General features: G+C 42.8%; 1 protein-coding gene across 1 annotated transcript; it reads left to right on the forward strand.

Annotated features, from left to right (window-relative positions):
• Positions 1-16,751: 16,751 nt before the first annotated feature.
• On the forward strand, positions 16,752-46,776 carry FAM162B (family with sequence similarity 162 member B). Its single transcript, XM_077490299.1, has 4 exons — positions 16,752-16,896; positions 19,372-19,477; positions 34,349-34,457; positions 45,318-46,776. Exons 1-4 carry the CDS (start codon positions 16,815-16,817, stop codon positions 45,399-45,401), a joined length of 381 nt encoding a protein of 126 aa, XP_077346425.1. The 5' UTR covers positions 16,752-16,814; the 3' UTR covers positions 45,402-46,776.
• The last annotated feature ends 25,313 nt before the right edge of the window (positions 46,777-72,089 follow it).

Raw genomic sequence — 72,089 nt, forward strand, 5'->3', positions numbered from 1 at the left:
CTAAAGTTGTGGGCGGGTTCTTCTCCGCCCGTGCTTCCGGTTCCTGGCTCCAGCTTGCACTCCAGCGGTCTGGTTACACGTGAGAGCGTGAGTGGAGCAGGACATGCCGATGGACGCCTGTGCTTGGACGTCCTCGATGTGCGCCTGAGCGGAAGTGTCCACGCTGGGGCGCCCGGAAGTTGCGGATGGAACGCATATCCGCCCGCACTTCCTGTTATATGGGACCAGGTGCGCTCCAGCCTGCATGAGAGCGATCAACGAGTACCTCCTCCCTGTACATACAGGAGCGGTTTTCTTACATCAATGAATAAAATAAGGTAAAGCCTTGTCCCTCTTTCCCGCACGAGTGTACAGATAGGTGCATAATAAGTAAATTAGAGTGAACTATGTGCATATGTACACCCACACACGTGTGTGTATGTGCACACGCGTGGGTTTTTGTAAAAGAGGGGACACTTGTAGTCGCCTCCTCTTTTACATGGAGGTGTTTACTAGAAAATGTTTCCCTATATGTGAATGGGTTTTTTTTTTTTTTTTTTTTTGGGGTGGAGCTTCATGTCCTTTCCGACCACATGGGTTTAGAGGCTTCCATATATATATACTGGTAGCCTCCAGCAAGAGACCATTGCCCTTTTTGGCTCTGAAGAAAGGGGGTCACTCCCGAAACGCGTTAGCCATTTCCGTAGAGGTATTTACCAATTCCTCGGACATCTGGTCTGGATTCGCCAAACGTTTGGTGCGATGGATCTATTTGTATTGATTTTGTCTTTGATCAATACTCGTTTGTGAGTAGCCATTTTGCTATTTGATTTAATTTTAAATAAAGCTGTTTTATGGTAATGCACTAGGTCAGTGCGCCTTCCCCTCTTTTGTATTTTTTCTCTCTAGTATTTGAACACCCAAAGTTCTAAAGGAGGGCTGCAAGACCTAGTGACTACACCATTTCAAACTGTATATATCACATTTCAAAGACCAAGAAACCAGAGCGCAGGAGAATTTGCTGTTTTTTTACCCCTAATAGACAGGCAGCAATATAATCATCTCAGAGGTTTTATTCTTCCCCACACTATCTACAAAGTAAAAAATGCCCAGAGTCATTAACACAACAGAGTAGTTGCAACATTATGGAGCAGCCAAAAATGATAACACAATAGGAACAAGTCTGTCAAAAAACCTTTAATGGTTGCACAAGACGTTTGTCCTCTCCTGTATAACTCTTTTTCAGTTCTTTTTCAATGTCTTAAACCCTGCCACAGAACTTCAGCAAGATTCAGATCAGACTTGACAAAACCAAACTATGAAATTTCTTTTGTTTGAGTACATCTACTGTTGATTGATTTCCATATTCTGAATCATTGTCATGTTGCATCATTTATCTTGTTTTGCGTTTTAGATCTCAGATACGCCAATACTCTTCTGTAGAATTCCTCCTGGTACAATTTCCTCTAAGCAACACTCATATATCTATATTATGGTAAAATCATGAGCATAGGTATTATTAAGTGCAACAGATGCCAGTGTTAGCCTAGGGTTTATTATTACAAGTACAATAAATAATCTGAAAAAAACTATGGATTTTCTAGGCCCTGAAACAAACACTTATTTATATAAATATGACAAATTTTATTTCATATATTTTACAACATAGAAACATTGTTTAAAACGTAATCAATACAATTTAGTACTCAGGATTAGTTACTATCATATACAAGAAACCCAGACCAATCCTAAACACATGTATATGTGTAGGCCAAAAGATATAAGGCTGTCAACATCCAGAAGGAGTTGGTATGGACTTATGTAGCTAGCTGAGGCTCAACGTGTTTAGCGACAGATGCACTTCTTCAGGAGCTCAAGTATGCGTTCTAGACAAATAAAAATACAAGGTCAGAAATTTCTACAAATCATAGGCTACACAGCCATACTTAAAACCATAAATAGTGATATTCATCTTCCTGGCTAACACATGGGGGAGTAGCTACTATGGCACACCTCACTGCACCCTTGTGGTTTGTTCGCTGTGTATGCATGTGTCCTCACCTCCACTAGACTGCCTCCTATGTACCATTCTTTGCATAGCTCCCAACTGTCCCTGATTTTGAGGGACTGTTCCTGATTTAGAGCAATGTCCCTCTGTCCCTCTTTCTTCCTCATGTGTCCCTCATTTTGGTCTGAGCTACATAGTTGTATATAAAATGCACTTTTTATCTTTCAAAAAGTGTTTCCCAGTGCTAAACCTTTCATCCAAATTCTAAATTGCTGCATTTGTAAATTTTAAAAGCCAATATAAAGGAATAATACGGCCAAGCAGTGCATTCCGACCCACTGGAAGTCTCCTAATGTTCCCTCCGCTAAAGAATGGTTACAGAGAGTAGACAAAATAGCAAATATGGAAAAACTAATACATATCAATAAAGACACACCGACTAAATTTGGCTCAAAGTGGGCTCCTTGGCAACACTTCGTGACCACCGCTGCCTTCCACGCCATGTCACAACACCCTACCTGATTGCATAGTTTGTCAGTAATGTCTGGACACACATATTACCTTTTATTCCTAGGATCCCTATCAGAGCAAATAGTTTACCCCCCAGCATTTGGCACATCGGCTTTACCACAAGAAATTATAGATAGCCATATCACGTAGACCAGATTCTGTGGACGGCGAGTGGCGGAGTGTCTACGTCCCTATCCCAGTCCCTAAACCACTATATGGTCTCATCCAAACCTCTCTCTTTCTCTGTAAACTTCACCCCCACCCTTTCCCTACCTAATTCCCTCCTCTTCCTCAAACGATGTGAACGCATCCTGAATGGGAGCCAAACATCCATCTTACCTTACCTCCCTTTCATCTCTGACTTTCATACATATATGTTTGATTTTATCAACTTCAACGAAGCAGCATAACAATGGACACATTAATAGAGATCATACCCCGTCTTTCTGGGGAACAACAGATTGATCTTGCATGTACTTTGAATTTCTCGCACTGATTTTCATATCGGCAATTCTATGTTATGTTAGACTGTTTGTAAGCGGAGCAACAACAGGATACCTGTCAACTTTCCGTAATGAATTTATGACATGAGGTTGTAATTCTCTGTATTTTGTTCTTTTGAAACCAATAAAACTTTTTGAAAGAAAAAAAAAAAGGAATAATAGTCGTAAAAAAGCCCTTGTGGATTTAATTAACCTTTTCTTTTGGTTAATTCTCCTTTAAGGGGGTGTGGCAGGGGGTGTGTCCTATGCCTACATATGTTTGGTAGTAGGTGTCCCTCATTCCCATCTCAAAATGTTGGGATTTATGTTGTTTGGCCCTGGCCTGTGTGTTAGCCAGGAAGATGGATATCATTATTTATAGTTTTAAGTATGGATGTGTAGACTATATGATCTGAAGAAAGTTTCTTACATTGTATTTTTATTTATCTAGAATGCATACGCAAGCTCCTGAAGAAGCACACTGTCGCAAAACATGTTGAGCCTCAACTAGCTACATCAACCCATACCAACTCCTTCTGGATGTTGGCAGCCTTATACCTTTTGGCCTACACATCTACATGTGTTTAGTATTGGTCTGGGTTGCTTGCATATGGTAGTAGCTAATCTTGAGTACTGAATTTTATGAATGAAATTTTAAACACTTTCTATGTTGTAAAATATTTATATAAAAATTACAATTTTTATTTCATATAAGTGTTTGTTTCAGCTCCTAGAAAGTCCATCATTTTTTTCAGATTCTATATTGTCCAGTTCAGGATGTGACACTTTGTTACTGGTTTATACATCCACAGTACCACCCTGTGATGTAATAAAATATTACTATTGTGATGCTGAATGTGAAGCTGTATTTACCTCAATCAATCAATCATGTACTGGACAAAATCTTTTTTCTTTCATTTCCGTTACACATGATTGGGTATTGAAAGTAAATTGTGCTTCATGTTTACCAAGTTAAGTGAACATTTACTTTGCAGAGTTAACAAATCAACCCTATTGCTTGTAATGCAAGATTCCAATTAATGGATAACTAAGCCGAAGAACAAAAAATGAATAAACTTCTGCTTACCAGTTCTTAGATGTGGTGGTTTCATTTGTTTTTTTTTTTTTTTACAAGCTAAGAATATTTTCAGAAATTTCCTTAAAATACCTTTGATCTTGACAGAAAATGCTGTGTTCTTGTTACTTACTCCTGTAAGCTGAACAGGAAAAAAAAACAATTCAATGTTTGAAATCCAGCCTGGGTGAGATTTAGGCTGGGTTCACACTAGTGCAAATTGGATGAGTGTTTCCCTGCATCCAGTTTGCACACCACGAGATTGTGACTGGCTTTCTATGGAACCAGTTCACATATCTCCGCAGCAGCTCCAGTGAAATTTGCCCAGGAGCCCTGTGTGTTTTTTGGTCTGTTTTAGGTCTGAATTCAGCTAAAAAATTGGGCTCAAATCGGACCTGAAACGATGAACGAGGATGCACCGGACTCCTGCTGTGAGCTGCTGCATGCTCATGTGTGAACCCAGACTAATACAAGTGTAGCACTGACCCTCGAAGGAGCTGCTGGTATTTATTGAGCTTACCGCCACCCCACCTGCTCGCCTCTCCGTCTCAGGGGTCCCATTGGAAAGTAAACCCAAAGAATGTTAGCTCCAACACTTAGTCCTTTTTTCAAGATTTATTTGGGATAAACACAAAGTCTTTCAATAGAGGGTTAGAGGGTTAAGGGGAGTTCAGGCACCTGGTAATTGCGGGTTAGAGGTATTTTCCTGATCCAGAGGACAAACAGCTTCCACAGACTGGATCCAGCAATCATCGGATAGGCCCCTCTCACTGACCTAGCAGCCGGTGGGATGCTCAAACAAAAGTCTCTGCCACAGACTTGGCAATTTAAATGAAACTTCTTGAGAAATTAAAGAACTGTCACACAGTACATGTTTCCTTCAACTGGGTTTCCAGGCTCCTCCAGAGATACCACCCTTTGACTCGGTCCTCTCCTGGAAAAGTCCTCCCCTGGATCCTCCAGTTGCTTGGCTTCTCCCCGCGTGCAAGACAGCACAGGACCACCCCTGGATCAGTAGGCCCCAAGACTTTTGGGCCTACTCTCTCAGTTGCAAAGCCTCGGGCCAGCTTGCCCCGAGGCACAGGAACAAGCAGCACACACCCCAGGCCAGGAGGGCCATGAGGTTGGGATAGCGAACCCTGGAAAAGAGACCCCTCAAAATGGCGTTGATACCTTAAATACCCCCACCCAGAATGCACAGCGGGTGAACCACTCCCACTGGGCCACTTCCAAGCAAAGGTGGTATTCAATGCATCCAGCCTGTTGCATTTCTACACTTACCGGTGGTGACAGCGACACCTACAGCCAAGTGGAAATTAGCGCAATCCAGCTGAACTGGTGCAGAAACCAGAACTTTGGAATAATTAGCCTGAACCAAACTGCAGCTCAGACAACTTAAATTTGAGAAAAAAACAATAGCATCTGCTCATTGGGAGCAGGGCGCTACACAAGTAAATGTATCCACCAGAGAGAGATGTGTGTTATTTGCAGGATTACCAAGTAAAAAAAAAAGAAAAAGTCAGAAAACTAATGTCACTACCGCATCTAAGAACTGGTAAACTGCAAAATTTTACATTTTTGTTTTTGGATTTTGATTCAATGTAACCTTAATTGATTAAATTATTTGTTTAAAATACATGTCAATTTTATTTTTATTTATTTTTTTAAGATTTTCTTTATCATTATCATAGTTGAAAATGAAGAAAATCAAACCCTGTTTTAGAAGTCATTCATGTAGAAATCCAAAAACTTCTAAGTATTCAAATATTTTATCTTAGCACTGTTGCTTGTCTTCGCTCTGTATTAATAACCAGACTAGGGAACACCCCCAGAACATGCAAAAAGCGAACACTGTTAAAGTCTATGGGACACGAACATGAAAAATCAGAAGTGATAATTTTAAAGGCTAGTTATTGCCATAAAAAGTGTATGGGGACCTGGGTCTTGCCCCAGTGGACATGTATCAATGCAAAAGTTTTAAAAATGTCAGCCCCCCCCCCACTGCTTAAAGTGAAACAATAATAATTAAATATTCCTTTAAATATAGTGCCTGGGGAGTCTCCTTAGTATGCCTGTAAAATAGAGCATCTTTCCCGTTTTTAGAACAATACCACAGTAAAATTACATTTACAAAGGAAAAAAAGTAATTTAAAACTGCTCGCGGCTGTAATAAATTGTCGGATCCCAGCTATATAGATAAAAATCATTGAAAAAAACTGCATGGGTCCCCCCCAGTCAATTACCAGGCCATTTGAGTCTGGTATGAATATTAAGGGAAACCCCATACAAAACCAACCCACGAGAGAGCGCCCCCCCTCCTGAACCATACCAGGCCATATGCCCTCAACATGGGGAGGACGGTCCCTCCAAAGCACCTTGTCCCCATGTTGATGGGGACAAGGGCCTCATCCCCACGACCCTTGCCCAGTGATTGTGAGGGTCTGCGGGTGGAGGGCTTATCAGAATCTAGAATCCCCCTTTAACAAGGGGACTCCCAGATCCCGCCCCCCCCATGTGAATGGGTATCAGGTACATTGTACCCCTACACAATCACCAAAAAAGTGTCAAAATGGTAAAAATGATCAAAGTCCTATATTAAAAAATAAAAACTGTCCCGCAATGTCCATTCATCTTCGATCACAGCGTCCGATGACATGGCCTGGTACTATTCAGGTGGAGGGGGCGCTCTCTCGCCCCCCCTTTTCCTACGGCCTACCAGGTTGTGTGCTCAGATAAGGGTCTGGTAGGGATTTTGGGGGGACCCCTACACCTTTTTTTTTAATTTTGGTTTCCCTTAACCACTTCCCACCCGGCCAATGCATATATACGGCCGGGTGGGAGCCGTCTACTTCTGATAGGACGTTCAGGAACGTCCTTCAGAAGGAGCGGGATCGCGCGCGCGCATGCTCGTATCATCCGGACACGGCACATCTCAGATCGGTAGGAGGGCTCTGTGATTGGCCCTCCTGATCACATGACGGCCGTGTCCAATCACGGCCGTCATGTGATGTAAACAAACAGCCGGTTTCTAGGCAATCGGCTCCTCCTCTTCTCACACAGAAGTCATCGCTGAATAGAGGAGAGCAGGTCGCTGCAGCCGGCTGATGATCAGTGAGTATGAGCTGTTTTTTACAGCTTTTTACTCACTGATCACCAGCATAGTGTAACCACACATCACACCACACAGTATAAACACAGTCCCCACATATGTCCCCAAAACACACATGTCCCCAAAACACACATGTCCCCAATAATAAAAACACATGTCCCTAATAATAAAAACATCCCCCACATATGTCCCACTAAAATCACATGTCTCAATGATTATCTGCACACATATGTACGTGATCACCTGCACACATATGTACATGATCATTTGCGTACATATGTCCGTGATCACACAAACCAATTATTATACACTTAACGGAATTTTTTTTACCAAAAACATGTAGCAGAATACATTTTGGCTTAAATTTATGACAAAATTAGATTTTATTGGATTTCTTTTAAAATAGAAAAAAGAAAATATTGTTTTTTTTTCCAAATTTACGCTTTTTTTTCGCTTATATTGCAAAAAATAAAAAACGGAGTCGTGAATAAATACCACCAAAATAAAGCTCTATTTGTGCGAACAAAATGATAAAAATTTCATTTGGGTACAGTGTAGCACGACCGCGCAATTGTCACTGAAAGCGCGAGAGCGATGAAAGCTGAAAATTGGGCTGGGAAGGAAGGGGCGAAAGTGCCCTGTATTGAAGTGGTTAAAATGCATACCAGACCTGAAGTGCCAGGTATGGATTTTGAGGGGACCCCCACGCATTTGTTTTTAAATTTTAGTGCGGGGTTCCCCTTAATATTCATACCAGAACCAAAGGACCTGATAATGGACTGGGGGGACCCATGTAATTTTTTTCAATTATTTTTATCTATATTGCCAGTATCCAACAATTCATTACAGCCACAAGCAATTTTAAATTACTTTTTTTCCTTTAGAATGTAATTTTGCTGTGGTATTGTTCTAAACACAGGAAAAAAAAATTACGGGCTACTTTATGGGCATACTAAGGACACCCCCCCGGCACAATTTTTAAATGAATATTTCATTTTTATTGTTTCACTTTAAGCATTATTAAAATCACTGCTCCTGAAAAAGCCATTTTTAAAAACTTTTTTTTCCATTAATACATGTCCCTTTGGGCAGGACCTGGGTCCCCATACACTTTTTATGGCAATAACTTGCATATAAGCCTTTAAAATTAGGACTTTTGTTGGTTTTTCATGTTAGTGTCCCATAGACTTTAACGGTGTTCCACGGCTTTCGAATTTCCCACGAACACCGCATATTGTTCTTACGTTCAACTTCAACATCGAGCTCATCCCTAAACCAGAAACCTATTTGCATAGTGTTTTTTTACACTTTGCATCAAACTGCATATACCTGCATTATTTTGAAATATATACACATTTCACAGTTACTAAAGATGTGGGTACTAGTGGTGACCAAATCAAATCTGATGAGCTGTAGGAAAAGAAGCCTAATGCCGCGTACACACAATCGGACTATCCGGTGGACTTAGTCCGAAGGACAAACCTCCGAACTTTGAAGTGGAGGTCCGCCGGACTTTCGAGCGGACCTGCCAAACGAGTGGACCTGCCCACACACGACCGGACTTTTCCGGCAGACTAGGTGCAGCGGACAAGCCAGACTTTTGAAATGAACGGACTTGCCCACACACGGAGGAAAGTCCGTTCATTTTGAACGCGGCTCCAGGTAGACTGGACTAGCGAAGGAAGTCAATGGTGCCGCCTTCGGTGGCACGATTGACACGTCACTGGCCCCGTCACCTGGATGCCTGGGCTGTGACATCATAAGGGATGGGGACCTCACCCGGTGACCCCGCCCATTGTCCCTATATAAGTCGCCGCACTCCGTGTCCCTGTCATTGTGGCCAGAGAGAGCGTCGAGTCAACATCTCAAAGAAGAAGAACAAGAAGAAGAACAAGAAGAAGAGAATGCAGTGGTGACAGAAACCGGGCCACCGCTAGTAAAAGAGCTGGAAGAAGGAGTGGAGGCCCAGCAAGAAGAACTGAAGAGGGGGATAAGACCCCCAAAGTCAGAAGAAGAGGCGGTGGCGGCAACAGAAGACCTGGCCACCGCTAGTAAAAGAGATATAGGAAGAAAGTGGAGGCCCGGCAAGAAGAACCGAAGAGGGGGACAAGACCCCCGAAGTCGGAAGAAGACCCCTGGACGGCAACGAAGAAGAAAGCCGGGCTCCTCCGCTAGTAAAAGATCTAGCAAAAGAGCAGAAGATAGCAAAGGAGTCCAGCAAGAAGACCCCCCAAGACGGAAGAAGACCCCCCAAGACGGAAGAAGACCCCCGGAGCTGTGCAATAAATTATTTTAAAACCTCGTGTTATGTTTTATTTACATTTTGTTCACCAGGTAAATGGGTAGAGGTACATTGTACCCCATACTCATTCACATAGGGTGGGGGGCCGGTATCTGGGGGCCCCCTTATTAAAGGGGGCTTCCGGATTCCGATAAGCCCCCCCACCCGCAGACCCCAACAACCAATGGCCAGGGTTGTCGGGAAGAGGCCCTTGTCCTCGTCAACATGGGAACAAGGTGCTTTGGGGTGGGGGGCCGCAATTTTTGAGTCAAAACTACTTTCTGAGTCCGCCGGACTTTTGGGGAAAAAAAGTCCGCCGGAGCCCACACACGGGTGGATTGTCCGGCGGACTCTGGTCCGCCGGATAGTCTGATCGTGTGTACTCGGCATAAGATATATTTATTTTTTACTTTACATTGCGGAACTGTGGGAGAATTGTTTTATCTCCAGTAGTTTAGCCCTTTAATTTTTGTTTTGTTACGAAGAGGTCCAAAAGATCCCTAAGCCTTTTTAACCACTTCAATACAGGGCACTTAAACACCTTCCTGGCCAGACCAATTTTGAGCTTTCAGCGCTGTTGCACTTTGAATGACAATTGCGCGGTCATGCTACACTGTACCCAAATGAAATTTTTATCATTTTTTTCCCACAAATAGAGCTTTCTTTTGGTGGTATTTGATCACCTCTACGGTTTTTATTTTTTGCGCTACAAATAAAAAAATACCGAAAATTTTGAAAAAGAAAATGTTTTTTTTTGTTTCAGTTTCAAAACTTTGTAAATAAGTACGTTTTCTCCTTCACTGATGGGCACTGATGGGGCTACACTGATGGGCACTGATAAGGCGGCACTGATGGGCACCAATGTGGCACCAATGAAGTGGCACTGATAGGCGGCACTGATGGGCGACACGGATGGGCGACACGGATGGGCGACACGGACGGACACTGATAGGTGGCACAAATTGGCACTGATAGCTGGCACGGATGGGCGGCACGGATGGGCGGCACGGATGGGCGGCACGGATGGGCATGGATAGGCGGCACAGGTGGGCATGGATAGGCGGCACATGTGGGCATGGATAGGCGGCACAGGTGGGCACCCATAGGCGGCACAGGTGGGCACACAGGCGGCACAGGTGGGCACTCATAGGCGGCACAGGTGGGCACTCATAGGCGGCATCAGTGTTATACTATAGTAATGGATGCCAATCAGTGCCAAACAATAATGCATGCCAATCAGTGATGCCCATTGTGGGCACTGATTGGCATCCATTATGGGCACTGATTGGCACCCATTGTGCTGACTGGCATCCCTGGTGGTCTAGGGAGGATTATGACCTTTATTACCTTTTCCCTGGTTGTCTGGTGACGTCCCTGGTGGTCCAGTGTGGGCATCCTCGGGGGGGGCTGTGCTGATAATCGATCAGCACAGACCCCCCCTGTCAGAGGAGCAGCCGATCGGCTCTCCTCTACTCGCGTCTGACAGACGCGAGTGAGGGAAAGCCGATCACATTTGTCCACGGAGAATATTTAAACCTGCGATCGAACATTTGTTTGCGGAAAATCTGACAATTGTCCAAGGAGCATACAAACAATCAGATTTTCAGCCAGCAGCCTGTCACACACATTTCCCGTTGGGAAATCCAATTGTGTGTACGAGGCTTTAGCTTTGGTTTTGAGGCAGCATGAGGGAAAACAACACTTTTACTATCACAGGCCTGAAAAAAACACACATTCCACTGAAAAAACAAAAAAAAGAAAATCAGGGAACATATTTATGTCTTAATTAATGAACACACGTGCCAGCAAGGAAACAGGAAGACGGGTGTCATCATAGAATGGTGTCAGCATATGACTAATCTGTCCTTGTTTATTGGAACAACTGATTTACCTAAGTACGTTTTAGAAGAAAAGGACAGTCAATAAGTTTTGACATTAAACATAAATCCGGAGTGAATGTTATGTTCAGAAATAGGAAAATGTGAAGTTCCATGGTTGTATACCCATGGCTACATCTAAAGGTGTTACAAAAGATGATGACAGGAGTGGTGAAAGAGCGCTGAACTCACTGCTCCTCCAATGGGGCATCGATGGGGCATCGATGCAATACAGCAAGCCCCGGCGGTGTTTGCGGGTGGATTTAACCCCTTTTCGACTGCTATTGGGGGGTTAAAACCACCCCCGCTAGTGGCCGAAAAGCGCTTCTAAAACAATGGTAAAGCTAAAAATAGTGCCGCTTTACTGCTGACGCCCGAGGCGGCTCGGTGTAAAAGGGGTCTTAAGGTTCAATGAGCAGCAAAAAGGAAGCCTGCTACATCTCCTGTTTGAACTGCACTTGGGATTGCATTTAGACACCATGGGGCTGATTTACTATAACTGAAAGGTGCAAAATCTGGTGCAGCTGTGCATGGTAGCTAATCAGCTTCTAACTTCAGCTTGTTCAATTAGGCTTTGACAATAAAACCTGGAAGCTAATTGGTTTCTAAGCAGAGCTGCACCAGATTTTGCACTCTCCAGTTTTAGTAAATCAATCCCTATGCTTCACTACACACAAATGAATGATGCTGCCCTTTAACCTCCCTGGCGGTATTCCCGAGTCTGGCTCGGGGTGGAATTTCAGTACCATTAGCGGTAACCCCGAGCCAGACTCGGGATCACATCGCAGGATACAGGGAAAGTTACTTACCTTGTCCCCTGAATCCTGCAATGTCTCCCCGCGGTGTGTGCGAGCTCTCTCCTCGCTCGATTCACACAGTGCCAAGTTCCGCCGGGCTCCGTTCCCTGAGAGCGTTGCGATGCACAGGGATGGAGAAGGGTGCCAAATTCAAAAAAGTAAAAACACAGTACATATACAGTACTGTATAAAAAAAAATTACACATCCTCTTTGTCCCTAGTGGTCTGTCCAGTGTCCTGCATGCACTTTTATATTATAAATACAGTTTTTTCTGCCTGGAATTTGGAGATTGTCCATAGCAACCAAAAAGTGTCCCTTTATGTCAAAAGTGATTTTAGACCAGCTAGAAAACAGTGATAATAAATTAGAATCACTTGAGCAATAATGATTTGTGGGGAAATTCGTCATCAAATTCTAAATCTAATGACAGCGACAATTTTGCAACTGAGCAAATTTCAGTGTTTTTGATTTGATTACATTATTGAATAATTTTTATTATTATTATATTATTATGTGTTATAATTATTTATAGTTATTTATTATATTATAATGTATGGTTCATTTTTCAAACTTTATCATACCCGGGATGTCTACTAGACTCTGATTTGGACAGATTTAAGTGAGTTATTGCTAAGAATTACAAGCCTACAATATAAAATGCCAAATTTCCATGCAAAATAATTAGTGTTTTCAGCACCAAAAATCTGAAATACCGCCAGGGAGGTTAATAGACCCTTTCCATTAAATCATTTTTTATTAAAAAAACATAACATGAACAAGCAATTAAAGGCTGGGCACATTTTATGAATATCTACAGTACTGCTTAAAGTGGTTGTAAACCCTTACAAACCACTTTGACCTACAGGTAAGCCTAGATTAAGGCTTAACTGTAGGTCCAAGAAATATCTCCTAAACCTACATGGTTTAGGAGATATTTGCCTAAAGACAGGCATCGCTGTCTACGGTGCATGCGCCGTAGACAGCGGTGCGCAGGCGCACGGAGCGCACCGCAGTTAACGGCGATATGCAGCGAGTGGCGGCTCCCATGCGCAGGAGTGACGTCATTGCGGCTCAGACGAACGACAGCGCCGGAGCAGCGAGACCCACCAAGAAGATGAAGGCTCCGGACTACAGGGGACAGCGGTGACTTCGCTGGCTCCTGTGTCAGGTAAGTGACACATAATGGACTACTATGCGATGCATGGTAGTCCATTATGCTTTGCCTTTGCAGGGAATCAAAGAGGAAGTAAACCCATCAGGGTTTACTTCCTCTTTAACTGTACAGTCCATCAAACAAAGGGAAAGGAGAGGTGCCTGTTTGATGTTAGAGCTACTGACCTTTATGACTCCTATAAATTACTCTGAACTCCTTCTGCCACAGTTTGTTATATATATTTCAGAGGTGAACAGAAAAAGGGGAAAACAAAAAAAATAGTTTGTGAATTGGGCTACACCCTCAAACTACTCTGCACAAGGCTCACAAATACCAAATAGGAAATACAGCTTTAGCTTTGCTAAGCACAGCCAAAGACAGGCAGAGCTTGTACAGTTTCCAAGTGTTCTGTCTCTACTAAATAAACTGCTCAGATTAATGTATAAATGGCCAGGGAAAGGTGCATGTGAACTGCAATCCACTGAACAATACAAACATTCAAAAACACTTATTCAGCTATTCTACTTTGCTCATTGCAGCAAAAAGCGGGCATGGTTTACTTAAATCAGAGGTGTGGTAAGTTCGATTTAGGGTCTTTGTTTACCAAGAAACGCACTTCACCACATTAATGTCCCAATTCCCATACAAATATCAACCCATGCAGGCAATTCATGTTAGTATTGGGATTAAAGTAGGTCTCATCTTTGATGTCAATGGGAGTGAAATAGGCCACATTGTTGGCATCAGTGGAATACAAAGTAATATCGCTGATGTCAGTGGGAAAAAATTAGCCCTACCGTTATGACAGTAGGTAGAAATAGGCCCCATTTGTTGTTTTGAGTCGGATAATTAAAAAAACATGAATCTTTGGTGTCAGTGGAATAAACTAACCCTATTGTTGATGTCAGTGGGAATAAAATAAATCCCAGATTTGGTGTCAATTTGAATAAGCATAAATCACCTTTGTTGATGCCAGTGGGATTGGATAACACAAAACCCATCAAAGTGTCAGGATACCACCTCAATACAGTGCATGTATAGTAGTTTAATAGTTAGCACTTCTGTTTTGCATCACTGAGGTCCTGGGTTTGAAACCCAAAAAGAATGCTATCTGCATAAAGTCTGCATGTTCTTCCTGTGCCTGCATGGCTTTCCTCCAGGTACTCTGGCTTTCTTCCACACTCCAAAGACATGCTGTTAGGTTATTTGACACCTGTCTAAATTGGCCCTGGTATGTGCCTGTATGTATACATGTAAGATAGGGACTTCAGACTGTAAGTTCCTCAAGGTCAGGGAATGATGTGATGGTACGGTATATAAAGTACTGTGCCAATTATTGGTGCTATATACAGTAAATATGTGTCATCTCCAGCTGCAGGCATGCTGTGCAGCTGACATGCTCAAGCAAATACACATCCAATTCTAGAGTTAGGGCCAAAAAGCATATTTAAGGCTCAGTGTCCTCCGCTTTAGCTTCTTGACCTGTGCACCTGATCCTTTTCCTGCTGACCCAGCTTGTCCAATAACCATGTCTTGTTGCTGCTTAACAGTTGTTGACCCGGCTTGCCTCGTGACTATTGCTTGTTCCTGCTTACTAATTGCTGACCTGGCTTTTTCCTGCTTACTCATTGCTTACACAGCTTGTTCCTGCCTTACAAGTTGCTGGCCCAGCTTATCTCCTTACCATGTCTTATTTCTGTCCATCTGCTACTAAATAGGCCTGTTTACTGACCAAGGGACTCTGCCTGCTGTTCTGCTTCCCTTGCAAGCCCATCTATGAACAGCTATTGATGCCTGCAATGACAAATTCTGTGAGACTATCTGGCCCTGGGTAAGCTACAGCTCCTCAGAAGCACTTCTAGGCCAAGACTCAAGACTTTCGACACCCATATTACTCTGTTCCCTTTATATTGTCACCAACAAGGACATGTAACCTAGAGGTAAATGGTCCATTTGTTGTTTTTATATTCAACCAGGCATGTGATACTGTGTCAGTGGGATAAAATGTGTTCCAATTACTATAAGTCCAGACTTGCTCAAGGCAGCATGCCTAGATAGATCAGCACATGGAGCTTCAATTATTTTCACATGTCAGAGCATTTAATCACCTAATGGCAGGTAAAACAAACCTTAAAAATTGAATCCAGTTTTGAAACTTTGGCATGTGTTAGTAAAAGTGTACATATCTTTGCAACTACTGGTGTATCCCAATCTGTTATACCTTGTTTTTCCCATGACAAGTTTAGCCTTCATTTGGTAGTACATGTTAATGAATATCTCCTGATTTTGTTTTACTATCAAATAAAAACTGGCCCAAAATAGCAAAAGGAATTTTTAAAACGTTAGTTGAATTTTTCTTGCCATTACCATTACCCACCACCAGAAAAAAAAATTCTCCTACTCCAGATGTGTATTGAAATACCATATATGTGTGGAATATTTGTTGTTTATTTCCATAATAGGGCCCAAAGACAATAGTGCATTTTGCCTTTAACATTCACTGGCTATCACAGTTATTACATGATAGGTAGCCCGTTCTACCAGCTTCGTTATGTCGCTCTGTGACTGGGAGCTGTTGGTGACAACGCAATCACAGTGCTGGGGGTTCTAGATTGAGCCTGCCACTGACAAAACAGGGATGCCTATATGTGAAGTCATGAAAATGGGCCCAGCTCTACGCTGCCAAGGTGTCTTTTTAACCAAGACACATTTCTATCTTTTAGTTTTAAATAGTGTTGGAAAGGTTTACATCATGCCAAATCTTCTATTGTCCAGGGTTCTGTTAGGAAAGTTCCTTTCACTTCATGTGACAACAGTGACACCAGGACAGGATTCGGGTACTCACAGCTGCAATGAGAAATAAACTTTATTTTTAATCAAAGTAGGAAAAAACTAGAACCCGCATTAGCTATATTTATTAGTATCTTATTCTTTTTTTTCCCCAATTTCTCTCTTGGTGACAGAGTTGTCACCATGACAGGAAGCAGGGGGAAATATCCCCAGTAAGGCTTCTGACAGCAATAGAACTTCAACAGCGTTTTAATTTCTCAATTTAAAAATTGAAATGAATACCTGCTATTGTTCCTCAACTGAGCAAGTCTGAACAGGAAAAAAAAAACCCTGATGCAAAAAGAATACTCTGAGTAGACTATATTTCAAATGTCACAAGTGTTTAAGTACACAGCCATAACATTTTTAACAGTATCAGATATTAGCGTTCATAATAATTGCATTATTGGTTATGTTAAATTACTTCACTGTCCTCAATTGAAAACAAGGGTATTGGTGAAGTTCATCTTTACAAATTGAAGGTAGAATTTTTGTCACAGTGCCAGGACTGTGTGAACTCAAATGACAGACTTGGATATCTGTTCTCAGGGCTTGAAATCACAAAGTCTTGGGAGCAGAGGATGGTCTAAGCAGTGGTGACGTTGTTAAACATAAAAAAAAAATAATCTGGTACTTTTCCATGATGTAATTTAACTCAGAGATGGGAATATTAAGGCTATTGAAAGAATACACCAAACAGAATTTGGGAAACGATGACTACTGTCGGTTTTGCAAGAAGATGCATGAGATTTGGACAGTTTGTTTATGCATACACTAGAGAATGCAACACTGGAGGTAAGTTTTGATATATAATTGGTTTTAACCTTAGACATGTATACAAGAACAGAAGATTAATTACATGGAAATATACATGCTTGCGAAAATACTATTACCTGTATCATATACAGTATATAACACATGGAACTGTGCTTGGGATTTTACATATGTGTGTATTTTGTATTTATTTGAACTCACTGTTGGTGCTATGATATGTAACACAGCAAAATTATACATACAAACAATTAAAGCTTGAAAAACATAATTCATCAATGGCATTACATCTGCACAGATTTTGTTTTATATTGTTCCATTTGGGTTTTTATATTTATATTTATTTATTGTTATTTATTTTATATTTATTTATTGTTACATTTGGGATGGTTTACTAAAGCAATAGAGACTGTTTAATTTGGAATTTGTATGTTCACTTAGTTTTCAGTTTATTTATCCAATAATGAGCAAACAAAATCCTGATTTTAAATTTTTCTCTCTCACAAATTATTGGATATTCAAAGTAAATATAACTTTACTTTATTCACTAAACTGAGCAAACATTTACTTTCCTAAATGAACAGTCCCTATTCCTTAAACAAAAAAAACAAAAAAATCCCATTGCATACAACTTACTTGCTGTTTAGCAGCCATTTTATGCTGCTTGAAAAGTTCATTCAGATCCCAAAAATACTGAATATTTTAATGTGTGAATGTTGTAGCACCTTTTATTGAAATCAAACTGCAATTCCTTTTCTATATCTCTGTATCACTGTATTTACAAACAACATTCTAGTTTGGGATATACCAAAAGTGGTGCAAAAGTTGGCATCATAAAACAATACATATGTTAGGTAAACTTTGGGTTTTCTTTACTAAAGCATGTATAAGATAATAAATGAATTCCTCTCCCTCTCCGGTGCCACATTTAGTACCTTTCGGGGGGGGGGGGGGGGGGAGCGTGTACCTGTATTTGACAGGTACCCGGTCCCCTCTTCCATTGAACCTCAAGGTACATCACAAATTCGGTCCCTCCTCCTCCCTCCTCTTTCCCCTGCTGCCAGGCCAGTGAGAGAGCACAGCGTGATTCGCACAGTAGGCACCCGCCAGTGAAGCCGACAATGGTGGGGGCAGCACCCAACAGCCAATGGAAACATCAGCTGGGGTGCCGACATCACTGGATTTCAGGACAGGTAAGTCTCCTATTATTAAAAATCAGCATCTACAGCATGTGTAGTTGCTGACTTTACTTTTGGAGAGGGGGGGGGGGGACACAGCTTTAATTTAATTCCAAAATTCCTTTTAAAATCTGTAGGATATGACCAAGTAGTCCTAAAAATACTCTTCCCTCCCAACGGCTATGCTTACAAACCTATACTTACCCATTTTCATGCCGCTCCAGTCTGGTCCCATGATCCAGCTTCCCTATGTCAGTCAGTGCCGCTGCAGGGTTGAAGATTGAGTGTAGACAACGGATGAGCCATAGTAAGCCAATAGGTGACATCACTACTCAGGAATTACCTGAATGCTCTCTATCTTCTGTAACTGACCTCTGGCAGATTAGTAAGAATAGGTGTTAGGAGGGAGGAGGATATATTTTAAAATTAGTTAGGCATGTCCAGGAACTCTGCTTTAAAGTATGTATCAAAGCCAAGACATTGCCTTTAGATAGATAGAATGAGAAAGGATCACAATCCCTGCTGATATTTTACCACTATCTAGGGCTCCATTAGAGAGATTTAACTTCATGTGTTGACAACAGTTTTACCAGACAGGTAAACCTGCACTGGGACAGAGGCACAAATAAAAAAGTATCAGGGGTTTTAGCCTTCCACTACTCTAATACAAGGTGTTATTTCTCCCTGTTTTGCTTTTCTAGAGTTCCCATCACATCCAGTCTGACAGGAAAGGAGAGAAAATCTTTTTTATGGACTGCAGTAAAAACCCAATTAGCACAAGAGACAATACTTAACAATCAATGAGAAGTGCCTCATCCATTATGGATCACTTTTCATTGATGGAAGCTATAGCATGGCTTCTATGAATGGAAGAGGGCAGGCGATGCAGTCAGCACTCTTGACAAATTGGAAGATTGCCACTATAGGAATATGGGGGGGGGGCAGAAGATTGAAGATTTCAACTAAGACAGCAGCTGCCAGCACAAGGGAGACTTCTCATTCAATGTAAGCACTGTCCTTGTTCCGACACTTCCTGTTATGCTTTAGCTGGCATCCAATTATACTCCTCTGTTGTCAACCCTGTCACATGTTCTCGAGATGGAGATTACAAGCAGCTGTGCTGTCACACATTGCTCAGGCTTGGTCTTCCACATTACCTGAATAGTCACATTATAGGCACATATATAAAAAAGCAATCTTCCCAATGTTCTTCAAAGTAAAATCCAAAAGACATGCCCCATATTGTACAAAAATCACATATCATGTGTTTGTATCATCATTTTACTATTTCTACAGTAAACTATTGTGTTCATGGTCCTAGGTGATGCCAAAAACATTTCTCGCTGCAAGCCAAATCGGTTTGATAAAAAAATACTAAAGTGGACAGGACGTTTCAAATCAGAAGCGGATATTCCACCAACCATTCCGTAAGGCTTCATTCAATTTACTTTTATGGTGAATACTGTAGTGGACAAGCAGTGCTATTATTAACTAAGCTGATAAAATAAAGCTTGAAAACATGATACACTGTCCACAGGCCTCTAAATGAAGACAAAGGACCAACAATGCTACAGTACAAGACTCTTTTTTGCAGAGTACAAGACTAGTGGTTTGTGCTTGTGTCGTGTAGTTAAGAAACTAGTAGTAGGCAAACTAAGCATTTTGAAATGAAGGGGTACCTTCTATGTATGACTGTATCTCCATTGGTGATATTTCTGATCACTTTCTCTCAGGTCAGGTAGAAGTGGGAAATCTCTCTAAAGGCTCGTACACACATAAGAAAATTGCGTGAGAATTTTCATCCCAAAAACTTTTGTACGATTTTCGTATAGTGTGAACACAACTTTCTACAGCCGATTCCGACCTTCTGAATGAAAATTTTCAAAGGTACAAGCTACAACATTTTTCTCGTATGGGAACAGAACAACCAATTTTCACTTAATGCGTGCCATTTTCGTTTGATTTTCGTACAAGAAAAATCTGAAACGAAAGACTGCACATGATCAGAAACAATAAACAACAAAGAAAAAGCCTTTGTTGTATGAGAATTTTTGAGAGATTTGCTGTGAAACAACGAGGAAAATCGGATGACCGTTTGCCCAATTTTCTTATAGTGTGTACCCCACATAACAGGGACACAGACAAAGACAAAACACAATTTTTGTAGAATATGAAAGGGTTAGAGCTTCTAACAATATTTTGTTTCTGTCTGTGCCCTGTCCCAGTGACAACCAACCCCCCATTTCCTGTACAGACTTCACAGAGACTCACCGCAGTTGAGTCAAACATAGACAAAAAATTCAAAAATTTTTAAATTATTGTAAACAATAACCTTGTGAAACAACCCATTGAGTTTGAGATAGAAATGAAAGGAAAAGCATTTTTGTATAGATATAAAAACATTATAAATATATTTTTCCCTTTTGATTTAAGTGTTCACATTTCCTCTGTTCTCAGCTGAATAAGAGCTGGGGGGAGGAGAAGCAGCAGTACACTGAGCTTCCCAGTGAATGGCTGTGTGGGGGGGGGGGGTGTCAGGACAAGTCTGATCATTGGAGAAGAGCAGGCTGAGTTCCCAGCATAGCTAGAGAGGTGTGTGGTCAGTTTTTAATAGGAAAGCAGAGGGACTGACAGGAACGCCAGGAGTTTCACAAAAAGGAAGAAATACAAAGAGAACAGGATACTTTTTCATTCAAATACTAAGCACAAAAGGCACATATAAGGAATATGAAATGATGGGGTAACAAATACTTATAACTCTTTCTCACTCTAATCAAACCAAAGAAAAACGTTGGCTACAGTTAGTGACACTTTAAATAACCACTGTAGTTACAAATATGTGTCATGGACATCTAGACGCAAATGCTGGTCATACACTAGCAAAAGGTGTTAACATTTTAAATTTTCTAATCAATGTTTGTTTTTGATCACAATGCTGAGAAAATTCAAGAGCAGGATGAAACATTTTTGTCAGTCATACAAATTTCTAACAGTATATGTTGTTTTTTGTTTAGGAAAGTCCATTCATCATTCATTCCCAAATCAAATGTTAAAAGCAAGAAATTTTGTCACCGATTATACTGAGAATTTTCATACAATTTTTCATTTGAACATCCATTCAAAAATCTACCAGTGTTTGGCCAACTTAAATAACTGTGTCCCAGAAGAAAATCAGATTACTTTAAGATTCAATTAGTGTCCCGAACACCATGCCTGCATAACAACAGAAAAACGGTAGATGATTCTATACTTATTTCAAGACTTAATTGGAGTATACCTTTAAATTTAATTTAGCATAATCAAGGATACCAGTAATCATTTTTGTATGGCCAGATTTATGCAAAGCCAATTACAATGTGCCCTTTAATTTCTTGGTTGGAGCAACTTAACTGAAAAGGAAATATATCTACTTGTACAGTGCTGCAGGTCAGCTAGAAAATGTGCCTATAGGATCTGACCTATTTTACTTCATAATCCATTATATTAATAATCAGTTGTAATTATATTTACTGACCATATATGAATTGCATCATAAAGCACATTCAAATTAAGTTGCATGAATATCATAAATATACTCAATATGTTTTAATATTTACTTTGGCAAAAAAATAAATAAATTACCAACCAATCTTAACAATCAAATTATTGTCCAAATACTAAATCCAAACTCCAGCTTCCCAAGACATTTAAAAAATAAATATTCACATTGGTCTGATGCTAGCTCTGTGTCCGCTGTTTGTTATCTTTTTCTCATTTTGAAAAATTAATACAAATAGTTAATTATTTAAAACAATCTCCATCATTTGTTAAAATTAAAAAGGTGCTTTTGTTGCAATACTCACCCAAATCATAGACTTCCGTAGCAATACTTACCCATTCCAGATGCTGCCCCAAACTAGAGTAGGGCTTTAAGGAATAAGGCTTTAATAAGGCTTTAAAAAACAATTCAGGCATCCCATACTAGGTTATAAATGCTTATTTAAAACTGTCAAAAAGTGGCGTATATTTTTTTATAGACTTACAAGTGGCCCTTGGGTAAAATAATTAAATTAAGTAGCCATAAATAACCAGCACATATCATGGAAAATCCTTATCAAATTGAGGCTTAATAAAAAGCAGATGAATATTGTCAAAAGTATATTTATGAAACTAATATGTTTATTTAAAGTTATAAATGTCTTTAAAAAAAGATGTGTGGTCATTTAGAAACTGTTTACACTATGGCTTTTTTCATCAACTTCCAGTCATCCATATGACCATATACAGTAAATGGCACCTGTGGGCTGATGTCATGGATGGCAGGTTGTTGGGGCAGTGCCACATGAGAGATTTTATTTAATATTGTTTTTCTCCATATCTCCTCTCCCCTATTTCCACCATACCCATGGTACTAAGGGAGAAGAAGTGCAGTATTGTTACTGCATAGAAAGCTGACTGAAGCATCACGTGAAATAGATACTAGTTATAGGGTAGCAATAACACATAGTTTCAACATAGGAAAGCCTTCACTGCCCAATGGAGACCCTTAGTAGTCCATAGAAAGATATCCTATTGGAAAGTGAGATGTGACAAGGGACCAGAGTAATTGCTGGCTAGTATGGTTTCCCCTACACACCTGGAAGGAAAAAACAATGTTATGGAAGGTAAAGCTACATGTTTCTAAAGCCTCATACAAACGCTTAGATTTTCGGATGACCAAACATCCGTTTTTTGTGGCATGCTAGTCTCATGTCAAAAGTGAGGTGGTTACTCACAATGCGAAAATTTTCGGCGAACAGAATATGTTGAATAGTTTTGCATGTATTCTTTTGTTTCTGAGCATTCATAGTCTTGTTCTTATGATTTTTTTTGTACGAAAAGCATACTAATGAAACGAAAATCAGACGAGTTCACATCTGTCAAAAATTTTATAGTCTGCACATCCAGTTTTTGTCTGATGAAAAAGCAAAATCGACTGTCAAAAGCACCGTACTAATGATCTGAAAATCAGCAGACAGCTCATCGTACAAATTTTTCTATCCGATTTTCATATCGTGTGTACAGGCCTTTAGACAGGCAGCTCATGCATTACTGTGAATTTTTTTGGACTGCCTGCTAAAGTCTCAGAAAATTCTCTTTCCTTTTCCACATTTCAATATGAGAGGGGTGTTACTGTATTTTTGCAACTCCCAAGTATCCATATCCATGTCCTCTAAAAGCACTCATGGTTTACTATAAGTTTGTATCTTATTTAAATTCAGTTCCTTCCAAGTAAGTGGAAGGTGAAGAAATATGACCTTTTTGTGTGGTTCCAGCATAGATTAACCACTTCCCGACCAGCGCACGACGATGTACGTCGACAGAATGGCACGGGCAGGCATATTGGCGTACAGGTACGTCCAATATTCAATGCCGCCCTGCCATCGGGAGCGCGCCGCCGGCGGCGCGCTCCCGCGCTGGTCGGGACCCCCGTGAGTCTGGTCGCGGGACCCGCGGACTCGATCGCCGTGGGCATCCCCGCGATCGTCTCACGGAGCGGCCAAATGGAGCAAATGCCGAGTAAACAGCATTTCTCCATTCTGCCTAGCAACTAGTGATGCTGATCTCTGCTCCATGTGATTGGAGCAGAGATCAGTGTTCACTAAATGAAAGCCCAACCCCCCCACAGTTAGTAACACACCCCTAGGAACACTTAACCTCTACACTGCCACCCCCTGGTTAACCCCTTCACTGCCAGTGTCATTTACACAGGAATCACTGCATTTATATAGCAGTGATTACTGTATAAATGACAATGGTCCCAAAAATGTGTCAAAAATGTCCGATGGGTCCCCCACAATGTCGCGGTCACAATAAAAATCGCTGATCGCCGTCATTACTAGTAAAAAAAATAATAATAAAAAAATATTAATAAAAATGCTATAAAACTATCCCTATTTTCTAAACGCTATAACTTTTGCGCAAACCAATCAATAATCGCTTATTGTGATTTTTTTTACCAAAAACATGTAGAAGAATACGTATCGGCCTAAACTGAGGGAAAAAAATGTTTTTTTATATATTTTTGGGGGATATTTATTATAACAAAAAGTAAAAAAAAATGAGTTTTTTTCAAAATTGTCGCTCTATTTTTCTTTATAGCGCAAAAAATAAAAACCGCAGGGATGATCAAATACCACCAAAAGAAAGCTCTATTTGTGGGAAAAAAAGGACGTCAATTTTGTTTGGGAGCCACGTCGCATGACCGCGCAATTGTCAGTTAAAGCGACGCAGTGCCGAATCGCAAAAAGTGGTCTGGTCTTTGACCAGCAAATTGGTCCGGTCTGAAAGTGGTTAAAGTCAAACCGAAGGCAACATTTTTGCCATCAGTGTCCCATTGGACTTCCCTTCGCTTCCTGTCCCATAATCACAACAGGAAATTATTGGAGATCCGTAAAAAGTGGGAAAATCCCTGGTAGTCAGCAGGGTCACCAGAACTTGGGTCCCTATTGGAAGATTGCCCCTCTATTCCTGGTCAGATGACCATTTTAGATTTCAGATTTTCTCTTTAGGTGATAACAGCCACCAGGGCAAAAAACTGGGTGAATCTCCTTAACATGAACACAGACAGCAATCAAAAAAGAAAAACAGACAGGTGTTCTAAACTCTTTCCACACTATCTAAGCCCTTGTTCACACCAGTGCAACTTTGGGCTTTGGGGTAGGGGGGATCCCCACCAAAGCACCTTACATAGTAACATAGTTATTCTGGTTATAAAAGTGGTCAGCCTTCGCGCCGCTAAGTGGTAATAAGTGACTAAAGTGGAACAAAATCCAAAATCAGATATAATGAAACACAGATGCTGTGAAAAAGAGCCTGAGTGATATAAAGTGCAAATGCTAACTAAAAAATGCAGCAGGACAAAATAGTGAGCACAAACTATCAAATAATGAATATAAAGGGGTGGGTCCTGCGCAAATCGTGCCACTCAAATAAAATACACAAATTCAAAATAATATAAATATGTGCATACATACAATGCCGTGAAAAAAAATATAGTCCAAAAAACAGCACGCATAAAAATATATAAAAAATATATAAAAAAATGGAAAAAAGGTTTAATGATAGAACAATAATAAAATGTCCGCTACTCAAGGCTCCCAGAACTCTCACCTTTAAACGAAGTGAATAAGCAAATCAAACAAACTCCAGGATTCTCTTATTTCATTCATAAATAATAAATAATAGCCATCAGGAAATCCAAAGGAGGGATGCAATGATACAATTCCGCCACTAGAGGGCCAGTCCCAGCTTCCAGAACAGGTGAAATGGATCTTCACTTCTATTTCACAGTGTATGGCTCAAAATAAGAGAGAGGAGGGGGAGAGAGAGAAACAGGAGACTTCCATAGTGTAGTAGTTTAAAAAACGGCAGGTAAATTTATTAAAAAGCAGTAAAGACTCTCACATTTTAATTGCAAAAACAAGCACAATCAGGAAGAGGGTATAATGACAACTTCCTCCCGCCTTACTCTACTTCCGGTTCGTCCTCTGGCCAATCCCTACGCGTTACGTCATGTGACTTCTTCATGGGGATGCCTTCTTCATCTCCTATTTAACATACAGCGCCTTGCAAACATATTCACTCCCCTTGGCATTTTTCGTGTTTTGTTGCCTTTGCATCATTTAATTTACTGAACATGCCCACAACTTTGAAGATTTTTTTTTTTATTGTGAAGCAAATAAATAAAGCAGTAAATTAAATAACAGAAAAAGTCAACGTGCATAACTATTCACCCCCTGAAGTCAATACTTTGTAAAGCCACCTTTTGTGGCTATCACAGCTCCAAGTCACTTTTCATAAGTCTCTATGAGCTTGACACATCTTACCACTGGGATTTTTGCCCATTCTTCCTTCCAAAACTGCTCCAGTTCCTTCAAGTAGGATGGTTTGAGCTTGTGAACAGCAGTCTTTAAGTCTGACCACAGATTTTCAATTGGATTGAGGTCTGGGCTTTGTCCATACCATTCTAACACAATTGCATGTTTCCCCTTAAACCACTGAAGTGTTGATTTAGCAGTGTGCTTGGAGTCATTGTCCTGCTGGAAGGTGAACCTCTGTCCTAGCCTCAAATCACACACAAGTGTGGTACAGATTTTACTCAAGAATATCCCTGTATTTAGCACCATCCATTTTTCCCTCAACTCTGAGCAGTTTTCCAGTCCCGACTGCTGAAAAACATCCCCACAGCATGATGCTGCCAATTTAAATGTTCATTTTTAGTCTCATCAGACCAGAGCACCTTCCTCCATACATTTTGGGAGTCTCCCACATGTCTTTTCGCAAACTCAAAATGTGCCATTTTGTTTTTTGCTGAAAGTAATGGCTTTCTCCTGGCCACTCTGCCATAAAGCCCAACTCTATGGAGCATACGGCTTATTGTCGTCCTATGTACAGATACTCCAGTCTCTGCTGTGGAACTCTGTAACTCCTCCAGGGTTACCTTAGGTCTCTGTGCTGCCTCTGATTAATGCCCTCCTTGCCCGGTCCATGAGCTTTGGTGTGCAGCCATCTCTTGGCAGGTTTACTGTTGTGCCATCTTCTTTCCATTGGGTTATGGTAGATTTGATGGTGCTCCTAGGGATCATCAAAGATATTTTTTTTTTTTATAATCTAACCCTGACTTATACTTCTCAACAACATTGTTCCTTACGTGTTTGGAGAGTTCTTTGGTCTTCGTGTCAGTGTTTGGTTAGTGGTGCCTCTTGCTTAGGCATTGCAGCCTCTGGGGCCTTTCAAAAAGGTGTGTGTATATGTAATGACAGTTCATGTGACACTTAGATTGCACACAGGTGGACATCATTTCACTAATTATGTGACTTCTTAAGGTAATTGGTTGTACCAGAGCTTTTTATGGGCTTCATAACAAAGGGGGTGAATACATACGCACATGCCAATTATCAGTTTTTTATTTCTGAAAAATAGTTTTATGTATATATTTTTCTAATTTTATTTCACCAACTTAGACTATTGTGTTCTGATTCATCATATATAATTCAGATTAAAAAAACACTGAACTAAGATGGCAATGTAACAAAATAGGTAAAAAGCCAAGGGAGGTGAATACTTTTGAGGCCCGGTTCACACCGCTGCGGGGGGAGATCCGGATGTGATTCGCACAGCAAATCACATCCGATCTCCGTAGCGATGCGAGTTCAGCCATACAGATAGTATGGCTGAATTCGCAGCGCTCCCGCAGCAAACTCGCACGGGACCCTTTTTTGGGTCCGCAACAGAATCGGATCGCATGGGGGTTCACACCATGCGATCCGATTCCTGTGCGAGTCGGCAGATCGCACTGCGATATGCCAACGGATCTGGGGGTGTCATTAACATAACATTGACACTCCCAGCCGTCCGCATAGGGCAGTGTGAACTGCCGGCGGGAGGTGTGCGATGCGGGTAAACGCGTTCCCGCATCGCTATAGTGTGAACCCGGCCTCAAAGGCACTGTACATCTGAATGTGATTGCTTAATTCTGAACACACCTACATCCCCAGTTATAAGAGGGTGTGCACACTCATGAAACCACATTATTTTAGTTTTTATTATTTTAGTTTTACTCAAACCCCCCCCTTAAAGATTTCAGTTTACTTTTCAATTTACATTTTTTAATTAAGATGTACAGTTTATAGGTCACATTAAAGGTGGAAAAAGTTCTCAAATGATTTATCTTTGACAAATTTTTTACAAATGCATTTACAAATTTACAAATGCAGCAATTCAGAAATTGGATGAAAGGTTTAGCACTGGGAAAACACTTTTTGAAAGATAAATAGGGCATTTTATATACAACTATATACATCAAACCAAAATGAGGGACAGATAAGGAAGAAAGAGGGACAGCGGGACATTGGGTCAAATCAGGGATAGTTGGGAGCTATGCTGACATTTTAAACAGAGGTGCGTAGACTTTTTCTATCCACTGTATATATATATATATATGGTACTATATTTATGGACCGATGACAAAATTTATGAGCACAGATTTTCTGCAGCCACTGACATGGCATACCAGATATTTAAACTCTAAATGTACACTGTCCTCTGGTCCCTGTTCTCTCTTTCTTTAGTCTGACTTTCGGCTGCAGTCCCTGTTAGGCCTCTTGAACACAGCCTTAAAGTACAGCGTATCGGTGTTCAGCTTAATACATATCTGTTGCTGTGGCGCCTGGGAGCAGCATATTTTTGCCCACAGAAAACATCATGCACCAGTAATCACCAACATCGGAGTGTACTTCTACACGTGTATGGGCCTATTTTAAAAAAAGTAATGGGTGTGATGTTTGGGAAAACATTGCAAGAGCCTGTGCATCACACTGCTGATGCAGTCACCTGAGATGCATTGCTCTGCAGGAAAAAAAAAATTGGATATGCACATTGATCACTAGGTCAACGTTGCTGCATTTACTACTTTTTTGCAAAAGGTAGAATTTCTCTTTAAACTTCAAAAAGAGTGTTAAGCCCTTAAACTGTATTTTTATGAGCTTTAAAGTATATCCCCACCACTGGTAAAACCAACTTAACACAATGAAGATAGTTTACTCCTTTGAGCTGCAATAGAGAATATATTACTAAATGTGTGAGGCTGTTCACTATTAAAGAGTTTTCACTTTGCATTTTCATTAGCTTAGTAAATACGGTAAAGCTGTGGTCAACCAAACCCATGAATTGATGACTGACACAGCTTACCCTCATTTACAAAGCTATTAGGAACATTCACTTTCCAAAGTAAACATGCTCCATTCTTTTAGTAAATTAAATCCAAAAAAGTCTTTGGCGCACAAATGAACTTTCCTTTTGTTGAAGGTGGTTGTCTATGTGACAAACTACTAGCTGTTTATATTGATGCCCTTTAGTCTATATCAATGTGCAGCTGTTTAACCACTTTGGACTCAGTGGGATAAGATGCAAAAACAACCAACAGAAGACAGTGCACCAGAGAAACTTTAGTATGGTAAAACATGAAAGTCATTTATTAAATAATAGATAAAAAAATGGTGACAAAGACATCCGATCGCTCCTGGGATCTAAAAAGCAAAAATCAGCAGATTTTTAGCAATAAATCCTCACCTATAGTCTGTGTTTGTGAAACAACAAACTGCACTGCCGCCAACCTGCTAGGGCACAGGGGGTTGATGACCACATAAAGTCCTCACCTAGAGGAGGGAGGTGACGTGGCTTGATGAAAAAGGAGCTCACAAAATGCACATAAAGGAACTGTGTTCCTAAAGTCACTCACTGTCAGTGGATGAAGGAAGAAAATGGATCGCCACCGCTCTGTGTCTGTGTGGGTGTCCTGCTCCTGGATGTGTGCCAATCCGATGGTTTGGGCTCTGAATGAGCGGTGTGGTGCATGCTGGGTAGTGGAGTTCCAATGTTGCAAAAGAGGCTGCTTAACTTGCCAATCCATTCCAAATGGTCACTCCACCATCACTACACCCAAGGGCAAGACCTTCGAAATAAAACAATTTATCACGTGCTCCATGGAGTATGTGATTTATGTTTTACACTGTACCTGTGGTCTCCTCTAAGTAGGTCGTACCATACGGGCCTTACGTGTTAGAGTGGGAGAACACACCGCCGCTTGACCAAAAAGGGCTGCATCAAACATAGCATTTCGCGTCATTTTCGTCAGTTTCATAATAGACACTTCAAAAAAATGGAGGTGTTTGCAATTGAGGCCATCCCAAAGGGGACCCTAACGGATAACGAAAGGTTTTCCCTCCTCTGTCGGAGGGAAACTTTTTGGATATACCTGATGGGTTCCCTTTCGCCGGATGGCCTCAATGAAGAAATTGATGTTCTCAACATAACCAATTGACATCTGTCATCTAGATACAATGCAATCTACTTTCTTCGATTCAAATTCTAATATTATTTAATAAATTACTTTCATGTTTTACCATACTAAAGTTTCTCTGGTGCGCTGTCTTCTGTTGGTTGTTTTTGCATTTTAGTAAATTAACCCCAATGTGTTTCAGGCCCTTGGCACTAAGAGCACATTCATATTTTTCATGATTTTAATACAATTTTTTTCAACAGAGCATTGATTTAAAAGAAAAAACAAAAGTTTACATTTTGTTGAAAAATAAACATGGCTATAGAGATTGAAATGTAGATATTTCAAGTCACAATCATCAAAAAGCAACCGAACAAACACCCCATCTACTTTCCTGCAGGCGTACATGGAATCTATATAAGAACAAGCTGTGTAGACCTAATTTTCATTAATACTTAGATAGTTATATTATCTGTGCGACAGGGCTATTGTGTACGTGACAGTTGCAGCACAGGTCTTGCCAAAAACTGACTCTTAATTCAAGATGAAAGCTTCTTCTGTCCTTCCTTTGCCAACCATTTATGTGTTCGTTCTGTTCCAATTTCAAAATCAATTATAGTTATCATTTCCACTCATTAAATAATTTAAGATGTTCTGGTGTTCAAGTCAAGCCATTTTCACGGTACTGAAACAGTTTTTAATTAGAGTTTTCTGTTTTACTTAAAAAAAAATGATATCAATAGATATAATTATTTTATCTTGTATCATATCAACTGGATACATTACACAAACATACTTAAAGTGATATTAAAGTCTTTTTTTTTTTGTTGAAAAATAACAAACATGTCATACTTACCTGCTCTATGTAGTGGTTTTGCACAGAGCAGCCCAGATCCTCTCTCTCCTCATTGGCTTACTAACTTTGATTGACAGCAGCAGGAACCAATGGCACCCGCTGCTGTGTCTCAACAAATCAGGAGGGACAGCCGATGCTCTTGTGCTATTTTTCTGGATCAAGATGGAGCTCAGGTAAGTATTAGGGGGGCTGCTGCATACAGAAGATTGTATATCCTAATGCATTGAAAGCATTAAGATAAAAATAAAACCTCCTGCCCTTAGAACCACTTAACGCTCGCTACACACTATAAGAAAATCAGAAGAAAAATTCCGCACGAGGAACGATTGTTCGATTTTCATATACTGTGTACATAACTTTCAACATCTGATTCAGACTTTCCAAATAAAAATTTCCAAAGGGACAAACGCCCACAGAGGGAAAGATATGCCGTCAATGGTTTGATGAATCTGGAAGTGCATCATCGTGTTTCACCCCTCCTCCAGGGTGTCATCAAGGACAAGAATGCATGCTGACCAGCGGCGTTTTCTGGTTGTACTGATGCCTGTTTATTCAGCCTTTGTCTAAGTGGCGCCTCAGATGCGCAATTCTTCACATTTTTTACAGTACTTCACTATGAGTCCTTTCTTTTTCTCCCCGTCCTTTGAGCTTGGTCGCTGACTCTGAAAAGTCCCTGAATACTTTTGGAAGAGGCCCCTGTATATACATCCGGTTTTACTAGATCTGATTGATCACAGCTTTTTTGACCCCAGACTGCAAAGCTGGAGATCTATGATTTCTGCTGAGTGGGTTCACAAGAGGGGAGTGTGGCACATGGCACCAGCTATTTTTTTGGAGCACATATGCACTTTATTTGGGGCACTTACTACTTTGATTATTGAAAGTATATTTTTACTATTATGTTGTAAATATCACTGCAGGGTTATATCAATTGATCCCTGTTTTTTTGTCACTTGGTCCAGTGGCGGAATTACCAGGGTCGCACCAGTCTCACTTGCAGGTGGGCCCTGGCATTCTGCCACTGTGGAAGGGGCCCCAAGATGGCAAGAAGGACAGAATGGACACTTAGTGAAGAGCCTGCCCCAGGTGCTCTTAATCTGTGAGGTGAGGAGGGGGGAGTGAGGGACACACAGGGAGCTTCTGCCACTTCTCCTTTCTGACAGGAGAGACTGTTTTTCCCCTTCGTATGCATACAATGCTAATTCCTGAGCTCCAGTCACTCGAACTTTGCCTTATCTCTCCTTCTTTCTGCAACTATTACTCACTCCCCCCCGCCCCCGGCTCTCAGCATGTTCTCTTCCCCATGTCACTTCACCTTCTTCCTCAGTCTCACTTAATCTGCTCATCTTCGCCAGTGGTCAGCACCTCTCTCTACCTTCCCTCCACAATCATGCAGTAAGTTAGCAGTGATCCTCTTGAACTTTTTTTCCTGTTAACTTTATCCTTTTTTTGTCCTATCTGCTCTACCGTCCATAAATCTGCACTATACACGCCCCTGCAGAACCCGCCCTCAGCTCTGGTCATTCCACACTCCCAAATGTCTGACACCCTTTCCACCCGAATGTATTCATCTACTATCTGTCCTGTCCCTATAATGCAGCCTTAGTGCTTTCTCTGTACTCCTTCATTTATTTATTTCAGGTACTTAATGTACTCTTACTACCTAGACCCCCACCTATTCACTCCTTTCTTATCCTTAAGGCCCCTTTTTCACAGGTTGGGCTCTGCCAGGAGTCCATCTGCTCAGTAAAGAATCTGTCCATTAATCCCCGCTGAGCAGACGGATGGCTGGTCCATGTCCACTCCACTTATGCAGAGCAGACACAGACAAAGCCTGTTCTCCTCTATCTCCTCTATGGGTGGGCAGATGTAAGTGGACCACCTGTCTGTTTATACCCAACTGCCATCCAATCCGGTCCACCAGACAGAAGGGGATCCTCATTCATCTGTTTTTAGTGGATCGGATTGGATGTCAGCAGGTGTTAACGGGCGCATTTCTGTTTAAACCTGTCACTCCATAAACGAGAATGGAGTGTCCAATTGGGTCTGCCTGAAAAACTGACATGCTGATGGGGGTCAGGGGGGCCCTTTGTGCTTTCTTGCATCAGTGCCCTGAAGGTTTTAGTTATGCCTCTGGCTTGGTTTATAGATATCCTATAAGCGCTGTATATACATATATCATCTTCTACTTTGTGAGGTTTAGCACCTTTGTAACAGCTACTATTATGTCTTTGGTATTAGGTTCACAGATTTATATTTATTTGTATATTTATTGTAGGTTTATCCTGCCAGTGCTGTTTATATATTAATTGTCTACTGGAGCACGTGGCTCTCCTCTGGGCCAGCTTGCTGGGGTTCTCCCTGGACTAGGACCCTCTCAGCATTGGGCTCTTGCTGTGTATTTTGCTCTCTGGAAAGGTTTGAGCCTGGGCAGCCGGCATTAGTTAGTTAAGGCTGTTACTAGTTACACTTAGCTATGAATAAGCACTTTTGAAAGTGTGAAATGTGTCAGTCCTGTGATCCGTTGTTTGCTGTGGCTTGTATGTTTTGGATTATTACCTCCTTTTTTTAATAAAGGCATTTGATTTTGAGTGCGGCTGTCCAGAGTCTTCCCTTCATCCAATATTGGAATGGTGTTGGAGCCAATGTGGGACAGCTGCAGCACATTGTAAGGAGATGAGTACATGTGTTTTTTCCAAATCCAAAACTTCTCCAAGAAAGCTGAAATTTAGCTAAACATATTTCTACAACTTACATCACTTACCTGCAATGAAGTATGTCCAATATTCTTCAGGCAGCTAAATCCTGGAGAAATCTTTATTTCAGGGATGCCTGTCCTCTTCCTGTCTCTGAACTTCTGATGCTTTGTGGGTTGATAGCTTTGGGTCTTCAAGCAGAAGCTTTAAAAGTTCAACTCCAGCTTGCTTCGTCACCCATTTGCTGCACTGCACTTGTATACATACTTTTTTACAGAAGTTTTAAGTCTATTCACGGTGTTCCAGATCCTCCTCTTCCTCCAGCAGTGAACAGGTCCTGAAAGCCGCAGAGAGTGGTGCTGAGTAATGACAATTTCCTTTGAGTCTAGAGTGCCCTGGGCTCTCATGAAGTTGGTTGAATAGCACTGGGTGTCATTCAATCTAAAAGACAACAACATTCAGACCCAAAAACACAGGAAGAGGGCAGATATTCCTGTATGAAGATTTCCCCAGGATCTAGGTGTCTGCACAATGTGGGACATAATTCTTAACAGGTAAGTTATGTGATAAAAGCTGTAAGAATTTTTTAATTAAACTTCATCTTTAAAAGCCAATTCTAGCTCACTCCCTCACCCATGAGTCCAGGGTGGCCAGATGATGCTCAAGGCTCACAGGAAGTGACTTCAATAGCACTGGGCATCATTCAGTCCACAAGACTGAACATCATTCAGTCCCAAAGAGGACTGACACTTGATAGCACAGTGGTAAGCCAGTAGGAGACAATGCCAAAGATAGGGTGAGTATTGAAGCAAAAGCAAAACATATAAGAATGGATGCATTTTTAGATGCAAAAGTGTGACTAGATCTTAATATTTTAGTGATAATAAACAATAAGTCAGCTGAATAAGAAAGTCTTGCCTCTGAAATACTGTCTTCTTTTGTTTAGGCTGGAAATGCTGGTTAGAGCTCAAAACAAAGCACGCATTAAAGCTTGTTACATTATGATTGCAATCACCGTCGTAGCTTGCTTTGTGGTGATTGTATCCGGCAAAAAGGTAAGAAAGCTTAAAACCAAATATGTTTCCCTAGATAACACCTATATTAGCTGCTCTACCTCACTATTTTTAAACATCACACAATCCTCCAGCAAACAAATATACATTATAGGATTTAAAAATCACTAAACACCATTAGGCTACATACATAACAACTGCTCTGTCTAAGTTGCCCTCTGTGTAAACTTTACAGATGTCAAACAAGATTGTACAATCACTCTCACACAAGTAGGGAAATACAACAGAAGCATCTTGATTTCTTTTGCATATCAGCATTTCACTCTGAAACAGCAGTGATTAATCACAAATGTAATAGAAAACGAATTATAACTTGCATTCTAACACCTATGTTTTATAGTTTATCACTGTTACAAGTTTTTATTCTAACACCTATGTTTTATAGTTTATCACTGTTAAAAAATGTTATATGCTCTAGTTTGCTAATATATCGTATAGTATATTCATTTATAAGAAAATGCATAGTGATTTTGCATACATTATTTATTAATGTTTTTCAAATATTTTATTTAAGGCCAAGAACAGGCAGATATGAAACAGTAAATCAATAGTATATAGACATTTGAATATCCAATGGTATAGCATACAACATTTGCAATCAGTAAACCAGTGTGGTAACCCGCAAAAATCCTGAAAACAACATAGAGAGTAATTCAAATCTAGGTTTATCCTTTCTGTGCATAATCTAAGAACTAAACCACACAAAAAGAGATACGGAACTGCCCATTCCCCCCTTTTTTCTATATAAGGGCAATGGCAGAATGAAAAAAGCCAGAGAAGGTAATGAGAGAGAGAGGGAGGGGGAAAAAAGGGGGGGGGAGTGAAGGGTACTGAAAGCTGAAAGGTTTACTAAACCCTCACTATTTATTTTTTTTAAAAACAAACATGTCACACTTACCTCCACTGTGTAGTTGGTTTTGCACAGAGTGGCCCCGATCCTCCTCTTCTCGAGTGCCCCATCGGAAAAGCACTCTCTTTCGGGACATCTGTGCGGGCACGCTCCAGCGCCCTGTTTCTGCGTCTATTGACACAGAAAGCAGGATTTGGCTCCGCCCCCTGGCACCCGTGTCATTGGATTTCATTCACAGCAGCAGGAGCCAATGGCTGTGCTGCTATCGATCTATCCAGTCAGGACACGAGACAACAGCCATAGCTGGTGTGCTCATCCCCAGGGTGAGAAAGACAGGGTTCAGGTAAGTAAAACGGAGGGGGGAGGGGTCTGGGGAGTTGCAGCATGAGAGAAGGTTTTTCAGCTTAATGCATAGAATGCATTAAGCTGAAAAACCACAAGGGTTTACAACCCCTTTAAGGTGATACCAAGTTTTATAATATGGATATGTAGGAAGTAGAGACTGCTAAAGAAATTATGGACCCATAAGAACTTTGCCTTCTTCAGAAAGGTCAGACACGTTCCATAGTCTCCAGGTCTTGGAGTACTTCTTCTGTTTATGCTGCGCTGTGAGTCCTCCATCTTATGGATTTCCTCCACTTTACGGAGCCAACAACTGATAGTTGGTGGTTGCTGATTTTTCCACTTATGGGGAATGCAAGTTTTGGCACCATTCAATAGGTGAAGTATTATGGATTTTTCATACTTTTTTGCCAAGATGGCCGAAACATGTAGTAAGAAAAAAGCTGGGTCGTCAGGAATCTCAAAGTCAGTGAACTCCCGGATAATCTTCCGGACCTCTCTCCAGAAGTGTTCAAGCTTAGGGCAAGATCAAAAAATATGGAGCATCATTCCCCTACCCTCCTGACATCTCCAGCTGCGGTCAGTGGTATTGGGGCAAAATTTATGTAGCATATGAGGGGTACGGTACCACCTTGCCAAAATTTTAAAGTTGTTTTCCTGGATCTTCTTGCAAATGGATGATTTTACAGAGAATCTAATAATTTTTGTTGTTCTGGTGTGATGGTGTGGTTTAGGTCTGTTTCCCACTTCTTCAAGCAGGGTAAACATGGTTGTTCGGAAGGGGTGATCGATAGGTTGTAAGTTTTGGAAAGAACTCAAGGTAGAGTTTCTTCGTCTGAGCAGTGTTCCTCAAAGGTAGTCATATTATGACCAAACTCCCTCGGGTTAGGCAAAGAATGTAAATAATGGTGTAATTGAAGGGTTCTCCAAAAAATTATTCGAAAGGGGCCTGAGTTTTCCATTAGAGAATCAATAGAAGGCCAACGGTCCTCCAACAGAAAGTGAAATGCTTGGTAGTGAGTGACCAGCTAGAAATAGCGCCCAAAATTCCTGGTCACGGAGCCCAGAAGAAAATGTGGGTTACCTAATATTGGGAATAGAGGGGAATCTCATGTGGATAGGGAGGCCTGTGTAAAGAGGTGTGAGTTTATGCGAATTGTAGTTCCTAATACAGGATGTTTTTTTAAGGCTTCGTAGCACCACGGGATACCTTGCAATAGTAAGTCAGTTTGCGCTTGCTCAATCTGCGCCCAAAGCTTGGCATCATAATGCCAGTATACATTATTTTTAATTTTAATACTACAAACTACTATTTCAATCATTGCTTTTCATTTTTGGGGTCAAGTCACTATGAAATAGTACATATTAATATTTACTGTGTAGGTGTTCCCAGCCAGCAAATGGAGCTTTCTAGCCTTTGTTTATGAGGCTAAACGTAAAGGCTGAGTTCACCTTCACATACAGGCATACTAACGTACCTGTACGTTGCCCTTTAAGACGTGGCTTGTGAGCGTGCGCGCCCGCCGCAAGCTCCGGGAGTGTTATCGCAGGTCCTGAGGACTCGATGAATGGGGAAATGCTGATGTAAACTAGCATTTCCCCATTCTGCCTAGTGACACTGACACTGTTCACAGCTTCCTGTAATCTGGAGCGGTGATCAGTGTCGTGGTACACATAGCCTATCCCCCCCCCCCCCCCCACAGTTAGAATCATTCCCTAAGACACACTTAACCCCTACAGCAACCCTCCTGGTTAACCCCTTCACTGCCAGTCACATTTACACAGTAATCAATGCATTTTTAATCGCACTGATCACTGTATAAATGTGAATGGTCCCAAAATAGCCCCAAAAGTGTCGGATCTGTCTGCCAAAATGTCTCAGTCACGATAAAAATTCGCTGATTGCCGCCATTACTAGTAAAAAAAATTATTAACCAATTGCAGCCCGCCGGCTGTCATATGACAGCCAGGCGACGCGGCTCTCATTCTGGAAAGGCGTCATATGACGGCCCTCCATTTAAACAAGGAATGCGCGTGTATCCCTGTTCCTCGGTGGCGGCGTGTCACGGAGACACCGCTCACCATCGAGGGGGTGAACAGCCATTGGGCATGGCTGTTTACCACATGATCGGCCGTGATGAAGTCACAGCTGATCACAGGTGGTACCGCCCCACTTTGCATGGCGGTCTCGAGCGTGCTGCATGTGCACGTCGGTGGCAACGTGTTCCCGAGAACACTGCTTGTCACCTCATGGTAAGCAGCTATTGGCCAGAGGCTGTTTACCATGTGATCGGCTGTGATCCTTTCACAGCCGATCACTAGATGTCAACAAACTGCGATAACGAGATTTAACCGAGTTCTCCTCCTCACACACCGATCGTGTGTGAGGAGGAGATTGCAGTAAAATCACGTTACTGCTTACAGTGCACACCAATCACACACTGATTGCCCCCCCAATAAAGAGGACCTGTCACCACCCATCAAAGTGCCTGTCACAGTCCATCAGAGTACCTGAGTACCTGTCACAGTTCATCTGCGTATCCGAGTACCTGTCAAGTCCATATGATAACCTGAGTACCTGTCACAGCCCATATGAGTACCCGAGTACCGGAGTACCTGTCACCGCCCTTCAGAGTACTTGAATACCAGTCACCAGCCCATCAGAGTACCCAAGTACCTATCTGTAGCCCATCAGAGTACCTGTCACCAGGCCATCAGAGTACCCGAGTACCTGTCACCAGGCCATCAGAGTACCCGAGTACCTGTCACCAGGCCATCAGAGTACCCGAGTACCTGTCACCAGCCCATCAGAGTACCCGAGTACCTGTCCCCAGCCCATCAGAGTAACCGAGTTCCTGTCACCAGCCCATCAGAGTACCCAAGTACCTGTCTGCAGCTCATCAAGTTACCCGAATACCTGTCTCCAGCCCATCAGAGTACCCGAGTTTCTATTTGCAGCCCATGCCTCATAGAATATACATTGGGGTGTTTGCTTTCCAAAATGGGGTAATTTTGTGGGAAATTCCACTGCCCGGGTGCTCAAGGACCTTCAAAAGTGTAATAGGTAGGAATGAAATGAGGTGTGTAATTTATGCTCCTAGAACGCCTGAAGGTACTACTTCAATGTTGGACCTCTGTATATGGCCAGGCTGTGTAAAAGTCTCACACATGTGGTATCGCCATACTCGGGAAGAGTAGCAGAATGTATTTTGGGGTGTAATTTTTGGTATATACATGCTATGTGTTAGAAATATCTTATACAAATTTGTGTAAAAAAAATGCTTTTTAATTTTTTTCCATATTTTCCAAAAACTTCTGGAAAAAAATTAACCATTCAAATGACTCATTATGCCTCACAAATTATATATTGGGGTGTTTGCTGTCCAAAATGGGGTCATTTTGTGGGCAATTCCATGGTCCTGGTGCTCCAGGGCCTTCAAAAGTGTAATTATTTAAAGTGTAATTTATGCTCGTAGAAGGCCTGAAGGTACTACTTCAATGTTAGGCCTTTGTATGTGGTCAGGCTGTGTAAACGTCTCACACATGTGGTATTGCCATACTCAGGAACAGTAGCAGAATCATGCTACTTACTTAATACCTTGGGATGTCTACTTTCTAAAAAGGGGTTATTTGGGGGGTATTTGTACTTTCTTGACTTGTTAGGCCGCGTACACACGCGGGGACTGTTCGCCCAACTTTGTCCGTCAAACAGTTTCAGCGGACAGTCCGCTCAAAATTAGCATGGACGGACTTGCCCACACACGACGAACGAAGAGTCCGCTGAAACCGTGCGCGATGACGTGAACGGCAGGTACGACGGGACTAGAAAACGACATCCTATACACTGCAATGCAAACTTCGGCGTGTAAATCCTTTCTGAGCATGCGCGGAACTTAGTTTGACGAACAAGCCTACACACGAGGGGACTGTTCGCTGAAACAAAGTTTCAGCGGACAGTTTTTCGGAATTTCCGAAAAACTTTGTTCAGCAGACTGTCCGCTGAAACTGTCCGCTGAAAGCCCACACACGAGCGGACTGTCCGCCGAAACACTGTTCAGCGGACAAAGTTGAGCGAACAGTCCCCGCGTGTGTACGCGGCCTCAGTGTCTCAAGAAATGAGATTCACCTGATGTACTGAAGGACTGATTAGATGTGAGCAATTTTCAGTGATTGGCACCATAGATTGTAGACTCTATAACTTCCACAAAGACCAAATAATATACACTAATTTAGGTTATTTTTAACCAAAGATATGTAGCAGTATAAATTTTGGCCAAAATTTATGGAAAAAAATTACTAATTAGCAAAATTTTATGACAGAAACAAAGAAAAAGGCATTTTTTTCACTAAATTTACGGACTTTTTTTTTTTTTTGTAATTGTTTATTTTAAATTTTCAACATCATACAGAAGAAAAAAAAAAACAAGGCATACAAACTCTAAACATATAGAGGCATAGCGATGTGATTAAAGTAGTGATCTTCTACCGTATCTTTAAGGGGGGTTATAGACAGAAACTGTAAACAGACTATGTAACTTCAAAGAGAGCTGTAAGGAGAAAAAAAAAAATAGATTTCAGACCTTCTCTCGGGGACATGTATGTATCCAGGTTTAACTAAATAGGAGCAATCCCATCAGAGCGATATGTAGACTCATCCCATGTTGATCAAATTTTAGAAAATTTCTGCATCTTACCCTCCACTACGGCCGTCAAGTGTTCCATTCTGCGTATGTCAGCTACAGTGGTGATCAATTGCGGAAGTGTAGGTGGAGAGGTGGACAACCATAACCTGGGTATGACCCTTTTAGCAGCCAATAAGATGAAGGACAACAATCTGCGCAAGGCCTTAGAAATACCAGAGAAAGGGAGGCCTAGCAGATAATGCATGGGCGTCAGGGGAATAGGAGTGCCAGCCAGTGTTTCTAACAGATTTTGGACTTGGAGCCAGAACTGGTGGACTAGGGGGAAGTCCCAAAAAATATGGTAGTGAGAGCCGACTTCCCCACCACATCGCCAGCATTGCTTCGAAATTAACCTGTTACGGGCATGTAGAATATCTGGAGTCCTATACCAGTGCATTAGAACTTTGTATGCTGTTTCCTTGTGGGTCACACATCGAGATATTCTGGAAGTGTGCTCCCATATGTTCCCCCAGTCCACCAGGGAAATATCGTGTTGTAGAATCTGAGACCATTTCCTCATGTAGTGGTGGGTGTTCACCGTCATAGGTATGGCGTCATGTAATATCGTGTAAATAGTAGAGATCAGTCTGGGTTCGTAAGGACCCTTAGCACATAGGCTCTCAAAGTCTGTGGGTTTGTCCAGAGTCAGAGAAGGGGACCTGATAGAGAAAAAGTGTCTGATCTGCAAGTATGAATGTAGAAGCCTTTGGGGGATCTGGTGTTGCTTTTGCAAGGTGGGAAAAGTCAATAAATGGCGTGTCGCCGGGTTAACAAAGTGTCGGAGTTGAAAGAGTCCCGCTTGGGTCCATGGTAGCATACGATCATAGGACAGGCTATCTGGGATGTCTGAGTTAAATAGGATATTTAAAAGCGGTGGACACGGTGAGGATAGGGAAAAGCGGTCATTGCACCTTTTCCAGATATTCAACGTGAACAACATGGGAGCTAGGCATATGCGCCGTAATTGGGGCATATGAAGGGCAGTAGAAGGCCAAAGCATATAGCAAGGATGTACCGGGGCTGTAACACTCATTTCTATTTCTGACCATCTATTTGGGGCCTTCCGGGAGGTCCAGGAGGTAAGAACTCTCAGGTGTGTGGCATAATAGTATTTAATGAAATCTGGGCCTCCGAGCCCCCCCCTATTCCTCCGAGCCAGGACCACTGTCCCCGCTAACCTGTGGGAAGCGTTATTCCAAATAAAACGGAGGCTTCTCTTTTGAAGGGATTTCAACTGTGACATAGGGATAGCCACAGGTAAAGTTTCAAACAAATATAATAACTTAGGGAGGATAGACATTTTAAGGACATTGATTCGGCCCAACAGGGATAGGGGGAGAGATGTCCAGTATGTCAGCAAGCAATTAATTTCCGAGAACATGGGGGGGAAATTGGCCTTATATAAAGTATCATAGGAAGCAGTAATGCGAACCCCCAGGTATTTAAGTGAGTGAGGACACCAGTGGTAATTATACTTACTTTGGAGCGAAGATAAGAGGGACGGGGTTATGTCTACAGGTAATGCTTCGGTTTTAGTATCATTAATTTTGAAACCCGAGAGGCTACCAAAAGTGGATAGTAGGTGGTGAAGGTGTGGTAGGGATGTGTGCGGGTGGGTGAGAGTTAGGAGGACATCATCCGCGAATAAGGATATTTTATATTCTGCGTTGCAGAGGCAAACTCCTTTAATATCTGAACATTCCCGTATAGCCGCAGCTAGGGGTTCCAGACTGAGGATAAAGAGCAATGGCGATAGAGGGCAACCCTGTCTCGTACCATTGCTAAGGGAAAACGGACGGGACAGATGGGAGGAGAGTTGTACCTGGGAGGTGGGCTTTGAGTATAGGGCTTGGACTTTTTTTTAATTAGAGCAGAACAAATAAAAAAAAACACTAGTGATTAAATACCACCAAAAGAAAGCTCTATTTGTGGGGAAAAAAGGACGTCAATTTTTTTTGGAAGCCACGTCTCACGACCGTGCAATTGTCAGTTATAGCAACGCAGTGCCGAATCACAAAAAGTGCTCTGGTCTTTTGCCAGCCAAATGGTCTGGGGCTGAAGTGGATAAACTAGAATTACTTTGGCTATGTGACGCATGCATTGGAAAATATATCAGCTTGATGCATATTTTTTACTGACATACCTTATGTAACTAACCAGCTAGACATACCAAATTATTTGTATATGTACTGTATGTATCTAATTCTTGTATAATTAATTGATATATTTTTTTTTAATTTATGTATAATGCCTCATTTAAAGTCCCATGGGCAACTATTTTGTTTTTATGTATGATTTCATAATAAATAAAAGCCTTTTCTAAAGTCTTTTCTGCACAAGCCACACCAATGTGCTTATCCCTCACCTAGTCCATGGCAGCCTTAAATCTGCACCTCTCAGTTCAAAATAAAAAAAAAACATGCATTCTGAGCCCATCACTTCCTGTAGCATCATGTAACAATGCAGGACACTTCATATGCCATCATGCACTGCTTTACTGCATCACAGAAAAGGGTATGCTTATCACACTGGACCATACCTCCCTCATCACTATTCCATCTCTTTTTTTCCTCCTACTTTCCTTCTTCTTCCTTTAAGGTGGCCATACACTTGTACAATCTCTTTTAGCTCTATCATCAGCTATATAGTGCAAGAGCCTGCCTGATTTGATACAAATTGAATAGATTGTTAAGGTGGGTCCTCCTATTCTATCATTTTGGTAAATCTAAAGAAAATGTTACAGAGATTATATACAAGTACATGGGTGAGAGTGGATGGAGACACTCAGCTGTCATTGTTCTTGTGTAAACACACCAATTTCTCTTTCAGGCCCCACTCACACATAAGCATAGTGGAAGAGCACTTTTTCGGCGCATTTTTCCTATGTCATACAAAGGGCAGCCCATTTATTTCAATGGACTGTCTTCGCACAACAAATGTGGCAAAGTAGCTCATGAGACATTTTGGCGGTATGTAATTTTTTTCCGGTGCATTTTGCTGAATTTGTTGCATGTTTTTTCACAAAATGTGTGTTTGTTTCCATTTTTGGGTTACCATTAACAATTAATGACACAAAGTGCAACTTTTAGGTGTATAAAGGTGGCCAACCATACCATACAAACTGATTGTACAATTTCTACACAATCTCCTTTAGGTTTACTATATAATAGGAGGACACACCTATCTATTTAATCATTCTGTACCCAGTCAGACAGGCTCTTGCAGGCTTACAGGCTCTTGCACTACATAGTTGATGGTAAATCTAAAGGTGTTTGTACATTTAGATTGTATCATGTATGGTGAGCTTACATACTTCCAGGGGCACACTTCTCCTGTTTTCAACATTACAGTCCTGTTCCACATATGCTGTTATGTGATCGCTCAGCTCATGCATACTCTCCCAAATGAATTATCTATGCAAGATGAAGGCAACATACAAATGATCAATACAGGAAAGCCCTGGCTTTTTATAGAGGGAGAACAGTGCTCACTGACATGACCTATATTAAAAAAACATGAAACTGCAGAGATGGACGGGAGCAATCTTCTGGAGGGGGGGGGGGGCAGGTGCAGGGTGTGTTTTAATGAAGTCAGCTGCTGAACTACTTCCTAACAGTTTTTACATCTTAAGGGTCAAAAGTGTGTAGTCCTAGGAAATAACCCCCCCCCTGTCACCCCCCCCCCCCCCCCAAAGGAGAATTGTACAAAAAAAATGATTAGTTAAACCGACAAGTGCTTTTTTTCAACTACTATTCCTTTACTGTATATTGACTTTTGGGTCTAAATTAAAGGTTTAGCACATGTAAACAATTTTTGAAAGATAAATAGTTAATTTTTATATACATCTATATAGATCAGATCAAAATGAGGGACAAATGAGGGTTGCTAAAGAACATCAATTTACTATAAGTTCTACTTTAACCACTTAAGGACCACCTCACGCCGATATATGTCGGCAGAATGGCACGGCTGGAAACAAGCACGTACAGGTACACGTCAGCGCACTCGCGACCCGGTCCTTAGCTCCATGACCGTGGCCGCGGGACCCGCAGACCCAATCGCCGCCGGTGTCCTGCGATCGGGTCACAGACCTGAAGAACGGGGAGAGGTAAGTGTAAACAAACCTCTCCTCGTGCTTCCTAGTGAGCCTGTCACTGATCGTCTGTCATAGGGAAAGACGATCAGTGACATCACACGCCAAGCCACGCCCCCTACAGTAAAAAAACACACACGCACTTAACTCCTACACTGCCCCCTAGTGGTTAAACCCTTTACTGCCAGTGACATTTTTACAGTAATCAGTGCATTTTTAATTGCACTGATCGCTGTATTAATGCCAATGGTCCCAAAAATGTGTCAAAATTGTCCGACGTGTCTGCCATAATGTCGCAATAAAAATCGCTAATCGCCGCCATTACTAGTAAAAAAAATGATTAATAAAAATGCCAGAAAACTATCCCCTATTTTGTAGACGCTATAACTTTTGTGCAAACCAATCAATAAATGCAATTTTTTTTTACCAAAATGTAGAATACGCATCGGCCTAAACTGAGGAAAAAAAAGTTTTTATATATTTTTGGGGGATATTTATTATAGCAAAAAGTTAAAAATATTGAACTTTTTTCAAAATTGTCACTCTATTTTTGTTTATAGCTCAAAAATTAAAAACTGCAGAGGTGATCAACAACCACCAAAAGAAATCTCTATTTGTGGGGGAAAAAAGACGCCAATTTTGTTTGGAAGGCACGTCGCATGACCACGCAATTGTCAGTTAAAGCAACGCAGTGCCGAAACGCAAAAAGGGGCTTGGTTTTTATGCTGCATATTGGTCCGGGGCTTAAGTGGTTAAACACCCGGTTAATGTATACCTTCTAGCCACCTGAACAAATCGGCAGATCAGAAAATGCAGAGAAAATTCCTAATTCTGAAATATTAACGTATTATTTATGTGTGTTATATGTTTTTCAGGCTGCCGCACGTCACGAGTCACTAACAAGTCTGAACTTAGCAAAGAAAGAAAGGTGGTGTAGAGAAGGAGAAAGGAAGCAATGAACCCATTCAGCAGATTCAAATAAATGGATACATTACATGGACAATTATACTTTCATCTTAAGCTCCTTTGTTTCCACACACTGATAGTTTTCCTGCTTTCATTGTTTCCACTGTCTGTTTTTTTTTCAGTCAAGCATTTAGGTTTTCAGAATTGGTGACTATAAGAACCATGACGTGTTCTGTTTTTTGAGTTACAGGCAATCATTTCTTTGTTTAATTCCCGGGTGCTGAACTTGGGCACTGAGGACCCTAGCAGCCAGTAGTTGGAACATCGATAGCTGTAATAGCAATGATATCTAAGCCCCTGTACACACGGTCGGAGATTTCCACAACCAAATCCGTCGGATTTTGCCCGTCGGATTTTGTCCGTCGGATCTTGTCCGAAACTGTTGCATACACACGGTCGGACAAAGTTGGCAAAAAAAAAAAACAATCTTTCAGAACGTGATGACGTAATTTCGTTACGATGGGACTACATTCAGGCTAGTAGCCAATAGCTTTGATGTAGAAATTTGATCTGAGCATGCGTGGCACTTGGTCCGATCAAAATTCTCTACACATGATCAAAGTATGTCCGATCGGCCCAGTTGGTCGGGAAATATTTCCAACATGTTGGAAAATTCGGTCCGATGGATATTCCGACGGAATCAGTCCGATGCATACCACACACAGTCGGATTATCCGACGACACGGTCCGATAGTGTACAAGGGCTAACAGTCTCATGTAACATGTCTCCATTCACACTTGTAGCATGTCCTCACAGTTTCTGACCATCGCTTGCAGTATTTCAACACTAGTCTGGTTTCTACCTTTATAGGAGATTTAAGGGCTCATTCATATGAGCTTTGTTCTCTAAAGAGCGATCCATTTAGGTTGCTCTTCAGAAAGCATTTGACAAGCGGCAAGAAAGCGTAATATCACTTCTCCACCGACTGCTTTAACCCTTTTATCATCAAACTATTCACTTGAAATGGCAAAATGGCTCTATTCACTTGAAATGGCAAAAGGGGTAATATTTCTGCCAGGGCCACAAAGCAAAGCATTGTAGCTGCTACATGTGTACACCCGGCCACTACCAATGCAGCTAAAGAGGTGACAGTTGGGGGAGGTAAAAGAGAGGCTCAATAATGGGGTTTTAATGACCCTTAACTTATGGTGTGGACAAGCCCTTAGGGAGAAAATAATTACATATGCTAAAGACACGAAAAGCTCTTTCTATAGACACTTCAATTTATGTACCATCTACAGTATTTTTATATAGTCATGTCATTGTACCCTTGTACAGCTGTATTTACTGCATACGTTATATCTTGCTTACGCTCTGCCCATTTAAAGTTGATTTAAATCTTTTACATAAACATTTTGAATAAAGGGCCCCCCAGGAGCTTTATTAATATTATTATTATACTGTACAGGATTTATATAGCGCCAACAGTTTGTGCAGCACTTTACAATGTAGGGCTTTATACCACAATGTACTCGTATGCACAGCATATTAGCACATTATGGCAGACTTACCTGCCAAATGATCATCCCTAGCAGTGTAATTTCAGTGATCCTGTCAATCACAAGCACTTTCGTCCTCTCCCAGCAATGGGTGGCTGGTGCGCAATTTTTTTTTGGAGGGGTGCATAATATTAAACAAATTTGTGCACAAGTTCTAAAAATAGGCTGCAGGGGAAAAAAGACTGACAGATTATTACGGAATGTTGGCGACAGAGGAATCGGTGCACAAGGACAAAAACGAGGATCTATCCCGTACCCGTGCTGCTGAGGGTAAGCAAATATAAAATTCTGACGCTGCGCAGAATCAGTACAATCAGAAAATGCTGCAGCTCAGTTTAAAGGGTGAGTCCACCCAGAACTGGTATTGCAGTGTTTTGTGGATGCTGGAGAGATAAATCACCTGCCAGTTTCTTCTTGTCTCCGGGGTGCTACTAGTTATATCTCGGATTTCCCAGATCTACAATCTGCTGTGCCCATTATGAGGAGTTCACACAATCCCTGTGCTGAGTTATTAGGTCTGTACACCTTCTGTGTCCACTATGAGGGGTTTCCACCAACCCTGTGCTGAGTTCCTGGGTCTGTACACCTGCAATGCCCATTGTGAGAGGTTCCCACAATCCCTGTGCTGAGTTCATGGGTCTGTACCCCCTGCTGTGCCCATTATGAGTGGTTCCGACCATATAAAACAAAGATAATTCCATAGCTCAACTCACCAACCAGTCTGCTGACCAACCAAATTAACCTGTCTAACCGTCTGTTAAAAGCAGGGGTTTAGTTAGCACACATTTGCAAATGCATGTGAAAGCTGCAAGGCCTCGTCACGGCACCCTGCGTTACTTGCAGTCTTAACACTACAAATGTATAAGTGTCTCCACAGTGGAAGAACATGCATGGAATGGATAGATGTGGGACAGGTGCCTGAAGACTGCCCAAGCCCCCTTAAAGGAACAGGAGCACCCTGGACACCCAGCAAGAGCACAATGGCTGTACAAACAGTAACAGAAAACTGGCCACTGCCCACACCCATAACTGGCCTTCACGGTGAGGAGCCCATGGAGGGCATATACATATAAAACAAAGACAATTCCATAGCTCAACTCACCAACCAGTCTGCTGACCAACCAAATTAACCTGTCTAGCCGTCTGTTAAAAGCAGGGGTTCCCACCATCCCTGTGCTGAGTTCCTGGGTCTGTACCCCTGATGTGTTCATTGTTAAGGCTTTCCACTATCCCTGTGCTGAGTTTCCAGGTCTGTAACCCTGCTGTGCCCATTATTAAGGGTTCCCATCATCCCTGCACTGAGTTGATGACGGTCGCGCATGATGGCGGTCACGCCAACGGGAAAGGGAGTGCCTAGGGCACAAGAGGCCGATGTATAGATTAGGCACGCCCATCAAGGGAGGGAATGAGCAATTCCAGGCGATTTCCAGCAAAGGCCAATGGGTGAGCTGACATTCAGTTGAATGCACCCCTTGGTGTCCATACAGCCAACAGCGGCACATAAGCCAAATGGAACCAACGGGGCCCAAGGCGCCACAACAACACCAAAGGGGAGCCGAGAGCAGCAGTGGGGAATAGGAGGGCCCCAGAGAGGGGGAGACATTTTAAGGAATGGGGTGAAAATCAAGTGGGAATCCCACCAAAGAAAGCCTGGGGATCCTTGCCACCAACTGTCACCACATCCAAAGGCCATGTCATATAACCAAACACCCAGATAACAATGGCAAAAATATACAAAAAAAAAAATGAAAAAGGAACCCAGATAACACAAAAGTAAATAAAATTAAAAAATAATTAAAATATTTGTAACCTCAAATATAAAGGTAAATAGTTTGTACAAAAACAAGAATAAACTAAAGATAGATTTATCGTTGCAGACCAGATCGTGAATCTAAGACAATGAACTCAGGGAGAGGAAACAAGGAAGGAGAAAATAATAAATCTTAAGGGTGCTAAAATTGGAACAAGAACTCAGTCTGCAAACAATATGCATACAATTACAAAAAAAACTTAAAACTGATATACTCATTTAAACCTGGAAACTTAGTTGCGTCCAAATTATGAATCCATCTCGTTTCCATCTCGTTTCTAATTTGAGCAAAGTGTTATCAATTCCGCCACCCCTAGCATGTAAGTGAACCCAACCCAAACCCAAACCCAAAACCAGGCTTGGGCAATCCATCAAGGCCAGTGGCTTGCAAAAAGCAAAGCTCATGATCCGCTTCTCAACAAGTTTCCTTGGAAGAGGTCTGACTTCTCCTGCTGTTACTTGCCACTGCTGAAGAATTTTCAAACACGGGGCAACATAAGCCGGGAGCTTATCATGCTTGGTTCTCAGGCTTTTCACTGGCCCACCATTTTTCCAGTCTCGCAGAAAGGGCCTAAACCAGGACTGGAAAATACCAACCCACCCAGGCGGTCTCTCTGCCAACATGTTACCGAGATTATACTTCACAAACATCAGAGATAAAAAGACTACAGGGTTGAACATCCCTAGACTGCCCTCCCGTCTAGGAAGGTAAGTTACATCCCTTTTGACGAGGTTTATTCTGTTTCCCCATAACAGCTGGAAGAAACTATAGACCCTGGTATAGAGAGAAACTGGCAGAACACAAAAACTGACATACAGATAAATCTGAATCAGGTAAGTCTTGATCAGATCAACCTTTTCCCTCATGGAAAGCCAACCTTTCCAGCTTGCCACATTGGCATCAGCATTCCCCAGCCTGTTTGCCCAATTTGCATGGCCATAGTCACCTGGGCCAAATTCAATTCCTAAAACTTAAATTTTTTGTTGGGGCTCTGGGAAGTCATCCGGGAGAACAAAGCTCTAACCTTCCATGCCCATCCAGAAAGCTTCACACTTGTCTTGGTTGACCTTTGAACCCGATGCCTCTGTGTACTGCCTTATCACTTAGACCATCTCCTGCGCCTCCCCAGAGACAAAAACAGAATATCATCATCATAGGCCATAATCTTCTACTGAGGCTCACCAGCGATGCCCAAAGGCAACCCACGCAATGGTCCACTCTCACACAATGGGACACCCCTGATGCACACATGAGCCGACCACAAAGGGCGGCCCAACCCAACCATTAACAAGAGGAAAGCTTTCAGCCCCTTTGTACAAAATCTTGAGACAATCAATGAAACCCCCCTCCAGGCCATATTTGCCAAGAAGGAGCCATAAGTACTCATGATCAACTCGATCAAAGGCCTCAGTCTGATCCAATGTCAGCAAAAATTTACCCCAACCAGCAGCTCTACAATGCTCCAAGGCCTCCCAGACAGCTAAGACCGCTGAGAAAGTGCTTCTACCTTGGACCGAGCAGTGCTGGTGGTGGGATAACAAACTGCCTGCCACTGGTGATAATCGCCAGAAAAAAATCTTTGCCAGTATCTTTCTATCGACATTAAGAAGGCTACTGGGGCGCAAATTCCCAATCATCGAAGGATCTTTACCCTTCGACAGAAGGATCACTGCAGATTGCCTCGTGGAGGGAGGGAGAGAACCCTCTTGCAAACAGCCATTAAAAACCTCCGCAAGGCAGGGATCGTCTTAAAATATTTATAAAATTTGGCTGTCAAACCATCTGGCCCTGGTGTTTTCTTGATGGCTAGTTTATCAATAGCCTGGATTACCTCATCTGCAGTGATTTCATTTGTCAAATTCATCAAAGGAACATTACTTTCCAGACCTGGTGTAGAGTCCAAAAAACTCAATATCCTTGTCCGATCAAGGTTCCTTCTTCCCAGGAGATTGGCATAGTATGACCTGACAACTTCCAGGGTCCCTGACCTAGACTTCTTCAGAGAGCCTGTACTGTCCTTCAGGCCATTGACTGTCTTAACTGCTACACTCTGTTTACAGTTCTGGTAAGGGTCAGGCAAATGGTATTTCCTATAATCCCTCTCCTGAACCATTGAAAAGCCCAACAGTCCCTGTTTTACAAGTTCCCACCATTCTGACTTACCGTTGCAAAAGTCTAGGAACGTTATCTGTGCTTGAAAAAAATCCTCAAAGGCTTGTCTTATGCCCTGTACACACGGTTCGGAAATTCTGACAGAAAAGGTCCGATCAAATTATGTTGTCGGAAAATCCGATCGTGTGTGGGCTCTATTGGACTTTTTCAGACGGAAAAAGTTTGAGAGCTGGATCTAAAATTTTCCAACAGCAAAATCCGATCTGACTTTTTAAAGTGCCACGCATGCTCAGATTAAATTACGAGACACAATGCTATTGGCTACTAGCCTCTACGTAGTCCCGTCTTACGCAACATACGTCACCTCGTTCCAAGCGATCAGATTTTCCGACAACTTTGTCTGACCGTGTGTATGCATCACTCGTTACGCTCTCGTCTTCCAGGAGGGACGAATTCAATCTCCAGATACCCCCTCCCCCTCCCCCCTAGGTTGCCTAGGTGGCATTTCTGAGGCATTCAGAGTCTCAAAAAGAATACAGTAATCAGAAAACTCCACTACCTGACACAGGTGCCGAAGAATCTCCCTTTAAAAAAAAAATATATCCATCCTACTCTGACTACTACCTCGCTGAAAAGTGAACCCCTTGCTGTCTGGGCAGCGCATCTACCAGACCTGCTTCCCTAACTATCGCATTGAGAAAAAGGGTGTCATAGCCCAGCTTATCTCTGAAACCTCTCCTGTCTTTAGACCTAGTAATGGTGTTGAAATCACCTCCAAAGATAACCTGCTGGGCCATAAAAAGAAAAGGCTTAATCTTTGTAAAGAGGCATTTCCTGTCCCACTTTGTCCGGGGACCATAGATGTTAATCAGGCGCAGGTCCTGCCCCTCACAGAGACATCCAAGAACATGCATCTCAGAATCTCTACCTCAATTACCCGCCGGCGCGTTACCATACCAGAAAAAAGGACTGCAACCCCTCTCTAAGGCTTGTCCGCAAGAGACCAGAATGAGGGACCATGTCTCCACTCCTTCTTTGCCAAATGTATAACAGCCTCCCCACACCTATCCTCCCCTTCGCCCCCCCCCCCACTCTCCCTTCCCTAATCTACCACCAAGCCAGCCTCTCCACCATTTTCCCCACTCCTCAGCACCCCACGATCCTCAATAGAAATGCTACAGCGTCTGGGGAGGGGGATTGGCACCACACCTGGCCCACCAGCATCAGCACCTCTTGCTGCCTCTGCAATTTTAGAATACACAGACACAGAAGGATTGGACACATTCTTGGCAACTGATACATTATCTACAGACTTTTGAAGACACGGACACACTAGGTAAACACAGGTAAACACACAGACTGGGAAAACACAGACATACTGGGTATTGGCATAGACTTGGATGAACTCATAGGCACTCCAGCTGCTGAGCTCTGAGCATCCCCCATGTCTAGGAGGAAGAACTCTCTCATGAGCTCAGGCTTGTTGTGCATTGCCTCAGGACACTGACTGTAAGGATGTCCCACCGCATTGCACAGATTGCACCTTAAAATATTATAGTCCTTTCCAGATGTCCTATACCCTGACAAAGAGAGACCTTTTTTACTAGACAGGAGGATACAAGATGCCCTTTATCCCCACACTTGTTGCAGAGCTTTGGCTAGCCCGGATAAAAGATGGTCAGCCTGTCCCTCCCCAGGAAAGCTGAGGATGGCAGATGCTGGACGACATTGTCAATGACCTTTAATTTTAGCTTCACAGACCACCCCCCCATCCATATTCCCCGATCGTCCAAAATCTTTTTTAAGGGGCTCAGGACGTTTCCATACCTCCTCAACCAAACAGATAAATGCCCTTGTGGTATAGATTCATTGTGGACAAAACCATTTTAATGAGTGGCTGACGTGATATAAGCTTGGGGATGAGCCCTTTCCAGTCCGGCAGGCCCCTACACACATGCTCATATTTCTCCCAAAATATGTCCAAAGAGTCTGGACGGATAAAGGACAAATCATACTCATAGGAACCTGCCGGACTGATCAAGGCGTCAATATCTGCGGGCCTAAACCCCATATGAAAAATCTTACCCACCACTGCCCTATGTGGGGGCATTCCACTGTCTTCCCATTTTAATTGAACAATATTCCTCCTTTTAAACAGGGAGGAAGATAAAACATCTCCATGCTCCTTCCCTGCTTGCTCCCCCTTCCCAGATCCTGTAGCAGCAACACCAGCATAAGTTTTTCTTACACCACCAGCATTTGCAGTCTTGTTCTCAGACACATTCAAACCTGCTGGCAGAGAGTCTGAATCAGCCGGGACAGCAGTCTTCTGATTAACAGAGGCAGGACCCGCCCTCTCCCCCTGCTCTGAACACTCAGCTTCTCTCCTGGGTTCAATCACAGTCTTGGTTACTGCAGACTCCAGGAGAGTTGTAGCACTACTGCACCCATCTCTTCCACCATTCACAGGAACAGCCTCTGTGCTTGGTCCAGGCAAAGTCTCTGTATTGTCCATGGACCTCTCTGCAGACTGAAGCTGACAGTTATTATCAAACTGCATTGCATGCTGTACATTGTCTATGGGTCTGGGCTGACTGCCTGTAGCCTACATCCCACAGCAAGTCCATTGTCATTAAAGTTCACACCATCTTGCACACAAACTGTACCTGCACCTGCTTGCTGTGTTGTCACCTCTGCGATATCATGGCTGATGGAGGGATCAGATTTCTTCCCAGTTGTTGCAGACTTAATGGTGGATCTTGCTCTCTCCACAGGTCTTTCTTCCACAGGGCTAGAAACGGTGTCCATCTTATCACCATCATCCGGAGAAGCCACATCCAGAGGGGATTCCAGCTTGGTGATGAATTCCAGCATGCCAGAGCCTTCAACCTCCTCAGATGTTCCATATTGCTGGAGAGGGAAGGGGACAGAGGCCTCCGCCATTGTGGGCTCAGCAGATATCTGAGGTGTTGAAGAGCTCATCCTCCAGGCCCACTTTCTTACTCACTGCTGACTCTGTTGGTATCTGCATCTCGTCACTGGTTGGGTCACCTTCCATGCAGAAAGTGGCTCCTCTCTTCATTTGGCTAAACCATTCTTCGTTTCTGTATTTTTCTTTAAAAGCTCCACTACTCTCCTTCACAGAACTCACCAATTTTTCTGTTTCCGCAGAGCTTGTTCCACGTCTTTCAACTCAGGCCTCAGAGCCGGTCTCTTCTTGCTGAACACTTTGGCACAAATCTGTTTTTTCTTTTTAAATTCAGCTTTCAAAGCTACCAATCTCTCCTCTTCTTTTTAAATCCACTTCAGCGTTTCAACAATCTTCCGTCTAAAGGCAGACAGCGATTCATCTCTTCTTGGGCCAGGCCCAGTGTCTTCCTCAGGCTGAGGCATATACAGGGGGCTCCCGCCAGGGTCCCCCCCCGGATCCGGCATCTCTCCTAGGGCAGAGAAGCAACTCCAGGCTCTGGTCTCTGGAAGCACAGGAGCTAAGGAACCAGCAACCTCACACCTCTCTGTCAAGGAGCATAATGGCAGTTTCCCACCATCCCTTTGCTGAGTTCCCAGGTATGTACACCTGCTGGCTGCTGTGGCCATTATGCCGAGTTCACGGGTCTGTACCCCTGCTGTGCCCATTATGAGGGGTTGCCACCATTCCTGTGTTGAGTTCCTGGGTCTGTACACCTGCGGTGCCTATTATGAGGGTCTCCAGTGATGCAGTGCAGCCAGCAGAAGAAACACACTTGGAATGGGAGTCAGGGACAGCATGACTGGCCGCTACTGGCTGTATGTACTATACACATTTGGGATCAGCAATTCTAATGGTAGCCCTGCTGACATATATCAGCCACTTTTTATTTGCTGGCACCATGCTCCCAGGATGACACCCCAGTTTGAAGTCCACCAGCTAACACATGAAGTCATGAACTAAGCCCAACAACTCTTCCCTTCCCTGTGATATCTAGCAGCCACCAGTAATATAGTATACAAGACAGTGAGTGCCAGTTTGAAGTCCACTGCAGAAGACCGGGCCACCGCCTGTAAAAGAGCTATAAGAAGGCGCGGTGGCCCGGCAGAAGAACCGAAGAGGGGAACAAGACCCCCGAAGTAGGAAAAAGAGGGGGCGGCGAGGAAGAAAGCCGGGCTCCTCCGCTAGCAAAAGAGCTACAAGAAGATAGCGGAGGAGTCCGGCGAGAAGACCCCCGAAGACGGAAGACCCCCGGAGCTGTGCAATAAACTATTTTATCTTGTGTGTTGTTGTTTTTTTTGTACTTTATTTTACAGGTGATTGGGTAGGGGTACATTGTACCCCATACTCATTCACATAGGGTGGGGGGCCGGTATCCGGGGGCCCCCTTATTAAAGGGGGCTCCCGGATTCCGATAAGCCCCTCGCCCGCAGACCCCGACAACCAACGGCCAGGGTTGTCGGGAAGAGGCCCTTGTCCTCATCAACATGGGGACAAGGTGCTTTGGGGTGGGGGGCCGCTCGGCCCCCTTCCCCAAGGCACCCCCCCATGTTGAGGGTTGAGGGCACGCAGGCCTGGTATGGCTCAAGAGGGGGGGCCACTCGCTCGTCCCCCCTTTCCTGGCCGGCCGGGTATCGTGCTCGGACAAGGGTCTGATGTGGACCTGGGGGGACCCCCACGCCGATTTTTTTTCGCCGTTGGGGTTCCCCTTTAAGTCCATACCAGGCGGGGCCTGCGATGTCTCCTTCGCGGGCCCCGCCTACCTGGAGACGCGCTCGAAATGAGCGGACTTTCCTCCGCGTGCGTGGGCGAGTCCGTTCATTTCAAAAGTAGGGCGGATAGTACGGCGGACTTAGTACGCCACATTAGTCCGCTGAAAAAGTGCCGTGTGTGGGCAAGTAGCCCGTTCGGAAAGTCCGACGGACAGTGTGGCGGGAAGTCCGCCAGACTAAGTCCGTCGGATAGACGGCTACGTGTGTACACGGCATAAGAGTACCTGGACTTTTCACCTAAACCCTCTGATCCTATACTGAGAGACTGTTCGTTAACTACGTTTTTTTCAAATAAAAATCCCTTTAAGCGGATCTGTCATCAGTCTCTATAGTTCTTGGGCATCTACCATGGGAAACCCCTAGATGCAACTAGAGGGGAAGAAGGTAACGGTAAGCCCATTAAAATCAGCCGCTCCTTCGGGGGGCAGTGCTACATATATATATATATATATATATATATATATATACATATATATATATATATATATATATATATATATATATAGCTTTTTGTAATTAGTGTCCCCTAAGATAATATAAAATACAAAAAGTGCAAATAAATAAATAGGTACAAACATCAATAATATTTTAAGCATAATAAAACCCCAAGTTTACATCAATACGATGAAAAAAAACACCCCTGACAAAGTCGTACTGTGATGAAATGTGTAGGACGAAGTCAATGCACAGCGACGTCCTAATGAATGGAAGATGTCGACGCACACATTTAGAAGCATCTGGTACAGTGCCTTGTGAAAGTATTTGGCCCCCTTGAACTTTTCAACCTTTTGCCACATTTCAGGCTTCAAACATAAAGATATAAAATTTTTATTTTTTGTGAAGAATCACCAACAAGTGGGACACAATTGTGAAGTGGAACGAAATCTATTGGATTTTTGAAACTTTTTTAACTAATAAAAAAATGAAAAGTGGGGCGTGCAAAATTATTCGCCCCCCCCCTGCGTTAATACTTTGTAGAGCCACCTTTTGCTGCGATTGCAGCTGCAAGTCGCTTGGGGTATGTCTCTATCAGTTTTGCATCGAGAGACTGAAATTCTTGCCCATTCTTCCTTGCAAAACAGCTCGAGCTCAGTGAGGTTGGATGGAGAGCGTTTGTGAACAGCTGTTTTCAGCTCTTTCCACAGATTCTCGATTGGATTCAGGTCTGAACTTTGACTTGGCCATTCTAACACCTGGATACGTTTATTTGTGAACCATTCCTTTGTAGAATTTGCTGTATGTTTGGGATCATTGTCTTGTTGGAAGATAAATCTCCGTCCCAGTTTCAGGTCTTTTGCAGACTCCAACAGGCTTTCATCCGGAATGGTCCTGTATTTGGCTGCATCCATCTTCCCCTCAATTTTAACCATCTTCCCTGTCCCTGCTGAAGAAAAGCAGGCCCAAACCATGATGCTGCCACCACCATGTTTGACAGTGGGGGTGGTGTGTTGAGGGTGATGAGCTGTGTTGCTTTTACGCCAAACATATCGTTTTGCATTGTGGGCAAAAAGTTCGATTTTGGTTTCATCTGACCAGAGCACCTTCTTCCACATGTTTGGTGTGTCTCCCAAGTGGCTTGTGGCAAACTTTAGACGAGACTTTTTATGGATATCTTTGAGAAATGGTTTTCGTCTTGCCACTCTTCCATAAAGGCCAGATTTGTGCAGTGTACGACTGATTGTTGTCCTATGGACAGACTCTCCCACCTCAGCTGTAGTTCTCTGCAGTTCATCCAGAGTGATCATGGGCCTCTTGGCTGCATCTCTGATCAGTCTTCTCCTTGTCTGAGCTGAAAGGTTAGAGGGACGGCCAGGTCTTGGTAGATTTGCAGTGGCATGATACTCCTTCCATTTCAAAATTATCGCTTGCACAGTGCTCCTTTGGATGTTTAAAGCTTGGGAAATCTTTTTGTATCCAAATCCGGCTTTGAACTTCTCCACAACAGTATTACGGACCTGCCTGGTGTGTTCCTTGGTCTTCATGATGCTCTCTGCGCTTTCAACAGAACCCTGAGACTATCACAGAGCAGGTGCATTTATACAGAGACTTGATTACACACAGGTGGATTCTATTTATCACCATCACTCATTTAGGACAACATTGGATCATTCAGAGATCCTCGCTGAACTTCTGGAGTGAGTTTGCTGCATGAAAGTAAAGGGACCAAATAATGTTGCACGCACCACTTTTCAGTTTTTTATTTGCTAAAAAAGTTTAAAATATCCAATAGATTTCGTTCCACTTCACAATTGCGTCCCACTTGTTGGTGATTCTTCACAAAAAAATTAAATTTTATATCTTTTTGTTTGAAGCCTGAAGCCTGAAATGTGGCAAAAGGTTGAAAAGTTCAAGGGGGCCGAATACTTTCGCAAGGCACTGTAGCTGTGTAACATGCTTTCATTTGTTTTTACCCTTTAGAATAAATGGTGTTACACTTTAATCTGCTCTCCCTTGCCTGATTTTTATTCAGATATATGAACCCTAAGCCTGAGGGGAAGGAGATCAGTATTTAGTTTATTTATAAGCACTTTTAGACACGCTTATTCAGATAATTTGTCAACGTCATATAGTAAGTCTGTTTACATTGGGGTGACCTCTGCTGGTGGAACTGAGTACCACTGTTGAAAGAAGACACCTCTTGAATCTGTACAATTCACTTGAATGAAGACTGATGGTTTAATTTCTTCTTTTTTTTAAAGGTGTTTATTTAAATTTTCAACATACAGCTTATACAACAATAAGGATACATATCGAATAGCATCACTCCAGAGGTGCAGACAGAGGCATAAACCCACAGGATACATCGTAAAGTAATGCATGTAGTGGCCCGAGCACCGCCCCATGTAGGTAACCCTCCATGCAGCGAGCTGACACACAGTCCGCTGCCTACAACGTTAATAGTGCAAAAACTATGGCGGTACTCGGTACACCCCAAAAACCCAAAATATACAGTGGGGATGCACCACTGGAGTAAACAAAACAGTTAAACACAAAAACACAGAGAACCCCAACAAAACATAGACACAAAAAGACAAGCAGGCATCCCAACACACACACACAACCCTTCCACACAAATCACCGTCCCACTGCGCAGTATCATTTTTAACGCAGATAGCAGCTTCGTAAGGTCATATAATTGCTGACTTCTACCATAATTCGCCCCCTCCCCCCTATACCCAGCATCACATTGTACGTTACCCGAGGCCCCAGCCCAACCCCCACAGCCCCACCTAGGGGACTTGTGAGGATAGTACCGACCCCCAGAAAGAACCAGAGACATCCATCCACGGCTGCCACACCTTATGGAACTTTTTCAAACAGGCTCTATTTTTATACACAATTTTAAATTTGGGGAGTTCACCATTAATAATACCATATAGGGATTGAATCCTTGGAGGGGCACTCTCTTTCCAGTGCAATAAGATCACTTTACGTGCATAAAATAAAATGGTACGTAGTAAAGTCAGAGCTGATGTCCTGTGGATGAAGTCATTCAGTATACCCAGCAGCCCCACCTCAGGGGTTTGGGGCACCGGGAAAGCAAGATGTTCATCAAAAAAATTAAACAGGTCCTTCCAGTACGAATCCAGTCTAGGACAACTCCAAAACATATGATATAAATCAGTCTTATCAAATGTACATCTAGGGCACAAGGCCTCATTTCTCAGACCCATTCTAGCCAGTCTAGCCGGAGTATAATGCAACTGATGAATAAACTTAAATTGCACATATTGATCGGAAGTACTGATAATATCCTGAAAACAAGTTTCAGTAGTTTCCTCCCACCCCTCCTCCGACAGGTCAGGTATCAATCTTTTCCATTTCACAAAAGAATTGTGAAATGGGTCTGCCCCTACCCTGGAGAGGTGACCATAGAAAGTTGTAACCTGTTTAGTAAGATCCGGGTAGGACATCAGGTCCTCCATAGGAGACTCCTGAAGCTCTATGGTCAGGGAGCCAAACTGCGCCCGGACGGCATGTCGAAGAAGTAGGTACTTATAGAAAAATGTATGATCTATTGTAAAAGTACCCCGTAAATTTTCAAAGGATTCAAATACATTTCCCTTAATTATATGGGATAAGTGCAGTATATGCAGCCTGGTCCACCATTGGGAGTCTGAATGCCCACGCAATTCAGGCAGACTAGGATTGTCCCATAGTAGGGTTTGCGGTGACCTGCCAGGGGTGGTAATTGAAAGCAGCTTCTCTCCCTCTCTCCAGGCCAGTAACCCCACCTCCATAGGGGAAAACCTAGAGCACTTAGAATATAGAGCCCTATGCAGTACGTCATTGACTGTGTCAAACGGTGCATGTAGGATTGACATGAGAGTGGCGGAGGGGGTCTGAGGGCTGGAATGCAGCCAATCATAAACATAGGTAAATTGGGAGGCAAGGAAGTAATTGTATAGATTCGGGTGGGCCAGGCCCCCTTTTCGATTTGGAGGATTGCAAAGATGCCTTGGCAATCCGCAGGTGGGAATTTTGCCAGATAAAGGAGGACACAATAGACTCTATTTTTAGAAATAACTTTTTAGGGAGATAAACCGGAGCAGCTCGAAAACAATATAAAAATTTAGGGAGGAATATAATTTTAAAGACGTTGATACGTCCTATTAAGTTGAGAGGGAGAGTTGCCCATTTTTGGAGTTTGTCAACCATCTATTTTGTAATAGGGGCCATATTTAGGTCTTCGTATTTGGGGAGCTTGTTATGAATCTGAATGCCCTGAATGTCTGGGACGTCTGAAGTTTAGAAGTGTTCAAGTAATCATAGGAGCAGTGAGGGCCAATGGGAAAAGCTATCAACTTATCCCAACCAACCCTCAGACCAGACACATCCCCAAACTCTTCTACCACCTGCCTAAGGCCACTGAAGGAGCTTTCCCTACCGTCTAAATAAATCAAGGCATCATCTGCATACAAAGATATCTTTTCCTCCAGCATCCCGAGTCGGATGCCCCCTATCCCCGAATCCTGACGCACGCCAGAGCCAAAGGCTCTATGGCGATGGCGAACAGGAGCGGGGACAGGGGACACCCTTGTCTAGTCCCCCTAAGTAACCGAAATGGTGTAGAGACATCTCTATTGGTTCGCACCCTCGCACTCGGTTTAGCATACAGCAGGCGGACCCATTTTGTAAATTGTGGGCCAAAGCCCATGTTAGCCATCGTCTCCCACAGGAATGACCAACGCACAGTATCAAAAGCCTTTAACACGTCTAAGGGCAACACCAAGCTACTATGTTTATCCCTGCATGCTCTATAGATATGTAGATATAATCTGCGTATATATTGTCAAATGTGCTACTTCCAGGCATAAAACCGGCCTGATCTGGCGATATCAAAGTAAGTATGACTTTTTGCAATCGAAGAGCTAAGATCTTGGCCAAAATTTTTGCGTCATTATTGAGGAGGGAAATGGGACGGTAGGACTCGCATAACAGTTTGTTTTTGCCCGGCTTGGGCAAAACCACTATCAGAGCCTCGTTCATGGAATCAGGAAGAGAGCCCAAGTTCAGGCAAGCTCGGTAAGTAAGGAGTAGTTTAGGAGCTATCAATTCAGTGTAGGTCTGATACCATGCCGAAGGGATACCATCCAGGCCAGGAGCCTTCGATGGCGGTAGGGAACCTATCGCTGTTTCCACCTCCTTAAGAGTGATTTCCCATTCCAAGAGGTCCCGCTGAGCGTCCTCCAGGCCAGGGAACACCAACAACGAGAAGAAACCCCCAAATGTAGCCTACGAGGGGGGCGCCGGATCGTCATATAGTCTACTGTAGTAAGAGGTAAATTCCTGATTTATAGCTACAGGATCCTCGGTAGTGGAGCCATCGGTCAGTTGTATGGCAGAGATGGAACTATACAAATAGTCCGTATGGGCAAGAAAGCCTAGCAGCCTCCCGTTCTTCCCCCCGTGTTCATGTAGTTTTGCTGTCAAGTGTAGTTGTTGTATTTTAGTCGTGTCCACAAGATGTAACTGCAACATCTTGTGAGCAGTCGTCAGCTCACCTCGGGTAGTCTCTGTCGGGTTCAGCGTATGCCTACGTCTAGCCTCCTCAAGGGAACGTTCAAGTTCCGGTTGTTGGGCCCTCCCGGCTCGTCTATGATGTTTAATGCGGAATATGTATGATCCACGAAAAACCGCCTTAAAGGCGTCCCACGTGGGGCCCACTGCTGTGGTGTCAATGTTAGTGGACCAATAGTCTGTCATATCCGATGGGATGGCCTCTTGTATCCCCGGTGTGGACACCCACAAGGGGCTAAGTTTCCAGACCCTAAATGAAGGAGAATGTCCCAGGGTAAGAGTAACCTGTAGTAGTGAGTGATCCGACACTGTTTGAGAGACATATTTAATTGCTCTGACAACCGGCAGAAAGTCCCCGGTGGCCAGTGCATAGTCCAGCCTGGACAGAGAACCATAGGTTTTGGATTGACAGGAGAATACCTTTTCCCCCCGGGAACTTCCAACGCTAAATATCTACATATCCATACGCCTCACACCATTTACTAAACATCCTGGACTCATTCACATGAGGTTTCAGTCTATCCAAATCGGGCCGTAACACTGAGTTAAAATCCCCCACAATGAACGTAGGGCAAACAGGTAACAGTGATAACTTAACGCTCAAGTCTGAGAATACCGTGGCTGTGGCTGGCGGAGGAACATAGTTTGTGACCAGGATGACAGGCGTTCTCTGCACCGTAGGGTGTAACACCAAAAACTGACCCCTGGGGATGGTTTAATTTCTTAATACCATGAACTTTTTAATGAACTTTTCTGGGTGTATTGGTGTCATTTTTTATTTTTTTTGAAGGGCTGATATATACCTGGGAGGTTTATTACACCTAATATATTAGCAATATTTGTATTTATTTACTTGAACGTTATATATTTGTTTGGGTTATTTACTAAAGGCAAATCCACTTTGCACTACAAGAGCACTTAAAAGCACAGTTGGAAGTGCAGTCGCTGTAGATCTAAGGGGGACATGCAAGGAAAATAAAAAACAGCATTTTAGCTTGCACGTGATTGGATGATAAAATCAGCAGGGCTTCCCCCATTTCAGATCTACCCCTCAGATTTACAGCGACTGCACTTCCAAGTGCACTTTTAGTGCAAAGTGGATTTGCCTTTCGTAAATAACCCCCCATGATATTTTCAAATGTCAAAATAAGTTTTTATGAGTTGTGCAAAAAAATGACATTCATGTTTTCCTATAAAAACAGCACCAATAAAAAAAAAAAACACCCTAGAGATGCTGGTATGTTAAAGTGCTACAAATAAAATGGACGTTGCCAGTGTTAACTTCTTTATGTGAAAATCTTGGTTGCCCAGTTGTCATGCTTGTGCAGTGTCTTCCCTCTGACTTTGGATGCGTCTCAGAGAACAAATGAATGAATTATATAGCGCTACCTATGTGAACCAAATCACCTCAGGGTGCTTTCTGCCGGTGTCCGTCTGGGTGTAGCATAGTCCTTTACCCCGTAGGGTCCCGACACGCTTACAAACATATACAGATACATATATACATACTAGGGACAATTTTTAGACAGGATCTAATTAACCTACTAGCATGTCTTTGGAATGTGGGCGCAAACCAGAGTACCTGGAGGAAACCCACACAGGCACAGGGAGAACATGCAAACTCCAGCTAGGTGAAAGTGCTAACCACTACACCACTGTGCTGCCCGCGACTCATATGCTGACCATTCATTTTTGTGGCTGTTGGGTTCACTGAGACGAATTGCATGTTCTGGACTCAGGTCTCTGAAACTGCAAAAACTTTTTACTATAACCTCTGTATCTGCACTTACACTATATTACCAAAAGTATTGGGACTCCTGCCTTTACACACACAAGAACTTTAATGGCATCCCAGTCTTAGTCCGTAGGGTTCAATATTGAATACTGAGTAGACCCATCCTTTGCAGCTATAACAGCTTAAACTCTTCTGAGAAGGCTGTCCACAAGGTTTAGGAGTGTGTCTATGAGAATCTTTGACCATTCTTCCAGAGGCGCATTTGTGAGGTCAGGCACTGAAAAAAAAGGCCTGGCTCACAGTCTCACTCTAATTCAGTGGCAGCTGATGTCTTTTTTGGGTGACAAACAATCCTCCCCCTCCTGATGGCCAATCAGATCTCCTTTCGGCCAATCGGGTGACGGGTCTCGGACATGCTTCCTGATTGGTCGGGAGGAGAATCAGTGTTACAATATTCAACCGCTATTGGCACCCAACTAGGTCGGGTTTGGGCGCAATGCTCTGTGCCCCGAGCACACTACACCCCAAGCGCACCCTTTTTTGAAGCCTATTAGAGCCTCTGGCTCTAACCACATGCTTCAAAAAAAAAACACAGATCGGAATCCATGCGTCCGGCGCCCTGCATGTAGATCAGGGGCCCAGATGCATGGATGGGGGGTGGCGCCCATGTGCCTCTAATGGAGTGCTCTAATTCATCCCAAAGGTGTTCTATTGGGTTGAGGTCAGGACTCTGTACAGTCCAGTCAAGTTCCTCCACCCCAAACCCACTCATCCATGTCTTTATGGACCTTGCTTTGTGCACTGGTCTAAATCATTTGGTGGAGGGGGGAATTTGGTGTGAAATTGTTTTTCAGGGGTTGGGCTTGGCCCCTTAGTTCTAGTGAAAGGAACTCTTAAGGCATCAGCATACCAAGACATTTTGGACAATTTGATGCTTCCAACTTTGTGGGAACAGTTTGGGGGTGGTCCTTTCCTGTTCCTACATGACTGTGCACCAGTGCAAAAAGCAAGGTCCATAAAGACATGGATGAGTAAGTTTGGGGAGGAGGAACTTGACTGGCCTACACAGAGTCCTGACCTCAACCTGATAGAACACCTTTGGGATTAATTTGAGCGGAGAGGGGAAAAGAGGCAGAGGGGGAGAAAGAAAAAAAATGGATGGGGTGGGTTGAGAAGAAGGACAGGAGCAGGTAAGGGAGAGGGGGTGAGGACATCACCAGCTGCCATCTCCATTGTCTAGAAGTCAAATCAGTAAGAAATTAGGATATGCAGGCGGTCACCTAAGGCCATGCACTCCTAGAAGCCTCACGACTGCCTAATTTGCCCATACCTCAACCTCCCCAGCGAATCAGAATCCCGGAATGCCCGCAGCTTGTGCGGGGTATCTTCGTTCCCGCACACCGCCCGCAAGCTCCACTTTCTTTTTATGGTAGAGCTGAAATCTCTCCCTGCAGTCCCCAGCTATCTGACTCATACACAGTTCAGGGTGCCATTGAGTAAATGGAACCCGCCCCTCCTCTTCCTGCTGTGATGTTTTCCTGGACACAGAGGAGGGGGGGGAGGCTCACCACGCTGCCGAGATAACACTGCTGGTCGGAGATCAACTGAACTAATCCAAAGTGAGTCAAGCAAGCCAACAGTTCACTTTGAATGATTTGGGGGGGAGGATATGTTCTAGGGAGCACTTTAGGATCTGTGCTAAAAGGGGGCTTGGATATGAAATGAAATCCACCCCCCTTAGCACATATTCTCTCCCCCTCCAAAATCAAAGAGCTACTCACTGCCAGAGAGGGGGTGGCCCACACCATGAAGAACACAGGAACGCGCTGTGTGTTCTGTGCAATTTACATGTGACCAGAGTGCAATTTCAGCCCAATTATGTATGCAGTCTCTGACCATCTCCTGTATCATGTCTGCACACTATCTGACATTTCCTGTACTATGTCTGCAGTCTCTGACTATCTCCTGTATCATGTCCGTACACTCTCTGACCATATCCTGTATGAGGTAAGCAGTCTCATAGTCTAATATAGGCTGAAACGAGAGCCACCAAGCTGGAGCCCAGAGAGGATCATCTGACTGATCCCTGTACGGTGCACCTCAGAGGTGGTCAGTGACAGCGTAGCAAGACCAGTCTGAGGGGGATCACTGATGTAAGGGGCAGTGAATATAGTAAGGTAAAGGGGCACTAATAAGGTTACACCTTATATCAATAACCCTCCCTTACCTTAGTGCATTTGCTCTGTGGAAGGTGCTCTATGGTGACCAGAGCCCCCCCACATTAGAGTTTCCAAAATGCAAGTTGGAACTCTGTGGACAATGATATAGAGGGGAACTCTGATATAAAGGGGAACACAGTGGACTGATAAAAGATGATCTTGTCACAAGAGCCCCCCTTACACCAAAGTCTGCAACATTCCCCCTTACATCAAATTTCCCCTTGCACTGTAAGGGGGAATCCTGCACACTCTGATGTTAGGGGGAACTCTGTGCTGGGTTATATTAACCCGACCTTCATGTAAATGGAGAAATATGGTTTTTGACTCTTGTTATACCTTAAACATATTGCTGGTAGCAGCTGCACAAATGTTATCTATATTTGTGTGTGTGTAATATATATATGTGTAATATAATAATATGTAGTATATATAGAAGAATTGGTTAGAGAACTGTAATTTCATAGGATTTAAGGCTCTTTATATATGAAATGTATACAGTTAATTTTTATCACTTGAATTATTTTTCCCATTATGGGCATGAGCGGGGCCTCATTTCTAAGGTTTGCCTAAGGCCTTACAAAGCCTAGAGCCGCCTCTGAGGAAATGTCACTCCATCAGTGTAAGGCAGGAGTGGCCTTCTGAGTCAATAATTAAGTAGTCCTCTGGTAAGTCATGGTGCACCTCTGGTAAACTCTGTGAATGATCGATAGCTTTTAAAGGCTGGCCATAGTTCCCACGTGGCGGTAAATTTGCGATTTTATCTAAAGTGATGTAGATCAGCTCCTCCATCTCCGCCACATGGTTGATTCGCTGAAACCATTCTGTCATTGAAGGTGGTGATGTCGACCGCCAGTGAACTGGTACACACATCCTTGCAGCATTGACCATATGCATCGCAATCGATATGTAGCATAGTTTTTTATAGATTTTAGACAGGTGCAATAGATACTGCGCTGGAGAAAACTCCAGTGGGAGAGAGGATATCTTAGTGATTACATCATGTACCTTATGCCAAAATTGCTGGAATGACGGGCAGCTCCACTAAATACGGAGGAACGTGCCCGTCTCCCTTCTGCATCGGCAGCACTGATCAGAAACTGAGGGGGAAAAATTGAATCAGGTTGGAGGTTCTGTACCAGCGTGTTTGCAGTTTATAGCCATTTTCCTGCATGGAGACATTCAAAGACCCCTTGTGGATCCCAGCCATCCTCATCTATCTCTGTTCCCAAAGCAGATTTACAGTAAGTATGGACTGGGTTTAGAAGTGTGGCGCGGTCTCCGAACAGTGAGCCGTAGATAGTTGATATGACATAACTCTGGGGAGATGTGTGGGAGCAAAGTGTCATATTCCAGTGTCATAGTGGGCTTGGTGAAACTCTCGCTATGAGATGGGGCATCGAAGAAGTGTTTGAGTTGCATATAAAACCAAAATGGAAAGGAGCCCGTGTTTGAAATCTCTGCAAGTTCTGTTTGCCGCATAAAACGGCCTCTGCGGAAGAAATGTTTGGCCAACATCTCCACATATGGGCATTTTGCCTTCACGAAGACTCCAGATAGGCCCAGAGAAAAATCCGGGTTGCTTCTAACTGGGGTGATGGAGCATAATTTGGCTGAAACTGAATGTATAGCGTAAGCTCTATCAAATGCGTAAAAAGTGGCACTAATAAGGGGATGGGTTGAAGCATTTAGAGACACATAAGTCAAAATTCGAGATCAGATTTTAAGGGTCATTCACCCTTTGCATGGGGCATGTAAGTTCCAGTCAACGATCTGTGCAAGATGTAGCGCCCAGTAGTAGCACAGAAGGTCAAGGAGGCCAATACCTCCACTTGCTCTTGGCAGGACCAACTTCGTCCAGCGCATCTGTGCAAGTTTTTTTTTTTTTCAAATATTTTATTTCATCCATCAAGGTTGAGTCCAGGTTCTCACAACAGTCACATTATATATATATATATATATTGGGTGGATAAAGCAATAGTCCAAAATAATAATCAATCTTTCAAATCGTTCATAACACCCTCAATAATATACCTCCAGTGAGAATATCACTCCCGTATTACAGCAACCAGGGGAACATCCCTAGTCACTGTACCTGGAGTCACCCTATTCGTTTTCCTTTTTCTAAACAAACAACAAACAAAAACAAAAAAGAAAAGAAAAAAAAGGGGGGGGGGAAGGAAAGGAAAAGGGAGTAAAGGGGGGGGGGGAGTAGGTAGAAGGGAACCCTGGATAGCTAATTGTCGGATACTAATTATAATACCTTCGCCCAATCCTTATGAATTAAGTAAAGTCAAACCTTCTTCAGAGAAGATAAACATATTCCACTGTCTCCATACGTCAAAGTATTTTTCCTGCTTATTTTGTGCTGAAAGTGTAAGATCTTCCATCTTATTGATCTCTTCCACTTTATGTAGCCAGCATCCAACAGTAGGAGGTGAAGTGTTTTTCCACCAAAGGGGTATACATGCTTTAGCCACATTTACTAAATGTCATAAAATAGATTTCTCATATTTTTTAACTGGGATAATCGGAATGTGTAATAGGAAAAAAGCTGAGTCTTCTTATGATCAGTACATTTTTGAATAATGCTCCTTACTTCCCTCCAATATGGTATGATCTTTGGACAAGACCAGAAAATGTGTAGCATCGTACCTCCCTCCTCCCGGCATCACCAAGAGCGATCTGGCATTTCAGGGCAAAATTTATGTAATGTCTGTGGGGTGTGGTACCACTGTGTCAATATTTTGTTTAGTCTCTTGGATCTTAGTACAGATAGATGTTTTCAGAGCAGATCTAATCATACTTTGTCTTTGACTAATTGTAACCTTACAGTTCATCTCTCTCTCCCATTTCTCTATCCAAGATAGATATGGTTGTTCCGGGGGTGTAATCAGTAGAGTATACATTCTTGAGAGTGTTTGCATCAAAATCCCATCATTCCAACAATACTCTTCAAATGTAGTCAATTGTCGACCGAACCTAACCGTAGACTTTAATGAATGCAGAAAGTGATGGAGCTGCAAGGCATTCCAGAACGATAAATGGCAGGAGCCTGTGGGCTCCATAAGTGTAGCTATAGATGGCCAGCCATCTGTTAATAGGAAATGGGATGCTCAAAAGCAGTTACTTTGTCGCAGAGTAGAAAAATTATGGTCTCTCAGGCCTGGAGGAAATCTCGGATTCCCAAGGATATGCATCAAAGGCGAGTCTGCTGTCGAGAGTGGGGTTTTGGCGATCACTTGTGAGCAGGTACGAAATGTGGCGCCTATCAAAGGGTGTAGTTTTAAGTGAGGTGGAAGATTATCATAGCACCATGGTGCCCCTTTCAATAAAATGTCAGTTTGAGCTTGCTCAATCTGAATCCATAGTTTATCCATTAAATGGCGATTCCAATCTATAAGTCGCCCCAGATGTACAGCCTGATAGTATTTAAGTATATCTGGGAGTGCGATACCTCCACTATGTTTAGGTAGAGATCATTGAGATCTGGGAGTACGTGGTCTCTTGTGCACCCATATAAATTTGATAAATAAGAAATGAGCCTGTTTGAAGTACTGAGGTGGCATCTTGATTGGTAAAGTTTGAAATAAATAGAGATACTTAAGTAGAATATTCATCTTTAGAAGGTTGCATCTCCCAAACCACAAATGTATTCCCCAATACCACATCTCCAAAGAGATGCATTTTTAGTTAGAAGGGGAGAAAAGTTGAATTCAAAAACCCAAGTTAAATTAGAGGGGATATAAGTTCCCAAATAATTTGGATCTGTATCTGTCCACTTAAACTTAAGGTTTACCTGTAGGGTCTGGATCATTGCAGTGGAGACGCCTATAGCTTCCGATTTGTTGAGATTAATCAGAAAATTAGACAATCGACCATATATCTCAAATTTGTGGATGAGATTTGGGAGCAAAATTAAGGGGTTGGTGAGAGAGAAGAGCAGATCGTCTGCAAAGGCTGAAAATTTTTATTTCTCTTTTCCCACTCTAACCCCAGTGATATCTGAGTTTAGGCGTATCTTACAAAGAATGAGTTTCTGAGAGAGAACATAAAGTAAAGGGGACAATGGACACCCCTGCCTTGTCCCATTTGAGATAGGGAAGGGGTCTGATAAGGTTCTGTTGACTTTAACTTGGGCCGTCGGGTCAGAATAGATCTTAGCCCTTATACACACGGTCGGACATTCTGACAACAAAAGTCCGACAGATTTTGACCGACGGATTTTGTCTGAAACTGTTGCATACACATGGTCGGACAAAGTTGTCGGAAAATCTGATTGTACATAACGTGATGACGTTATTTCGTTACGAGGGGACTATGTTCAGGCTAGTAGCCAATAGCTTTGGTCTAGGAATTTGATCTGAGCATGCGTGGCACTTTGTCCGTCGGAGTAGGCTACACATGATCGGAGTATGTCCGATCGGAGCATTTTTTTGGAAAATTTTAACGCCAAGTTGGAAAAGTTGGTCCGTCGGATATTCCAAAGGAAACAGTCGGATGGAGACCACACACAGTCGGAATATCCGACAAAACAGTCCGATAGGACATATTCCATTGGAATCTCCGACCGTGTGTATAAGGGCTTAGAGATCCACTGTAACATATGTTCCCCCAATTCTATATGGCGTAAGACCGCAATCATAAATTTCCAGTTAACGCGATTGAATGCCTTTTCAGCATCTGTACCTATCATAACACATGGTGTATGCTTCTCCTGTGCGGTATGGATAAGATTTAACACATTAATTGTGTTATCGTGGGCTTCTCTAGTTGGCATAAATCCCACTTGGTCAAGGTGTATTATTGACTGTAGATGTTGTGCAATTCGGGTGGCAATAATCTTTGTAAATAATTTGAGGTCACAGTTTAAAAGTGATATAGGTCTATAACTGTCACAACAGGTGGGATCTTTAACCTTCTTTGCGGATTATTGTGATGTGTGCTTTTAAAGTGTCTAGAACTTACTTTATTGAACAATTACATCTGTGCAAGTTTGTTGCACCAAAGGAATGTTCGACAGATAGACTTGTACAGTGCAAAGAATGCAGGTGGTAGACGGATTGGTAGTGTTTTTTTTTTTTTAACAGCAAACGTGGGAGGATTGTCATCTTAATAGACGATTGCCCAAACCAAGAGATAGTGGACCTGTCCCATCTCTGGGGATCCTGCCATATAGTTTTCAGCTCAGCCAGGAAGTTTCCTTTGTATATCTTAGATAGATTAGTAGGAAACTTGATACCTAAGTAGGTGATGGCATCAGCCTTCCACTGAAAGGGAAAATGCTGCTGGCATTGCTTTGCCAGATCTAAAGCCGCGTACACACGGGCGGACTGTATGGCCTACTTAGTCCGTCATACAATCCGACGGACAGTCCGTCATACTTTCGAATGAACGGACTTGACCACACACGGATGCACAAACAGTCCGTCGAAAGCTTGCGCGATGACGTGTACAGCACGTACGACGGGACTAGAAATAGGAAGTCCAATACACAGCAATGCAACCTTTCGCCGTGTAAATCGTTTCTGAGCATGCGCCATTCTTAGTCCGTCGAACTAGCCTACTGATGAGCGGATTGTCCGCTGAAACCAAAGTATGACGGACAGAATTTCGAAAAATCCGAAATACTTAGTACGCCAGACTGCACGCTGAAAAAGTCCGCTGAAGCCCACACACGAGCGGACTGTCCGCTGAAATGTGTTTCGACGGACTAAGTAGGCCATACAGTCCGCCCGTGTGTACGCGGCTTTAGGCTAGAGAAACATTTAAAGCAAAAGATTTGGACTAATTAATTTTCAGATTGGACAGGATTTTGAAGTGTTCAAGAACTTGCAGGAGGTTGGATAAAGATGTTAACGGCAAGGAAAGGAAAAGGAGAACATCGTCTGCCAAAGCCGCTATCTTGAATTCACGATCCCGTACATGTATGCCCCTAATATCCATATTAGCTCGGATGCACTGGAGAAGGGGTTCAAGCGTAAGGATATAAAGTAACAGAGAGATAGGTCAACCCTGTCTGGTTCTGTTATGGATGGAGAAGGCATCCGACAAGCGCCCATTTGGCGCTAGGGTTAGGACAGGGACATAATGAAGGCTCACATACATGGCCTGAGCCCCAAAATTCCCAGAACCGTGTCCATATTTTCCCATGCCATTCTGTCAAATGCCTTCTCCGCATCCATTGCCAGAAAGAAGCCCTCCTGCTTGGTAGACATGAGCCAGTGGTGTAGGTTCAGAGCTTTAATAGTGCTGCCCCTGGCCTCTCTACTAAGGACAAACCCCACTTGGTCTAAATCCACACACGCAGGTACATGAAAGGATAATTGGGTTGCTAGAATTTGGGCAAAAAGCTTAAAATTGATGTTAAGAAGCGAGATCAGGCGGTAGCTAGCAAGGTGGGATCCTTCCCATCTCTGGGGATCACAGAAATATAAGCTTCTAGAGCGAGTTGAATGCCTTAAAAAAGCTTGGTATGTCCGAGAAGCTCTTATAGTATTGAGCCGTGAAGCCATCAGGGCCTGGGCTCTTGGTCGGCTTTCTGGC

The sequence above is a fragment of the Lithobates pipiens genome, unplaced genomic scaffold (genome assembly GCF_037356315.1).
Source record: "Lithobates pipiens isolate NorthernLeopardFrog02 unplaced genomic scaffold, aLitPip1_a1.2 Scaffold_18, whole genome shotgun sequence".
NCBI lineage: Eukaryota > Metazoa > Chordata > Amphibia > Anura > Ranidae > Lithobates > Lithobates pipiens.

What these genes read in the sequence shown, in the direction of transcription:
- FAM162B (XM_077490299.1), top strand. Translation starts at nt 16,815, where the DNA reads ATGACTACTGTCGGTTTTGCAAGAAGATGCATGAGATTTGGACAGTTT. An exon ending in TAGAGAATGCAACACTGGAG is followed by an intron (nt 16,897 to 19,371) that starts GTAAGTTTTGAT and finishes TCATGGTCCTAG; the next exon opens with GTGATGCCAAAAACATTTCT. An exon ending in TGATTGTATCCGGCAAAAAG is followed by an intron (nt 34,458 to 45,317) that starts GTAAGAAAGCTT and finishes TATGTTTTTCAG; the next exon opens with GCTGCCGCACGTCACGAGTC.